At 43.8% G+C, this 57,459-nt stretch overlaps 2 protein-coding genes across 2 annotated transcripts; one reads left to right on the plus strand and one right to left on the minus strand.

The window, feature by feature from the left end:
* The first annotated feature begins 6,785 nt into the window (after positions 1–6,785).
* Positions 6,786–46,086, plus strand: LOC106583399 (endophilin-A3). Its single transcript, XM_082969677.1, has 11 exons — positions 6,786–7,042; positions 31,141–31,209; positions 34,699–34,771; positions 35,085–35,228; positions 36,495–36,628; positions 36,936–37,094; positions 39,989–40,092; positions 41,119–41,240; positions 41,512–41,550; positions 42,639–42,698; positions 43,111–46,086. The coding sequence occupies exons 1-11, from the start codon at positions 6,998–7,000 to the stop codon at positions 43,311–43,313; spliced, it is 1,152 nt and encodes a 383-aa protein (XP_082825803.1). The 5' UTR covers positions 6,786–6,997; the 3' UTR covers positions 43,314–46,086.
* A 184-nt stretch (positions 46,087–46,270) lies between these two features.
* LOC106592253 (gap junction delta-2 protein-like) lies at positions 46,271–49,324 on the minus strand. Its single transcript, XM_082969676.1, has 2 exons — positions 47,710–49,324; positions 46,271–47,673 (listed from the first exon to the last, which is right to left on the minus strand). Exons 1-2 carry the CDS (start codon positions 48,197–48,199, stop codon positions 46,958–46,960), a joined length of 1,206 nt encoding a protein of 401 aa, XP_082825802.1. The 5' UTR covers positions 48,200–49,324; the 3' UTR covers positions 46,271–46,957.
* Between the last annotated feature and the right edge of the window lie 8,135 nt (positions 49,325–57,459).

Genomic DNA, 57,459 nt, shown 5'->3' on the forward strand with positions numbered 1-57,459 from the left:
TTTGTAACTTTTTCATTGGTTTTAACGGAGGCCAGATGAGGTCTCCCTGACGAAAAGTACACACCAAAGCCATGACATTATTCAATAAGAATATAGACAGTAAAAAGCAAAAAGGTAAACAGGTTCACAATTAAATTGTTGGGAGCACATGTAAAATGTGTGACTTTATTTCACTGTATATAAAAATATAGACAGAAATAATCATTTACTTATAAGTCAATTGTTCGGATTAAATAAATAATTCCTAATGTGTGGCACTGGCACAATCCTTTTTTTCTAATGTAGCTTAAATTCACAGTCCGTAAGAATTCCAGTCATTACAATGAATGAAATATACCATATTCTTTATATTTTTTAAGAATATGGTGATTAATACATAACATTGTTTATATTTTTGTTGGTAGCCGAGATTGTTTTGATGTCTATGATGTCATCCTGTGTTTATTTGTATGTGACTGTCCTACGTATATATTCTACTGTCTTCGTGAAGCAAAACAAATTGCCCAGTGGAACGATAAAGATCTACTCTGCCATGCGTTAGAGAACGTCTAAATCCCTGTCCACAAAATGAGATGTTCCCATTCTCCCTCTGCGCTGTGAGAACATGACACCTCCCCTGTCCACGCCCCACACACACACACACACCACACACACACACACACACACACACACACACACACACACACACACACACACACACACACACACACACACACACACACACACACACACACACACACACACACGCAGAGAGAGAGAGAAACACACCATGTCCAGTGCAGCCGTGCTCAGTGGACTGCGATCGCAGGGTGAGCGGATGTGAAACGTATCAGTGACCCAGTCACACACACTGCGGGCCGGGGCACGGAGGACAGACACCACACCAGATGCCGAGTGGTGCCCAGGGCATCAGAGGCATCCCTGTGAGGGGAAAAGGCCCATCGAGCCAGCACAGGGAAATAAGCACCTGTCATGTGCCAAGTGGAGTGTTAAGTGCACAAATTGTGGAGGCGTGGGGGATGTTTCCGCGGGGGTGACAGCTCAGGGCTCTGGGTGCCATGTCAGGGCCTGGCAGATCATGTGGAGCCTTTTCCACCGTTCCTCCCCCATCCTCTCAACCATCTCTACCCCATCTCTCCCCCATCTCTACCCCATCTCTCCCCCATCTCTCCCCATCCTCTCAACCATCTCTACCCCATCTCTCCCCCATCCACTCCACCATCTCTCCCCCATCTCTCCCCCATCCTCTCAACCATCTCCACCCCATCTCTCCCCCATCCTCTCAACCATCTCTACCCCATCTCTCCCCCATCCACTCCACCATCTCTCCCCCATCTCTCCCCCATCCTCTCAACCATCTCCACCCCATCTCTCCCCCATCCTCTCAACCATCTCTACCCCATCTCTCCCCCATCCTCTCAACCATCTCTACCCCATCTCTCCCCCATCCTCTCAACCATCTCTACCCCATCTCTCCCCCATCCTCTCAACCATCTCCACCCCATCTCTCCCCCATCCACTCCACCATCTCTCACCCATCCACTCCACCATCTCTCCCCCATCCACTCCACCATCACTCACCCATCCACTCCACCATCTCTCCCCCATCCTCTCAACCATCTCTACCCCATCTCTCCCCCATCCACTCCACCATCTCTCACCCATCCACTCCACCACCTCTCCCCCATCCACTCCACCATCTCTCCCCCATCCACTCCACCATCTCTCCCCCATCATCTCAACCATCTCTACCCCATCTCTCCCCCATCCACTCCACCATCTCTCCCCCATCCACTCCCCCATCTCTCCCCTATCCACTCAACCATCTCTACCCCATCTCTCCCCCATCCACTCAACCATCTCTACCCCATCTCTCCCCATCCACTCCACCATCTCTCCCCCATCCACTCCCCCATCTCTCCCCCATCCTCTCAACCATCTCTACCCCATCTCTCCCCCATCCACTCCACCATCCCTCCCCCATCCACTCCACCATCTCTCCCCATCCACTCCACCATCTCTCCCCCATCATCTCAACCATCTCTACCCCATCTCTCCCCCATCCACTCCACCATCTCTCCCCCATCCACTCAACCATCTCTCCCCCATCTCTCCCCCATCCACTCCACCATCTCTCCCCCATCTCTCCCCCATCCTCTCAACCATCTCTCCACCATCTCTCCCCCATCCACTCCCCCATCTCTCCCCCATCCTCTCAACCATCTCTACCCATCTCTCCCCCATCCACTCCACCATCTCTCCCCCATCCACTCCCCCATCTCTCCCCCATCCTCTCAACCATCTCTCCACCATCCACTCCACCATCCACTCCACCATCTCTCCCCCATCCACTCCACCATCTCTCCCCCATCCACTCCCCCATCTCTCCCCCATCCTCTCAACCATCTCTCCCCCATCTCTCCACCATCCACTCCCCCATCTCTCCACCATCCACTCCACCATCTCTCCCCCAGCCCTGCCTCTGCTGAGGGGCACAATGGCAACAGTTATTAACTGGCTGTCTGCCTCATTTATCTACATTAATCCTGGCTGGGCATCTTTGGGGGGGGGGCGATGAGGGGGGTGTCATTGCTGAGGGGCGTGGCAAAACAATCTCTGCTGAGTGTTTAGATCGTTTATTCCCGAGCGCCGGGTGTCAGCCACAAACCAAATTGCCAGCCGCGTTTGTGTCGCCGCCACGGTCATCCTCTCACCTCACTCGGACTCGCCTCAACCTCTCCCCTCAGGTTGGCGAGGGACGCGGGCCATTGTAGGTGCTCAACCCGCGTGTCACATGGCCTTTTTACAGAGTAACATTAATGCCACATGAAGGGCTGATGCCGAGCGGTGTGAAACTGTGAAATGTATTATAAATTGACCGAGCCGGCGGTGGTTGTACAGTATGGATGTGAAGAACTGTGAGCGCTGGTCGCAGGCATTGTTATGACTCTGGCTGTTTAGTATCATGGGAGTTGACAGGGCAGTACTGGTGGCCATGGAGGGGCAGAGTTCTGTGTGTTTTGTGAACAACAGCCACAGAGCTGCCAGAGAGAAAAACCATGAACTAAAACAGAGTCAGTATGAAAGATGGAGTCTAACCATGCCCCACTGTTACATGTTTAAATGGATGTCTACTCTCTGCTATTCCAATATAAGGGTTTACCACTCACTTGTTGTATTTTACTCATGTGCTTTTATTGTGTTGAAATGAATTTCCTATTGGAATTACGAATTGGTGTGAACATACCGTAACCTAAGATGTTGTTTCCAACAGTTCAACTCAGAGCAGTGAATAGCTGCTTCTTGTTGTTTTCTTTCAGGGACGGTCTTAAACAGCGCCTCCGTAACATTCCTCCTTATTGGCCGGTGCTCTTTAGGGTTCTACAGTGTTGTTATCAGCAGCAGAGGTAGCACTTGAGATGAAACATCTGTAGGAGGGAGATGGGAACCAGGTGCCAGAGCATCCCTGTGACGAGGGTGGAATCATCCCTCTAGGATTCTACTGCCACCCTCAGGATACAGGCCCACCAGGCACATACCAGTACACACTGACAGCATGAACTGCTTATCCCCCATTGTTACTTTGCATTGAGTTTTTTTCTCCCCACAAATGATACTCTTCCACTAAGCGCAAACCAGATGGGATGGCGATCGCCATCCCAAGTGTTCCCTGACTTCTAAATAAATCACAGACAGTGCCACGAGCAAAACACCCCCACACCATCACATCTCCTCCATGCTTCACAGTGGGAACCACACATGCAGAGATCATCTGTTCACCTACTCTGCATCTCACAAAGACATGGCGGTTGGAACCAAAAATCTCTAATTTGGACTCATCAGAACAAAGGACAGATTTCCACCGGTCTAATGTCCATTGCTCATGTTTCTTGGCCAAAGCAAGTCTCCTCTTATTGTTGGTGTCCTTTAGTAGTGGTTTCTTTGCAGCAATTTCACCATGAAGGCCTGATTCATGCAGTCTCCTCTGAACAGTTGATGTTGAGATGTGTCTGTTACTTGAACACTGTGAAGCATTTATTTGGCCTGCAATTTCTGAGGCTGGTAACTCTAATGAACGTATCCTCTGCAGCAGAGCTAACTCTGGGTCTTCCTTTCCTGTGGGGTCCTCATGATAGCCAGTTTCATCATAGAGCTTGATGTTTTTTGTGAGTGCACTTGAAGAAACTTAGGATTTTCCGGATCTAGCCATTTTCCAGATTGACTGACCTTCATGTCTTAAAGGAATGATGGACTGTCTTTTCTCTTTGCTTATTTGAGCTGTTCTTCTCATAATATGTAATTGGTCTTTTACCAAATAGGGCTACCTTCTGTATTCACCCCTACCTTGTCACAGCACAACTGATTGGCACCTGTTAATTGAAATGCATTCCAGGTGACTATCTCATGAAACTGGTTAAGAGAATGCCAAGAGTGTGTAAAGCTGTCATCAAGGCAAAGGGTGGCTACTTTGATGAATCTCAAGTATCAAATATATTTTGATTTGTTTAACACTTTTTTGGTTACTACATGATTCCATATGTGTTATTACATAGTTTTGATGTCTTCACTACTATTCTACAATGTAGAAAATAGTCAAATAAAAAAAAAACTTGAATGAGTAGGTGTCTCCAAACTTTTGACTGGTACTGTAGTTAGCAACCAGCATTATCTCTACGTTTGCAGGTATACTGTAACCTTAAACATCAGGCGAGCTAGGCTTTACAGAGACAGAGAAGTCATCGTGTGTGCGAAAATCCTTTTCTCAGCCTCATCTAGGGACCACCTCTGCTCTTCTGGGTATACCTGCAGACCAATTTCTAATCCAAATACATGATGAACAACTTAATGTATATGTTCACTTCACATGAAATGAATGGGAGTGTAAAAACTGCTCCCCCTTGTGGTGAATAGGAGCTGTGTCTGTGAGGTTTGAGAGATCTTGTTCTAAGGCTATGGCGCCTCCTTGTGGTACATATTGTGTACAATGAACACAGTTTATAACAGTTTATAACTTATAACCCAACAGAAGCAAATCAATCAATCAATCACTATTGAATTATACCAAGTATCAGGTTTGTTTTTCTTGAGACAACTGTTGCCCTAGAGGACCAATGTTGGAGGAAACAACATCAAACACTCAACCAAAACAACTTGTAAAAGTGACTTCCTAATCACATATTTTATATTGTATATAATTAAAGCTTGATTCCTTAGTTTCTACATACATTTTTTGACTTGTAAATGAATTATATATATCGATTGATTCTTGAAGAATATAACTTATCTGCGATGTTTAACAGTGAGAACGGCAGAATGGTGAACTTACTAAATGAAATGAGAGTTTGACTGTGTGATAATAGGTTGCTTCTTGTATATATCTGTCGTGCCACATCAGAACCCAAAATATAAGTTATACATTTTATTCCAATGTTTGTAAAACATGTAAATGTAAACAAACACTGTACAGCCTCAAAACATGGTTCAAATATAATTTTGATATACTGTATGGTCAGTCCTTGTATCCTCAGCTCAGTCTATGAAATTGAGAGTGGTTACATTTCTCCAGGCCCATGCCTCAGCTTTTTACCAAAACAGAGGTGGGACAGTGCTTGTTATTGTTTCAACTGCGGATTAGCTGTAGCACTTTCCTGCATTCAAATGAGTGGTCTCATGGGTGGAATGGTATCAATATTTGTCATAATGTCATCATTAACAATTATTATTTCCAAAAAAACACTGAAAATCTGGTGTTTCTATGTCAAACGGTTTTGTATTCAAATACATTATTTGTACTTTCTGCATGCTCTGGTTTGGTGAACACACTCTTGACAGTCCTTGGATGTATGTGTCCGGATCCATGTGAATCAGCAAACAGCATGTAGACATTAGGCACTAAACAGAAGAAAACAGACTGAAACAGGGAGGGACTACCTAAACTTGTCCAATAAGAAACACTTGTTTTTGTTTACTGTTGCAAAACGTTTTGCTATGGTACACCCTAATGAATACAGCGCAGGGTATGCCGCTAGGATAGCTAATAGAAGACAATGCATTTTTAATGAGTGTAAATACTCTGAGGGCTTCCAGGAAGCACTGCTGGGTGACTCTCATAACCTAACTGCCTACAATCTGCTATGTCATTATTTTTGTACAGATATAGGCCTTGTAGAAGGTTCCTGAGTAAAGTGTTGCCCACGTAGCATAGTTAGAATGAATGTAGAACATGTATAATGAAAGGCTTTATACCCTGAAGCAGAACCATGTATTTATCTAAATACACGGCTCTGGCCTGATGTAGCTATAGGAACACTACTCACGAAAAGGTTCCCCATACTGTAACCAATTGACACAACAAACCAGCAGACCAGTGACCGTAACTTGCTGCACATTCTGTTCAGTTACAGCAGGGGGCAGCAAAGTCTTTCAGAACATACTTTCATAATTAGGCCTAGACATTGTAATAGGGCCCGAATAAAACAACATAAATAACAAACATAAGTATGGCCAAAATACAATGTTTTTGTTGCACCTGCAGTTTGAGTTGGTGATATAGGCCTTTCCCTTCTGTAGCCCTACCAATAGCACGGACTTCCTTGGCAGAAAGTATGTAGTAAATCATGAAACTATACAATAAGAGAGAAATTATTTGTCAATCAATACTTATGAAAATCAACGACATCACGACTCACAAATAGGGTACTGTCACTTTCTCTTTCCGTCGAGTGCTGTTTTTAAGCGTGGGCTTCCACCGCTCGATCAAATTTACATAAAATTAGCGCTTTCCACCAATCAGGTTTGAGAACGCGCGACATCTCTGCGATGCAGGAAACCGCTCCTCCAACGCAAGCAGTGACAACATTGTAGCGGAGAAACGCCAGCGGTCTGGAAGCAACGAGGGGAGCACCACGGAATAGACCCCGTTATATTGTTGTGTTTCCCCCATCTAGATCGTATTCTGTCAGGTCTCTCTGAAAAGTGAATCGATACACCACTGAGGATGTCCGTGGCAGGGCTGAAGAAGCAATTTCACAAAGCCAGTCAGGTAAGCAGGAGACGCCCCGTTATATCACAAAAGTGGTCATGTTTCATCATAACGTTATGCTTTTAATTAACCTATCTAAACATGACATTGATCTATCTGTTACACAAACAACGATAATATAATAAAGCAATATTTCTGGCTTGACGTGATGGTCTATTAGTTCCAATCCACTCTCGCTTTCATAATCAAGTTTACAAGTAGCGAGTCGACATCATTGTTGTGTTGTGTATTTCTGGCCCGTGCCTCCAGTGTTGTCAGGAATGTGCATGTATGGTCGGGAGCGAGCGATCTACTTGAGCCTAGAGACAGAAAAACATGTAGGCGACCTGCAACTAGTAGCAAGTGCAGCAGGTCCTTTTTCCAAACTTGGGATTGTTTTGCTTGCCAGCGCGATTTTATCATTCATTTGCCAGATGGTGCTATTCTCTGAATAGGGTTCCTGACTAATATGCATTTGCTCGCAGGCTTAACAAAGACTCCCACATACAATGGAGAACATAGCAGTACCACAAGCTGTCCACCTCCTTTTGGTCAAGTTCTCAACGGGCTCTCAGCTAGCTTGCCAGCCACCTGCTGCCGCTGCTTTGTGTGCATGTAGCCTCAGTTGTGAGTTGATGAAAATGTCTTGCTATCTTGTTTCAGAAGTGTTGCTCCCTTCCCTATTTATATTATACAATTGGTCTGTCTGTCCATCTGTCTGCCTTTAAAGTCTGTCTGCCTTCAAAGTCTGTCTGCCTGCCTGTAAAGTACAGTTGAAGTCGGAAGTTTACATACACTTAGGTTGGAGTCATTAAAACTCGTTTTTCAACCACTCCACAAATTTCTTGTTAACAAACTATAGTTTTGGCAAGTCGGTTAGGACACCTACTTTGTGCATGACACAAGCAATTTTTCAACAATTGTTTACAGACAGATTATTTCACTTATAATTCACTGTATCACAATTCCAGTGGGTCAGAAGTTTACATACACTAAGTTGACTGTGCCTTTAAACAGCTTGGAAAATTCCAGAAAATGATGTCATGGCTTTAGAAGCTTCTGATAGGCTAATTGACATAATTTGAGTCAATTGGAGGTGTACCTGTGGATGTATTTCAAGGCCTACCTTCAAACTCAGTGCTTCTTTGCTTGACATGGGAAAATCAAAAGAAATCAGCCAAGACCTCAGAAAAAAAGTTGTAGACCTCCACAAGTCTGGTTCATCCTTGGGAGCAATTTCGAAATGCCTGAATGTACCACGTTCATCAGTACAAACAATAGTACGCAAGTATAAACACCATGGGACCAAGCAGCCGTCATACCGCTCAGGAAGGAGACACGTTTTGTCTCCTAGAGATGAACGTACTTTGTTGCGAAAAGTGCAAATCAATCCCAGAACAACAGCAAAGGACCTTGTGAAGATGCTGGAGGAAACAGGTACAAAAGTATCTATATCCACTGTAAAACGAGTCCTATATCGACATAACCTGAAAGGCCGCTCAGCAAGAAAGAAGCCACTGCGCCATTAAAAAAAGCCAGACTACGGTTTGCAACTGCACATAGGGACAAAGATCGTACTTTTTAGAGAAATGTCCTCTGGTCTGATAAAACTAAAATAGAACTGTTTGGCCATAATGACCATCGTTATGTTTGGAGGAAAAAGGGGGATGCTTGCAAGCCGAAGAACACCATCCCAACCGTGAAGCACGGGGGTGGCAGCATCATGTTGTGCGGGTGCTTTGCTGCAGGAGGGACTGGTGCACTTCACAAAATAGATGGCATCATGAGGTAGGAAAATTATGTGGATATATTGAAGCAACATCTCAAGACATCAGTCAGGAAGTTAAAGCTTGGTCACAAATGGGTCTTCCAAATGGACAATGACCCCAAGCATACTTCCAAAGTTGTGGCAAAATGGCTTAAGGACAACAAAGTCAAGGTATTGGAATGGCCATCACAAAGCCCTGACCTCAATCCTATAGAGAATTTGTGGGCAGAACTGAAAAAGTGTGTGCGAGCAAGGAGGCCTACAAACCTGACTCAGTTACACCAGCTCTGTCAGGAAGAATGGGCCAAAATTTACCCAACTTATTGTGGGAAGCTTGTGGAAGGCTACCCGAAATGTTTGACCCAAGTTAAACAATTTAAAGGCAACCAAATACTAATTGAGTGTATGTAAACGTCTGACCCACTGGGAATGTGATGAAAGAAATAAAATCTGAAAAAAATAATTGTCTCTACTATTATTCTGACATTTCACATTCTTAAAATAAAGTGGTGATCCTAACTGACCTTAAACAGGGCATTTTTACAAGGATTAAATGTCAGGAATTGTGAAAAACTGAGTTTAAATGTATTTGGCTAAGGTGTATGTAAACTTCCGACTTCAACTCTATGTCTGCCTGTCTGTCTGTCAGAATCTGATTCCACTTGTTTTCAGGAAACCCCTTGTTGTGTTCGAAGTCACATTCTGCTGCCATGCTGTGTAGGCTAAAATACATCTTTTCACATGTGGAGATAGTTAACTTGTTACCAGACAACCTAGATAACGTGCACACTGAATAGAAAACACACAACGCAAAGAAAATGGCTTTGTTCTAATTCTAAAACTACTTCATTTTCCACACTTGACTTGAGCTGAGTCTGTAGGCAAACAACCTATTTATTCCCATACGGTAGACCAACTAGTGGGGTTTTGGTCCAAGCAAGTACAAACATGTCACATTGGTTGTATAATCCGTCTATTATTCATTCTCGTTAAGAATTCAATGACCTTTTCTAATGCGAACATTGTTACCTATCTTCCAACACAATTACCCAGCATGAAAAGACAGCATGACGCTGGAATATGACATATCAGAACGATGACTCATGAATAGACCGTGTGTGTGTGTGTGTGTGTGTGTGTGTGTGTGTGTGTGTGTGTGTGTGTGTGTGTGTGTGTGTGTGTGTGTGTGTGGATTCACATTACCACGCTCTGTGAATGGATCGTGTTCATCACGGTAGGACATTGTCATTCAGTTGTTGCTTGGGACCATGAGGTTGAATATATGCATTATTATCTGATTACGCAGCTGGGTAAAAGTTATTAAAAGTGATTCATTTAGTGGTAAATGTCAACATATTTCCAATAATCTGAACATTGTAACTGTATTGTCTGTCTGTCTGTCTGTCTGTCTGTCTGTCTGTCTGTCTGTCTGTCTGTCTGTCTGGTTTTACTGCCTCAGCAGAGCATGTTTTTGTCTGGTTCCTGTCTGGTAATGTGCTACCAAAGATATTAAACTCATTCCTGTTATTCGGTTCAATCGGCGTGATTTTCCACTGTTATTCACCTAAAGGGAAGCGGAATGGAATTTTGGCCTTAGATGAACAAACAGGCGTGTGTGTGTGTGTGTGTGTGTGTGTGTGTGTGTGTGTGTGTGTGTGTGTGTGTGTGTGTGTGTGTGTGTTCACAGTCACACCCAGTAGTGTTTATGAAGCTACCTCTATTTGATCACAGCAAGGTGTGATCCATTCTGACAATGTGACAACAGTGTGGCTGAGTCCCAAGTGGCGCCATATTCCCTATATAGTGCAATACTTTTGACAAGGGCCCATAGGGGTCAATATCAGTGTACTATATAGGGAGTAGGGTGCCTTTTGGGATGCAACCTGTGACTGACAGCAAACACAATACTGTAGCCTTCTCTCCCCTCCCTATATCTCCCATGTGATAATTGGATCTGTTATGTGCAGTGGTGGTCTCTCAGCCATCCACTATTCTGTTTACGGTGTGAAGTCCATTCATTACCTTGATTACACTCCTTCAGAGTGAAAGATGAAGCCATTGTCTGAGAGAAGATTTATGGGTATCTGTGGCCCCGTTCTTTATCTTGTACATTATTTTATGTATCTGGGTGGAGTAAACTTACCGACCTGAGTCAGGCTCTAACAGGCTGTAAAATAAGTTAGTCAATACTTAGGGACACGTCGTTTAAAAATAAATACATTTAGTCTTATCCCAAACAATTAGAGTTAGGTACATTGCTCAAGGACACATCAACAGATGTTTCACCTAGTCAGCTCGGGATTTGAACCAGCAACCTTTCAGTTACTGGGCCAACCCTCTTAACCGCTAGGCTACCTTCCACCCAACATCACACACCAACCATTATATACAGTATGTAACACAGTATCGTGTACCCTCCAATGGTGGACGCCAAGGCCTCTTGGCAAGGTAAATTTACCTAGGTAGGAAGAAACCTTGAGAGGAACCAGTCATAAGTAGAAGGCCCTCCTCTAGTTAGACACAATGGTCTGCATGGGTAGAAGTTCAAAGTACATGCAGTATTAAACCATCAATACCAGACGGTTCTCTTTCAAGGTAAAAGACAATACCTGTTCCACTCTGTACATACAGTAGTCCCTGTCAGTCAGAAAGACTGTGTGTTATCAGGGGACAGTGTTTAGCCTGTCTGCGTGTGTGTTTATCAATGGAGGTCAAGGTGCATGCTGCTTCATCTTGCAGTGTGTGCAGTTGTGCGTGGTGTATGCAAGGGTGTGTGTGTGTGTGTGTGTGTGTGTGTGTGTGTGTGTGTGTGTGTGTGTGTGTGTGTGTGTGTGTGTGTGTGTGTGTGTGTGTGTGTGTGTCTGTGCGATGTTATCACTGGGTTTAAATGTGTTTTTTAATGGTGTGTTTCAGCACGTTAGCTGGTGAACATGAAATCCATTACAGTAGCTAAAGGAAGCTGTTGTTTAATGACGGTATTGAATGTGGCTAACACCCCCGTAAAAAACATATGAATCATTCATGTTAAAAAGGACTCAGCCAAACTGTGTGGCAGGTTTTCAGCTCATTCACATTTTGGCAGTTTATCAGCTGTCTATTGTGAGTTCCATTGGGAAATCCAGCAGCCATTCTTTTTGTGTAAATTAGGCTCTGGGGTGAAGTTTCCTCTAGGTACAGATCTAGGATCAGTTTACCCTCCCCCAATCCTAACCTTAACCATTAGTGGGGAAAATGCAAAACTGACCCAAGATCATCACTACTTGTAATACTAGTGTCATTATGGCTGTTATAACTGTTATAAGGAGCCATGAGCTGAATTTAGCAAGTCATGTAATCCACTGTGGTGTGACAGGTGACATTCTAAAGACATAATATTACTTTACATATGGTTCATAGTAAGCATTATGACTGTCTTGGCTACCTTACACAGAAAGTGAACAGATCAAACCACAAGCCCTAAAGGGTGGAGCTGTGGCAGGTTTTTAAAAGCATTGTTTTTATTTCGCTTTGCGTTCTTGGGGGGAAAAAAGTCTAAGGTCACAATGTTTCATATCCTGTGTTGTGTAGCTGAAGTTGGCTTGTGTGTGTGTGTGTGTGTCTGTGTGTGTGCGCGTGTGTCTGTGTGTGTGCGCGCGTGTGTCTGCGTGCGTGCGTGCGTGCGTCTGCGTGCGTGCGTGCGTGCGTGTGTGTGTGTGTGTGTGTGTGTGGTGTGCGCACGCGTGTGTGTGTGTGTGTGCGTGTGTGTGTGTGTGTGTCTGTGTGTGTGTGTGTGTGCGTGCGCATGTGTCTGTGTGTGCGCGTGTGTCTGTGTGTTTGTGTGTGTGTCTGTGTGTCTGCATGCGTGTCTGTGTGTCTGCGTGCGTGCGTGTGTGTGTGGTGTGTGTGTGTGTGTGTGTGTGTGTGTGTGTGTGTGTAAGGGTCTTTTGGAAACCAGACTGCTTCCTTCTTCCGTTGAGTTTCTCTATCAAACAGCGTTCCATTTCCACTGTTTTTGACAACATTATCTAGCCCAGCATTCTACACACAATAGTGTCGTTGTGTGTCAATTGTCCCTTATGGGACAATAAAGATTGACTGAAGAAATATGAACACACAAAAAAAAACATTTTTGTTGTTGTGTTCTGAGTTCCAACACACAGACCGTAAAAGCTTCTGTTCAATGCCAAGCCCAGCACAGTGACAGGGCTATCCTGTCTTCTGTCAGAAATGTCATTAAGGCCTAAGGAATGGAATTCATTTCCCCACTGACATGTAGGAGTGTTTGTGTAATCTAGCTGTCCCAGGAGATGTCTCTGAATGTCCTAACAAAGCCCCACCACCTCTCTCTCTCCAGTCTCCACTATCACTTATTATGTTGTGCTCCCTCTTCACGGTCATCCTCGAGCAGGCAGGCAGGCAGGCAGGCTTCAGGCAGCGACAGCGCAGCGACAGACAGACAGACAGACAGACAGACAGACAGACAGACAGACAGACAGACAGAGGCAGGATGTCCATTGAGCTTTGACCAGCCATCTCCAGTAGACCCTGACCAGTTGTTCCGTCACTTTATCTTGTTGTGTTGTGAGGCCTTGTTCATAGGAGCCAGCAAAGTGCACAGCACACACACACTTCCAGCACACCAGTGGGTTGGATTTAGGCATTGATTAAATATATGCCTAAGAACATTTGTTAATCAAGACTGTAGCTTAATAAAATAATAATAATACAAATAATAATGTTTGGTCTCCACACCTTGTTCTTGGATTTTCAACATTGCAGAACCAATTTTATTTTAGTAAACTAAACACGTCGATCCAGAGCATCACAAACCTGCTCAGTGGGTGACATGTCTGGTGCGTATGCAGGCCATGGAAGAACTGGCAAAAAGGGAAGGGGTCTGAATACTTTCCGAATGTACTATATACAGTGCCTTCGGAAAGTATTCAGACCCCTTGACTTTTTCCACATTTTGTTACGTTACAGACTTATTCTGAAATAGATTAAATAAAAAAAATGTCCTCAGCAATCTACACACAATACCCCAAAATGACAAAACAAAAACAGGTTTTTAGAAATGTTTGCATCTCTGTAGCACTCCACCAATCAGGCCTTTATGGTAGAGTGGCCAGATTGAAGCCACTCCTCAGTAAAAGGTAGATGACAGCCCACTTGGAGTTTGCCAAAAGACATCTAAAGGACTCTCAGACCATGAGAAACAAGATTCTCTGGCCTGATGAAACCAAGATTGAACTCTTTGGCTGGAGGAAACCTGGCACCATCCCTACAGTGAAGCATGGTGGTGGCATCATCATGCTGTGGGGATGTTTTTCAGCGGCAGGGACTGGGAGACTAGTCAGGATCGAGGGAAATATGAATGGAGCGAAGTGCAGAGAGATCCTTGATGAAAATCTGCTCAAGAGCGCTCAAGACCTCAGACTGGGACGAAGGTTCACCTTCCAACAGGGCAACGACCCTAAGCACATTCTGAAAAGTTTCTGAATGTCCTTGAGTGGCCCAGCAAGAGCCTGGACATGAACTCGATCAAACATCTCTGGAGAGACCTGAAAATAGCTGTGCAGCAACGCTACCCATCCAACCTGACAGAGCTTGAGAGGATCTGTAGAGAAGAATGGGAGAAACTCCCCAAATACAGGTGTGCCAAGCTGGTAGCGTCATACCCAAGAAGTCTCGATGATGTAATCGCTGCCAAAGGTGCTTCAACAAAGTACTGAGTAAAGGGTCTAAATACTTATGTAAATGTGATATTTCAGTTTTTAATAATTTTTATAAATTAGCAAACATGTCTAAACTTGTTTCTGCTCTGTCATTATGGGGTTTTGTGTGTAATCAATTTCAGAATAAGGCTGTAACGTAACAAAATGTGGAAAAAGTCAAGGGGTCTGAATACTTTCTGAAGGCACTGTATATAATATATATTATCATTCTAATTCTAATAATATTTTTAATTCACACCTGCACTGTTGGAGCTCAGAACTGAAGTATTTTACTGTAACTACATCTGAGACCATGAGCATGTGACTAGATAAACATCTGATCTGCTGAATGTGTGTCAGTGTGTCAGCTACATAATGTAATCAGACCTACTGGATCTGCAATGTGTTTCATGATTATTGATAAGCTTGGTGTTGGTGCTTATCATCGGTCAAGAGGGGTTTTAATCAGGTCATCAGTAGGTGTGTGTGTGTGTGTGTGTGTGTGTGTGTGTGTGTGTGCGTGTGTGTGTGTGTTGTCTTATGACATAGTGGTCCACCTAACAGTTGTTCCCAGGGCAGTAGTTGACCTTTTCATGACCTTGTGGCACAACACCAAAAACATAATTCAACTATAAGATAGAATTGTAAGATTTTTCCATATATCCTGCGTTTCCCTCCTGATGACCTACATTTTGTAACCCTGAATCTGATTCACTCGTAGTTTAAACCCATCAGACTTCACCCTGGTCCTAGTCTACTCACTTTCAAAGCACTAACAAGTTGGTTACAGCCAGCTGCTGTAGTATCATCAATATTCATTTTTCAATATTTGTATTCATACCTTATTTTTCTCTCTCTCCCTCCTACAAGAACGTTAGCTCTCTCTCTCTCTATCTCTCTCTCTCCCCCCCCCCCCCCCCCCCCAAATAATTCTCTCTGTTAAATAAGCACCATCATTCCCCTTGACAGGCCCTTAAAATATTCATGTCTGAGATGTTTTGTTTATAATGGGTTCTGACCTGTCGCTGGTGTGGAGTGAGGCTATGGTGATCTATGATGTTCACCATGTCCAGGCCTTAGTGATACAGTGGCAAATGAAAGTCTATACACCCCTTGCACAATCTTCACATTTTTCTGCTTTAAAATTCAATAAAAACATGTATTACGTTTGATTTATTTCCTACAGATGTACACAACCTACTCCACATATTCAAAGTATTTTTCAAAAATTGGAGATAAGGCGTGAATATTGCAGTCCAGCGATGGTTTCCCCAAAAATGTACTGAGCTTGTGTAATTTTGACAAAAACAATGGATAACTGTTGCCCTAAGAATGATACACAGCTGTAATGGCTGCCAAAGTTGCTTCCACCAAGTATTAACTCTGGGGTGTCTTAGTTTCTTAACCTGTTGAGGACAGACGTTCCGCCTGCGGAACCCCTAGCCAACAGCCAATGGCATCGCACGGCGCGAAATACAAAACCAACTGAAATACCACAATTCAATTTTCTCACACAATCAACTATTTTACACCATTTTAAAGGTAAGACTCTCGTTAATCTAACCACATTGTCCAATTTCAAAAAGGCTTTACAGAGAAAGCAAAACAGTAGATTATGTTAGGAGAGTACATAGACACAAATAATCACACAGCCATTTTCCGAGCAAGCATATATGTCACATAAACCCAAACCACAGCTAAATGCAGCACTACCCTTTGATGATCTTCATCAGATGACACTCCTAGGACATTATGTTATACAATACATGCATGTTTTGTTCAATCAAGTTCATATTTATATCAAAAAACAGCTTTTTACATTAGCATGTGATGTTCAGAACTAGCATACCCACCGAAAACTTCCGGTGAATTTTACTAAATTACTCATGATAAACGTTCACAAAATACATAACAATTATTTTAAGAATTATAGATACAGAACTCCTTTATGCAATCGCGGTGTCAGATTTTAAAATAGCTTTTCGGCGAAAGCACATTTTGCAATATTCTGAGTACATAGCTCGGCCATCACGGCTAGCTATTTTGACACCCACCAAGTTTGGGGCTCACTAAACCCAGAATTACTATTAGAAAAATTGGATTACCTTTGCTGTTCTTCGTCAGAATGCACTCCCAGGACTTCTACTTCAACAACAAATGTTGTTTTGGTTCCAAATAATCCATAGTTATATTCAAATAGCTCCGTTTTGTTCGTGCGTTCAGGTCACTATCCGAAGGGTGACGCGCGAGCGCATTTCGTGACCAAAAAAATAGAAATATTCCATTATCGTACTTAGAAGCATGTCAAACGCTGTTTAAAATAAATGTTTATGCTATTTTTCTCGTAAAATAGAGATAATATTCCAACCGGGCAACGTTGTATTCATTCAAAGGCTGAAAGAAAAAAATGGAGTAGTCTCGTGAACGCGCATCTCAGTCTCACTGTCCGCAGGCTGACCACTTACAAATTCTGCTGCTGTTCTTTGCCCAGAGACAGCAGACACCCCATTCCACTTTCTGGCAGCTTTAGAGAGCCAATGGAAGCCTTAGAAAATGTCACGTTACAGCACAGATGCTGTATTTTCGATAGAGATGCAACAGAAGGACAACAAATTGTCAGACAGGGCACTTCCTGTATGGAATCTTCTCAGGTTTTGGCCTGCCATATGAGTTCTGTTATACTCACAGACACCATTCAAACAGTTTTAGAAACTTTAGAGTGTTTTCTATCCAAATCTACTAATTATATGCATATTCTAGTTTCTGGGCAGGAGTAGTAACCAGATTAAATCGGGTACGTTTTTTATCCGGCCGTGAAAATACTGCCCCCTAAGACATCTTAGTTTATTTTATTTTATTAATTTGGAACATTTTCTTTAATTTTTCTTTCACTATGAAAATGTGGAATAGGATGTGGAGATAAGTAGGGAAAAAAATCCCTGAAATGTATTCCCTTCTTAGATGTCATTTTAAGGTAACAAAATGTGAAGACTGTGCAAGGGGTGTGTAAACTTTCAATAGCAGTTGTATATGATAGTGTTCTGGCCAGTGGTTGCTGTTCCATCTCTCCCAGTCCAAAGTCCTGCTGAATTCCCACTATAATCTCTCCTGGGCTGGGAGATTCAGGAAAGCAGGGGAAATACTGAAAGCAGCTGGGTTTTTCAAAGGAAATGTAGTAGCTTATCAGTGTTCAGTTGTCTCAGTTAGTATCAGTAGCAGCATCAATGGGAAATGACAGGGTGAACTCCTGGAACTGATGGGTGTGATTGTTTTGAAAACAGTACTGCAGGCCTATACTGTTACTGCACTGTACTGTTAGGTATCAGTTCTTACATTGGTATCGATGTAGACTTAGTACTAGGTGCCCTACTGTATCTAACTAATCCAATAACAACAGGTTAGAAACTTTAGCAAGGCTAATTTAGGCCTGTATTCCTCATGCTATTGAAGATTGTTACCTAAAATAAGCTAAGGCCGGAATTTGATCCAACGCAGATTTAAGGCCTGCGCACAGCGATACGCAATTAAAGGGCATTTCCCTGACGTTTGCGGAGATCACATTCGCTGTAAAAGCCACGATTGCTGACTCAAGGAGAAATCGGCTTTAAAAAGTGAACCGCATAGCACAGGTCGTTAATGTGTGATTGTTTGAATCCCGACCTAAACATCTCTCTTTAGTTTCTCAACTGTTGTCATGATAGCAGGGAGCAGTTTCAGTATGGTTTCCTGCCCACTTGTTTAACTGTTGTTATTCATTGTCGGTTGGTTGTTTGTTTACACAAATCATTGTAAAGGTGTGGTAGCTGTGTGTTATCACAGCCCAGGGAATTGTCCTGTTATATCCATGTGGAAGGAAAAGAGTCAATGTGAAAACTCCCCCCTGGACTTTCTGAATCCTCTTTATATTGTTGCCACGGCATTCTTTTCAAAGAACAGGAAACTGCAGAGTAACACTCGCAGAGTAACACTCGGTCTCCCATTGTCAAGATATAAAAGAAAAACACAGAAGGGAAAAAAAACGTTATTGGCCGTACCTTTTAAAACAATTAAAAAAAAGTTTTTCCTCAGTTTCCCTTCACGAGCAATATTGGGTCCATATTCATGATTCTTCTCAGAGTAAGAGTGCTGATCTAGGATCAGGTCCCCCCTGTCCATATAAATCTTATTCATTATGATTTAAAAGGCACATAAGTTCCTAGACCAGCACTCCTTCTCTGAGACGCTGCATTAAAACGTGCCCAGAACTTTCCCAAATGCTCAAAGAAGAGCCAACTGTGTCTAACTGAATTCACTTTTCAGTAGCATGGAATAGAAAAAAATATAATTGGTTGTACCGTCCAAAACCTTTTAAGAACTTCGTCATCAATTTCACTTCACGCAGTTCAGAATGTTCCCAAATGTTCAACGTAGAGCCCAACAGCATCTAACTAACTTCACTTCCGAAGTCTCCGAAGTCTCTCTTCCTTGATTAGATTTGGAAGTCCAAGGCTCTTGCCCCCAGTGGTAATTTTAGTTAATTGCTGGGGGATAATTACACCTCCAATGTACATTAGGTTACATCAATCTGGATTAAGAGCTGCAATGGTTTTGACCTGAAATCTGGTGCGGTGACTCAATGGTGAATTAGGAGCAGCTGTGGCCAGCTGGAGACGATCATTGTCACCCTACAGCTGCTCTCTTTATCTCTGCATTTCTAGTCCTACTCTCTCTCTCTCTCTCTCTCTCTCCAAACCCAGTGTCATTGTCACCCCACAGCTGCTCTCTTTATCTCTGCATTTTTTTCCTCATTCTCTCTTATAGCAGCAGGCCAATTGCCCCCAACACTGCACATTGGCTATGCTAAAATATCTTAATTTAGTTTCATTCTGTTGTTTCAAGAGGTCCATCCAATTGGGAATGGACATCAATTCAACATCTATTCCATGTTGATTTAATGTAATTTTGTTGAAATGACGTGGGAACAACGTTGAATTAACCAGTGTGTGCCCAGTGGGATGTCAGTATTCATGCAGGTAGAAACTCTAGTCATTGAAGTGGTTGCAATTCCATATTTGACACATTTGCTCTGTAGCCTAGCTGTGTTACATTTCTCCACAGTACGTTTCATTCACATCTCTCTGCGATTCACCCCCTCCGTTGTCCTAGAAATGTTTGGCAACCGTATTGGGCTAATATCCTCCGTCAGAGATAGCTAATTTTACCCGGTGGCCTAGATGGGGTGTTGAGCGTTCAGTGTTCAGTGGCAGACTGGTAGTAGTAGAGGCACAGTGTTGAAGGGAAAGAAAAGGGACAGATTTGAGGCAGCCAGCCCAGGGGATAGAGCAGCTAATGGGGGAAGGCCATGTGGGCTCCCCCCTGGAGTGATATGACTGGCTGGTATTAGGTACGTAGGTGGGTAGGTGGTGTGCTGGTATAATGGAAAGGGTTTGGAACCATGCTTGCATGATAAGTAACCTTGTCTGAGACCTATAGATTTGCGTTGGACTGAATGTCCAATTTTGTGGAGTGTTTCATTCCTCTGCACCTGTGATGCTTTGTCAGGTGTGTCGATGACTATCCTACTCTGATTTCACTATCACTATTTCTTTATTTGTATTTATTTTTTATTTAACCTTTATTTAACTAGGAAAGTCAGTTAAGAACAAATTGTTATTTACATTGACGGCCTACCAAAGGCAAAGGCCTCCTGCGGGGACGGGGGCTGGGATTAAAAATAAAAATATAGGACAAAACACACATCACGACAAGAGAGACACCACAACACTACATAAAGAGAGACCTAAGACAACAACATAGCATGGCAGCAACAGAGTGCAGTGATGTGTCCTATAAGGAGCATTGGTGTCAAATCTGATTGCCGAATGGTAAAGAACATCTAGCCGCTTGAGAGCACCCTTACCTGCCGATCTATAAATTACGTCTCCGTAATCTAGCATGGGTAGGATGGTCATCTGAATCAGGGTTAGTTTGGCAGCTGGGGAGAAAGAGGAGCGATTACGATAGAGGAAACCAAGTCTAGATTTAACCTTATCCTGCAGCTTTGATATGTGCTGAGAGAAGGACAGTGTACTGTCTAGCCATACTCCTAAGTACTTGTATGAGGTGACTACCTCAAGCTCTAAACCCTCAGAGGTAGTAATCACACCGGTGGGGAGAAGGGCAATCTTCTTACCAAACCACATGACCTTTTGTTTTGGAGGTGTTCAGAACAAGGTTAAGGGCAGAGAAAGCTTGTTGGACACTAAGAAAGCTTTGTTGTAGAATGTTTAACACAAAATCCAGGGAGGGGGCAGCTGAGTAAAAAACGGTATCATCTGCATATAAATGGATGAGAGAGCTTCCTACTGCCTGAGCTATGTTGTTGATGTAAATTGAGAAGACTGTGGGGTATAGGATCGAGCCTTGGGGTACTCCCTTGGTGACAGGCAGTGGCTGAGACAGCAGATGTTCTGACTTTATACACTGCGCTCTTTGAGAGAGGTAGTTAGTAAACCAGGCCAAAGACCCCTCAGAGACACCAATACTCCTTAGCTGGCCCACAACAATGGAATGGTCTACCGTATCAAAGCTTTGGCCAAGTCAATAAAAATAGCAGCACAACATTACTTAGAATCATTTAACACCTTTAAGGTTGCAGTGACACATCCATAACCTGAGCAGAAACCAGATTGCATACCAGAGAGAATACTATAGACATCAAGAAAGCCAGTCAGTTGATTATTGTAAGGGCTGTCTTCAGGAATGGACCAAAATGCAGCGGAGTTAGTATTCATCTTTCAATTTAATTAGAAAGAACACTATAACAAACAAAACAAGGAAACTGACAGCCAACAGTCCTGTCAGGTGCAAACACACTAAACAAGAAACAATTACCCACAAACCCCAGTGACAAACAACTCCTACATATGTGACTCCCAATCAGGAACAACGATTCCCAGCTGTTCCTGATCAGGAGTCACAAGACACACACCAGACTGCCACGTCCTGACCCCCAAACTACTACACCAGCTCCATCTGCTGGTCAGGACGTGACAATTATTGACAAGTTTTTCCAACACTTTTGATAAACAGGACAAAATAGAAATTGGCCTATAACAGTTAGGATCAGCTTGATCTCCCCCTTTAAATAAAGGACACACCGTGGCTACCTTCCAAGCTATGGGAACCTCCCCAGAGAGGAGAGACAGGTTAAAAGGTCAGAGATAGGCTTGGTGATGATAGGGGCTGCAACCTTAAAGACGAAAGGATCTAAACCATGTGACCCAGATGTTTTTTGGGGTCCAGTTTAAGGAGCTCCTTTATCACCTCAGACTCAGTGACTGCCTGCAGGGAGAAACTTTGTAGCGCGGGCACGAGCTTCCAAACTAATAATGGATCACAGTTATAGAGCTTTTATTTACACATTGTACTATATCTCAAAGGATGTGAGATACTCTATGGCAAGGTAACATTCTGTACCCTGTCCACCACCAATACTGTAGAGGGCCTAACTGAAAGCATGTTTGAAAAGTAGGCTAGCTAACCCTACTGACACAGACACAGGCAGTGCCATGCAGCAAAGTCTGCACTAGAAAACTCAATGGGCTGAACTTCCTTTGAGAAAGTGGGTCTGTAGTAGCCTATTGGTTCATTGCAGTCCCTTAGATTTCACTCTTACTGCAACAGTGATACACGACGTGTCTTCGACAGCACTGTTGATCTAGCAGCTTTGCTGACTTTAGCACTGTGTGTTTTGTGTCCCAAATATATACACAGTGCACTATATAGGGAATAGGGTGCCATTTGGTTCGAACTATGGTGTCTCCACTAAGCACACAGAGTCACTTCTGTTTCCTGTCTATCCCCCATCTCTCTCTCTGCTACTGTACATTGTTGTGTTGATTTGCTGGCCCATTGGTTGCATAAGGTTAGTGGGTGGTACTGTGTGAATACTGGCCCATTGGTTGCATAAGGTTAGTGGGTGGTACTGTGTGAATACTGGCCCATTGGTTGCATAAGGTTAGTGGGTGGTACTGTGTGAATACTGGCCCATTGGTTGCATAAGGTTAGTGGGTGGTACTGTGTGAATACTGGCCCATTGGTTGCATAAGGTTAGTGGGTGGTACTGTGTGAATACTGGCCCATTGGTTGCATAAGGTTAGTGGGTGGTACTGTGTGAATACACTGTCATTGACGGTGTCGTCATAATGGTTAGTGATGACAAATACACACTGCCAGTGTATTGTGACTAATATGTGTGGAAATTGAACAATATTCAAAATGCCAGGGGTGATGTGAAGTCCATTCGCTTGACGACGGGGATCTTCCTCCTCAATTTAATCATCGGTAGAGAACTAACTTTAATAGCCAGTTAGTAAATGCGATTGTTCTGCACTACATCACTAGATGTGTACAGTGTGTAACCGAGAGATTTAAGAGGAATGATACCAGTGATGATTGGCCTCTGTATGACCTGCTTCCACAGAGACCTGATCCAGGATGACTGGAACTAACAAACCAACAAAGGCCCACACAACTTGGGTCACCATGATAACCTAACATGGTGGTGATATAATTAAAGGTTCTTGGTGTTACAGACTAATTGTGGAGCGATTCTCTGTCTGAAAGGAGTCTAGGACTTAATCTCCAGATTCCTAAGGAAGAAGACTATCTCAGATTTCCCCTAACATTGTATAGGTGAGGAGGGAGTCCCCGCCTAGCTCTGTTGACCGCTGCCTAAAAGAGTTTGGCTTCTATCAGTTTCAGTGGATAGTTTTTGTGCCAAAGGGCTTGGATATTGCTTTGGGGGCCTATTCACCCTGTTCTATGCTGCTGCTACGGTTGGCCCTACTGTACAGTAGCTTCTGCTATTCTGTGAACTTAGCAGCAGCTGGTGTGTCTATGGCCATGCTTCCTCTGTCTCCGTCTGATAGGTTTTTTCACACTCGATTCTGCTGATGTTACGCTGTCATCAACCACCAGTGCTCGGGGGTGAAGTTTCCCCTAGCTACTGATCTAGGATCAGCTTCCCCTCCCCCAATCCTCACATTAACCAATAGTGGGGGAAATGCAAAACTGACCCAAGATCAGCGTCTAGGGGTAACTTCTCCCTACACGCATCGACCCCCAGCTGACACAGCTATGACACAGTATTCATTTTGCCTAGGGGATAACACACTACCCAAGCCTGAGAGTGAACTGTGAGACAAATAGATTTTTTTGCAGTTGATTGCTGAGTGGGCTGATTGCACAACGTTTCGGTTGGTTTCACTTAACAAGGAAACGGTGACTAAGTTTGCACTACAGCTGTGATAGGCCTACAGTGTTTCATCATCAACCAATCTGGGTGAGTTTCCTGAAAACCTTGTTTGATGGGCAATGTATATGTGTGAACGAACAAAACGTGTGAAATGAAGCACTTTGCTGTTCTACAAGTGATGTGGGTAGTCTGGGTCGTCAAAATAAATTGAGAACCACATTAGCTACAAGGCTTTCAGGAAACTGGCAACTGAATGATAAGCACACAGCTGTCTGTTGACCTTTAGACCAAGACTCTAATTTTACAACTTTGACTTAGGCTTTTCTTTCAAGAACAGCTCACAAGCTTTCTGCCACAGATTTCTTCTGCAGTGTGGTAGATAAACTCATTCAGATGACTCGGTCAAGGCTTGCACACACACACACACAAACACATGTACACACACACACACACACACACACACACACACACACACACGATTTCATGAACTGAACCAGTCAGTGGTAATTATTGTTCCTGTAATGAATGACAGTAGTCGTTTCAGCTGATGACCCCCAGGCTTGTAGAACACAGAGTGTTTCCTGAGGGGAAACCTTGTAAAATCACAGTTCAGCCCTGTACTGCATAAACACTACAGCCACAGTGTCACAGTTCAGCCCTGTACTGCATAAATACTACAGCTACAGTGTCACAGTTCAGCCCTGTATGCTGACTCACAGCCGCCAACTCCACCCAAGAAAAGGACACAAGCTGGTCTGAATCAGTGGTTGTGTAAGGGGTGCGTAACTGGTGGCAGGGAAGTCAAACGCAGGAGAGCAGAACTTGGTGAATAGCCGGAGCAGTTTAATATATAAAACTAACGGCATATAAAACAACAAACACATGGGTACAAAACCCGTAGCGTATCAGGAACACATAGCACAAGTACTTACAATAAACAATTCCCAACAAGGACATGGGGGAAACAGAGGGAAAATATACAACATGGAATTAGGGAATGGAAACCAGGTGAGTGTGAAAACAAGACAAAACAAATGGAACATGAAAAATGGATCGGCGATGGCTAGAAGACCGGTGCCGTCGATCGCCGAACACCGCCCGAACAAGGAGAGGAACCGACTTCGGTAGAAGTCGTGACAGGTTGCCTTCCAAATGTCACCCTATTCCCTATTTAGTGCTCTACATTTGACCAGGGCCCAATAGGGTCTGGTTAAAAGCAGTGCATCCTATATAGGGAATAGGTTGCCATTTGGGATGCACACAGTCTCTGATGTACAAAGCCTGACATATTCAACTGGGAGATTGTCAGGTGTTATCGATGGCAGATAGTTTTGTGAACTCTGAGGATTAGTTCAGTAACACTGGCCATGAAGAGCTACGGTTGTGCAGGCTTTTGTTCCAGCATGCATTAACACACCTGATTCAACAAATCAAGACATTGATTTGGAGGCCAGTTCTGCCATATCTCTCTGGTTAGTGTCAAATCACTGAATCAGGAGGAGCCTGTCTGTCTGTCCGTCCATCTGTCTTATCTGTTATTTGCCAGTGCTGTGGCGTTGTTCCTGTGCCTTGTAAGACACATTAGCACCGTTATATTTAGCCACCTGATGACAGTGTGGCATGCTGCTTTCTGTCCTCGCTAATTTGTGTGACATCACTCGTCGTTCGCAGTGTTAGGGTGAAACCAGTCTACTTTTAGGAAAAATAAATACCAAGTTCAAGGTTTATTTCCCTGTAGTCGTTTCAGATATTGTTAGTGCTCTGAAGTGAAACCCAAAAAATGGTCTGTTATGATGAGGAGAGTGCACTTCTCTGGTAAAAGAGTATTTCACTGCTGGTTGATGTTCACACTTTCAGCTACAGTATAGTCCTACACTGTTGCAGTTAGCAAGTGGAGGTTCTTCTGTAGCTCTTGTTATAGTGAGACATAGGTTCAAATAATATTTGAAATCATTCCAAATACTTTAGCTGTTCTTTATTGAGCTTGCCTGGTGCGATGGAACCAATTGAAAAGTCCCAAAAGTGCAAACCTCTCCCACCAGGCTTTCACTCAAAGTATTACTATTTCAAATAGCATTTGAACCCAGGTCTGCAGTAGACTACTCCTTCCAGAAATAGGATGTCTGAGAAGCAAGGCTACACACCAGACAGTACCTCTTAGAAAAAAAGGTGCTATCTAGAATCTTAAAGGGTTCTTCGGCTGTCCCATAGGAGTACCCGTTGAAGAACCCTTTTTGTTCCAGGTAGAACTGTTTTGGGTTCCATGTAGAACCCTTTCTACAGAGGGTTCTACATGGTACCCAAAAGGGTTCTACCTAGAACCAAAAAGGGTTATACCTAGAATCAAAAAGGGTTCTCCTATGGGGACAGCCGAAGAACCCTTTTTTTCTAAGTGTAACGATGTAGTCATTTCCTTCCCATTGTGTGGTAAGGAGTAAAGGCTATCACAATTTCCTCAGTCAGTACAGAGAAAGGCATCTTGTGGCCTGTGTCGTCCAGCAGCTAGAGCCTCTGACCCCGGTACACATACTGTTTGTCAGAGTCGGCATGGGTTAGAATCTTAAGACAAAATACATTCAACACTTCTAGGATACCCAGCATCACCCCACATGTTATGTGGCGTACATTGTGGCGTACATAGTATTTGTTTATATACTGCTCAAAAAAATAAAGGGAACACTTAAACAACACAATGTAACTCCAAGTCAATCACACTTCTGTGAAATCAAACTGTCCACTTAGGAAGCAACACTGATTGACAATACATTTCACATGCTGTTGTGCAAATGGAATAGACAACAGGTGGAAATTATAGGCAATTAGCAATTACCACCCCCAATAAAGGAGTGGTTCTGCAGGTGGTGACCACAGACCACTTCTCAGTTCCTATGCTTCCTGGCTGATGTTTTGGTCACTTTTGAATGCTGGCGGTGCTTTCACTCTAGTGGTAGCATGAGACGGAGTCTACAACCCACACAAGTGGCTCAGGTAGTGCAGCTCCTCCAGGATGGCACATCAATGTGAGCTGTGGCAAGAAGGTTTGCTGTGTCTGTCAGCGTAGTGTCCAGGGCATGGAGGCTCTACCAGGAGACAGGCCAGTACATCAGGAGACGTGGAGGAGGCCGTAGGAGGGCAACAACCCAGCAGCAGGACTGCTACCTCTGCCTTTGTGCAAGGAGGAGCAGGAGGAGCACTGCCAGAGCCCTGCAAAATGACCTCCAGCAGGCCACAAATGTGCATGTGTCTGCTCAAACAGTCAGAAACAGACTCCATGAGGGTGGTATGAGGGCCCGGCATCCACAGGTGGGGGTTGTGCTTACAGCCCAACACCGTGCAGGACGTTTGGCATTTGCCAGAGAACACCAAGATTGGCAAATTCGCCACTGGCGCCCTGTGCTCTTCACAGATGAAAGCAGGTTCACACTGAGCACATGTGACAGACGTGACAGAGTCTGGAGATGCCATGGTGTGGGGTGGCATTTCTTTGGGGGGGGGCCGCACAGCCCTCCATGTGCTCGCCAGAGGTAGCCTGACTGCCATTAGGTACCGAGATGAGATCCTCAGACCCCTTGTGAGACCATATGCTGGTGCGGTTGGCCCTGGGTTCCTCCTAATGCAAGACAATGCTAGACCTCATGTGGCTGGAGTGTGTCAGCAGTTCCTGCAAGAGGAAGGCATTGATGCTATGGACTGGCCCGCCCGTTCCCCAGACCTGAATCCAATTGAGCACATCTGGATCCAATTGAGCACATGTCTCGCTCCATCCGCCAACGCCACGTTGCACCACAGACTGTCCAGGAGTTGGCGGATGCTTTAGTCCAGGTCTGGAAGGAGATCCCTCAGGAGACCATCCGCCACCTCATCAGGAGCATTCCCAGGCATTGTAGGGACGTCATACAGGCACATGGAGGCCACACACACTACTGAGCCTCATTTTGACTTGTTTTAAGGACATTACATCAAAGTTGGATCAGCCTGTAGTGTGGTTTTCCACTTTAATTTTGAGTGTGACTCCAAATCCAGACCTCCATGGGTTGATAAATTGGATTTCCATTGATTATTTTTGTGTGATTTTGTTGACAGCACATTCAAATATGTAAAGAAAAAAGTATTTAATAAGATTATTTCATTCATTCAGATCTAGGATATGTTATTTTAGTGTTCTCTTTTTTTTGAGCAGTGTATTTTACTGTGTAATGTGCAGAGCAGTGGAGGCTGCTGAGTGGAGGACTGCTCAAAATAATGTCTGGGATGGAGTGAATGGAATGGTATCCAAAACGTGTGTTTGATACCATTCCATTAACTCAATTCCAACCATTATTTTGAGCCGTCCTCCCCTCAGCAGCCTCCACTGGTACCTAGTGCTTTGTGTATCATGTGTATAAGGTTAACTTCAGTACCCTGTCCCATGACTTAACTTACCCTGTTCCATGGCTTAACCTACCCTGTCCCATGACTTAACCTTCCATGTCCCATGGCTTAACCTAACCTGTCCCATGGCTTAACTTACCCCATACCCTGGGTAATTTGTGCAAAGAGACCAGGTTTTTTGGACAAGCTATGTTTTCAAAACGAATGTTTACATTAATTCTGATTATATCCAGAAATACAGTATGTGTATATATCTTTGTTAGGAAGAATGCTATATTTCCCTTGATGGAGTGATGCTGAATGTAAAAAAATGTTTTACTTACCCCATTCTCCCCTAAATGTCTGTGTCTTTTCCATAAAACCTCCATTACACAGTTCTTCTCCATAAAACCCATGTTACATCGAAGTTCAATCATCTGCTGTTCTAGGTGCTGTGTTCCACCTCCAGAGGTCAGGGGTCAGGTATATAGTGTCCTGTGTAGAAGTTGTCCTCAGGCTACAGTACTTACCCTCCTCATACCTATATCAGTGTCCGGTTTTCACAAAAAGGAGAGATGTAGAGAGAGTATGGGAAGGTTTTTCCAGCTCTGTTGCCTCTCAACCTAAAATAATTTGGTATGGTAGTACATTCACATGCTCCAACACATATCACCTCTATTGGATAGTGGCAAACGTAGAATTATTGGTTAGTGGCAAACGTAGACGTTGTCCTTTCCTCAGCCTACTAACCCTCCCTCCCTGCATGGCTAAGTTATAATTAGACATAAATTGAAGTTAGGATTCACCCCTTAGTGTCTTAGCAGAACAGAGTCAGAGGGATATTTCTACAGTGATGCATACTGGTGTGTCTTGTCCTTTAGCAGTGCCTGGGATTTTAAGCTCTCTGACCGGTCTTCAAGGAGCTCAAATTTCTGGACGTCTCACTGACTGGTGGTCTTCAGGGAGCTCAAAGTTCTGGGTTTCTCTCTGACCGGTCTTCACGGAGCTCAAAGTTCTGGGCTTCTCTCTGACCGGTCTTCACGGAGCTCAAAGTTCTGGGCTTCTCTCTGACCGGTCTTCACGGAGCTCAAAGTTCTGGGCTTCTCTCTGACTGGTCTTCATTGAGATCAAATTTATGGACGTCTCACTGACTGGTGGTCTTCAGGGAGCTCATAGTTCTGGGCTTCTCTGACTGGTCTTCAGGGAGCTCAAAGTTCTGGGCTTCTCTCTGACTGGTCTTCAGGGAGCTCAACGTTCTAGACTTCTCTCTGACTGGTCTTCAGGGAGCTCAAAGTTATGGGCTTCTCTGACTGGTCTTCAGGGAGCTCAAAGTTCTGGGCTTCTCTCTGACCTTCGTGGCTCAGCTGTTAGCCTACTTTTTAAGGAATTAGCCTACTGTACTGAATTTTAATCTTCTTATCACTGCCAAAGGAATGGTCTCTCTGCTTGAGAACTTAACTCCTTAGATTGACACCCAAGCTAACACATTTTGATTCCCACAACGCTATGGGGAAGTTGTTTTTCAAATAACCAAAGGAGAACCTTTAGGCGATGTTATGGGAACGTTCAGTGTTAGCTGGGACAGTCCTTTAAAACAAATGAGCCTGCCTGGTAGTGTCCCTGTCTGTTTGTGCTTTATTCCTCTCAGTGTGTTGTCATTCCCTGATTGATGACGTTTAGTATGGGACCTATTTAGTATGTTGTCATGCCAAAGGTGTGCTGGATGACTTGACGATGATTAAAGAGTTGGCTGCATCATGTACAGTAGGAGACCACGCTAAAACCAAATGGTGAAACAGTTTCCTCTGGGGTTTGTAATCGGCTATCTATATTATTGTGTTTGTGCTTCCATAGCATGTATCTGCTACCAACCAACACATCTTTCTTTATAGAGTGATATATGGCACCACTTGAGCATGTTTTATGTAAATGGTTTCAGTTAAACACAGCCCATTAAGAATGACCATCTCCCAATTCAATTTTTGAACCATCAGACAAGGTACATGTAGATCACAGGAGGTTGGTGGCACCTTAATTTGGGAGGACGGGCTCGGGGTAATGGCTGGAGCAGAATGAGTGGAATGTTATCAACTACTATGTGTTTGATGCCATTCCATTTGCTCCGTTCCAGCCATTATTATGAGCCGTCCTCTCCTCAGCAGCCTCTTGTGATGTAGATTCAGACTGATACACTCTGACCTGCTGCAGGGGGAGTAAGAAAGAGAAGTTGTGATTGCCTCTGCAGATGTCATCTCTCTGAAGGGCCCACTATCACACTGTTGACATGAATGAGGGAGGTAATGAAGGGAAAGGAGGGAGGGAATGATACAAGGTAAAAAGAGAGAAAGAGGGAGTGAAGAGGAGAGGTAGTGGATACAATGAATGAAGAGGCAGAGAGAGGGATGGATAGTGAAGAGGGTAAAGGAGAGAGAGGGAGAAAGATATAAAGAGAAGAGGAGAGGTAAAGGAGAAATGAAATGGAGAAAGAGCCAGAGAGAGAGAGAGAGATGAAACCTAATAGCCTGGTGATTATTACCTCTCTCTCTTCCAGACCTCTGAGCGTCACCAGAGTGCCACTGTGCTGTTCAATTCCATGAGGAGTTTACCAGTGTCATCATTACACACACACTGCCATTTCTCCCCCAGTATCCCTGATCTAATTTCTTTCTCACACACTATTCAATCTAATGAGTGTTACTGCATGATACATGTGTCTGTCTGTGTCAGTGAGAGCACATCAACAACCAGAAAAGTGATGATACTAAAACTATCTATCTGTCTTTCCTCTCGCTTACCCTCCCTACCCCAACCTCCATCCCCTGTCTCTCTCCATTCTCTCTCCATTCCTCTCTCTCTCTCTCTCTCTCTCTCTCTCTCTCTCTCTCTCTCTCTCTCTCTCTCTCTCTCTCTCTCTCTCTCTCTCTCTCTCTCTCTCTCTCTCTCTCTCTCTCTCTCTCTCTCTCTCTCTCTCTCTCTCTCTCTCTCTCTCTCTCTCTCTCTCTCTCTCTCTCTCTTTTTCTATATATATATATATATATATATATATATATATATATATATATATATATAGCTGCTGAGTGAGAAGATAAGTGGTGCTGAAGGGACAAAGCTGGATGAAGACTTCATGGAGATGGAGAGGGTAAGGATGACCGAGATGGCGCTATTAGCAACCCAAAACATCCTTGGAGAATACACAATGGCTGGCTCTGGGTTGTAGTGTCCCTAGGTACAGATCTAGGATCAGCTTCCCCTCCACCTATCCTGAACTTAACCATTAGTAGGGAAAATGCTAAACTGAACTAAGATCAGTGTCTAAGAGAAACTTCACTCTACTCCCAATGGTTGCGTCCCAAATGGCAACCTATTCCCTATGTTGACCTGAGCCCCATGATGTCATGGCTTTAGAAGCTTCTGATAGGCTAATTGACATAATTTCAGTCAATTGGAGGTGTACCTGTGGATGTATTTCAAGGCCTACCTTCAAACTCAGTGCCTCTTTGCTTGACATCATGGGAAAATCTAAATAAATCAGCCAAGGCCTCAGAAAAATAATTGTAGACTTCCACAAGTCTGGTTCATCCTTGGGAGCAATTTCCAAACGCCTCGTTCACGTTCATATGTACAAACAATAGCACACAAGTATAAACACCATGGGACCACGCAGCCGTCATACTGTTTAGGAAGGAGACACGTTCTGTCTCCTAGAGATGAACGTACTTTGTTGCAAAAAGTGCAAATCAATCCCAGAGCAACAGCAAAGGACCTTATGAAGATGCTAGAGGAAACAGGTACAAAAGTATCTATATCCACAGTAAAACGAGTCCTATATCACCAAAACCTGAAAGGCCGCTCAGCAAGGAAGATGCCACTGCTCCAAAACTGCCATAAAAAGTAGCCAGACTACCGTTTGCAACTGCACATGGGGACAAAGATCGTACTTTTTGGAGAAATGTCCTCTGGTCTGATAAAACAAAAATATAATTTTTTTGATGATAATGACCATCGTTATGTTTGGAGGAAAAAGGGGGAGGCTTGCAAGCCATTAGAACACCATCCCAACCGTGAAGCACGGGGGTGGCAGCATCATGTTGTGGGGGTGCTTTGCTGCAGGAGGGACTGGTGCACTTCACAAACTAGATGGCATCATGAGGAAGGACAGTTATGTGGATATATTGAAGCAACATCTCAAGACATCAGTCAGGAAGTTAAAGCTTGGTCACAAATGGGTCTTCCAAATGGACAATGACCCCAAGCATACTTCCAAAGTTGTGGCAAAATGGCTTAAGGACAGCAAAGTCACAGTATTGGAGTGGCCATCACAAAGCCTTGACCTCAATCCTATAGAAAATTTGTGGGCAGAACTGAAAAAGAGTGTGCGAGCAAGGAGGCCTACAAACCTGACTCAGTTACACCAGCTCTGTTAGGAGGAATTCACCCAACTTATTGTGGGAAGCTTGTGGAAGGCTACCCGAAACGTTTGACCCAAGTTAACCTCTCTAGGGTCGGCGGGACGAAATCGTCTCACCTACGTAACAGCCAGTGGAATCCTGTGGCGCGTTATTCAAATACCTTAGAAATGCTATTACTTCAATTTCTCAAACGTATGACTATTTTACAGCATTTTAAAGACAAGACTCTCGTTAATCTAACCACACTGTCCGATTTCAAAAAGGCTTTACAACGAAAGCAAAACATTAGATTATGTCAGCAGAGTACCCAGCCAGAAATAATCAGACACCCATTTTTCAAGCTAGCATATAATGTCACAAAAACCCAGAAGACAGCTAAATGCAGCACTAACCTTTGATGATCTTCATCAGATGACACACCTAGGACATTATGTTATACAATACATGCATGTTTTGTTCAATCAAGTTCATATTTATATCAAAAAACAGCTTTTTACATTAGCATGTGACGTGCAGAACTAGCATACCCCCCGCAAACTTCTGGTGAATTGACTAAAAATGTACTAAATTACTCACGATAAACGTTCACAAAAAGCATAACAATTATTTTAAGAATTATAGATACAGAACTCCTCTATGCACTCGATATGTCCGATTTTAAAATAGCTTTTCGGTGAAAGCACATTTTGCAATATTCTAAGTAGATAGCTCGGCATCACAGGGCTAGCTATTTAGACACCCAGCAAGTTTAGCACTCACCAAAGTCAGATTTACTATAAGAAAAATGTTATTACCTTTGGTGTTCTTTGTCAGAATGCACTCCCAGGACTTCTACTTCAATAACAAATGTTGGTTTGGTCCCAAATAATCCATAGTTATATCCAAACAGCGGCGTTTTGTTCGTGCGTTCAAGACACTATCCGAAAGGGTAAAGAAGGGTGACGAGCACAACGCATTTCGTGAAAAGAAAAATCTAAATATTCCATTACCGTACTTCGAAGCATGTCAACCGCTGTTTAAAATCAATTTTTATGCCATTTTTCTCATAAAAAAGCGATAATATTCCGACTGGGAATCTGCATTTAGGTAAAAAGACGAAAGAAAATAAAGCAAAAAATAAAGCCCATTGTCCTCTGATCGGCCACTTGCCAAAAGCGCAAATGTGTTTCAGCCTGGGGCTGCCTCGATATCATTCAGCTTTTTCCCGCCTTCTGAGAGCCTATGGGAGCCGTAGGAAGTGTCACGTTACAGCAAAGATCCTCAGTCTTCAATAAACAGAGGCAAGATGCTCAAGGAATGGTCAGACAGGCCACTTCCTGTAAGGAATCTTCTCAGGTTTTTGCCTGCCATATGAGTTCTGTTATACTCACAGACACCATTCAAACAGTTTTAGAAACTTTAGGGTGTTTTCTATCCAAAGCCAATAATTATATGCATATTCTCGTTTCTGGGTAAGAGTAGTAACCAGTTTAAATCGGGGACGTTTTTTATCCAGCCGTGTAAATACTGCCCCCAACCCCCAACAGGTTAAACAATTTAAAGGCAATGCTACCAAATACTAATTGAGTGTATGTAAACTTCTGACCCACTGGGAATGTGATGAAAGAAATAAAAGCTGAAATAAATAATTTTCTCTACTATTATTCTGACATTTCACATTCTTAAAATAAAGTGGTGTTCCTAACTGACCTAAAACAGGGAATTTTTACTAGGATTAAATGTCAGGAATTGTGAAAAACTGAGTTTAAATGTATGTACATTTCTGACTTCAACTGTATATTCACCATGTCATCGGATTTGGGATAAATGTTGGGTGAAAAAAAGGCGAAATCCCCTTACGTTGATGATTTGGGGTAAAATGACGTGGAAACAATGTTGATTCAACCAGTAATTGCCCAGTGGAAGCACACCTGAATCAACCTATCATTGAGTGTTTAAGTGGTTGAGTCAGGTTCCTGCCGGGGGTGTAGGCTTTTGTTCCAGCTCAATACAAAATACCTGATTCAACTTCTCAACTCACCATCAAGTGTTTGAGTTTTTGGATCGGCTGTGTTGGTACTGGGCTGAAACACAGACCTACAATGGGCTGGAAGGTTCTCCAGTAGAGGTCGACCTCTAGTCTCCAGGACCAAGGTGGAAGAACAGTTGTCTTCTAGTAACCAATAAGTGCTGAAATAAAGACCATCTCTATTGAGCTAACATGATCCTCTTGTTTCTAGAAAATCGATGTCACCAACAAATCAGTGTTGGACCTCTTGACCAAAACAACAGAATACCTACAACCTAACCCAGGTGAGACAACACTTTACAGAATACTGACTAATGTTCAAAGTTGGTGAAGATGATATCTTTGAAGTTGGTGAAATAATGCAGAAGTTATAGAACTTTGCCTTGTAGGTGGATGGATGGATGGATGGATGGATGGACGTCGGATGGAAGGGGTGGATGGAGGGGGATGGATGGATGGATGGAGGATGTAAGGGGTGGATGGATGGATGAATGAATGGATGAAATCAAGTCAGCAGTGTGATGCAGGGTAGTATGCTGCTGGTGACAAACAAAACAAACACAAAACAAAGTGATCACTCCGTGTGTTTTGTTGTAGCTTCTAGAGCCAAGTTGGGGATGTTAAACACAGTGTCGAAGATGAGAGGACAGGTGAAGACCACAGGATACCCACAGACCGAGGGCCTACTAGGGGATTGTATGATGCGCTATGGACATGATCTGGGAGATCAGTCCTCCTTCGGTATGAATCACACACACACACACACACACACACACACACACACACACACACACACACACACACACACACACACACACACACACACACACACACACGTTCAGCACACATATGTGCACACACACACACACACACACACACACACACACACACAGACACACACACACACACACACGCTGTGCTATGTGAGGGCTGTGAGGAGCACGAGAGGAAGCCTTTGAAAAGCTTTTCATCCTAACCTGACTGTGCACACGCCCACCAACCCACCCACCCACGCTCGCTCGCTCACACACACACACACACACACACACACACACACACACACACACACACACACACACACACACACACACACACACACACCCTGTGCAGCCAGCTAGTATGTACGTGTTTCCGCCTGTGAAAACCTGTGGTTTTGTTGAGCTGCTTCCCGTCTCAACTCTGACACCTGGTGGGTACAAAACGTACTTACTCTGAACATGGGTTTTGATAATATCATTAGTATAGGCCCAGTTTCCCGGACACAAATTAAGGATAGTTCTAGACTAAAGCCCATGTTCCCATCTTAGTGAAAGATTAATGCCAGGACTCAATGGAAGGTGTGCTATAGAGCAATACACTTGATAGCCGACAATGCGCCTTTTAAAGCAATTTGGAGATCGCATTCATGATAAATGCTGCGAATGTTGGTTCAAGCATGAATAACCTTCAACCGTGTGCTGCTCTATGAATGAATCCCAGCCTAGACTTCATCTGTGTCTTGAAAACCAGACCTTAATATTCAATATAAACTTGAAACAGGCGTTACATTATCAAGTTATCAACTATCTAGAAACCAAATCATTATTTCTCAGTGATCTTGATTTTAACTTTACAATTCCATTGAATAATGCACACTGATATGGAATTCTATATAGAATTGCTAGCTAGTTAATTCATTTGTCCTGCATCACCTTCTTGCTGTAAGTTGTTAGTGACACATGAATTCAGTGAAAGTGAACCATGCGGGAATCAAACCCTCAACCCTGGTGTTTTGCTAGCACCTTACTCTCAAACCCACTCGCCATCAGAACCACCATGTTTCTGTTTCACATGTTTCGCTTGTATCTGACAGCAGGGTCGTATTGTGTTAAACCGTAGAAAAAGGTTTTGCAACAGAAAATGAAAGTGTTTCTTATTGGACAAGTTCGGGTAAGTCCCTCCCAGTTTTGGCCTGTTTTCTTCTGTTTGGTACCTTGTGAATACGACCCAGGCATTTTTTGTCTGCAGGCAGTGCGTTGGTGGACATCGGTGAGGCCATGAGGCAGATGGCCGACGTGAAAGACTCTCTGGACATCAGTGTCAAACAAAACTTTATTGACCCACTCCAGAACTTACAGGACAAAGACCTCAAGGAGATCACGGTCAGTGGTATAATACATCTCAGTTTCCGTTAGCTTTCAGAACTCCACGTGCGCATCACAAATGGCACCCTGTTCCCTTTATAGTGAACTACTTTTGACCAGGACCCATATGGGATGTGCATAAAAGTTGTATACTTGCAATTCTATTCACAAAGGTGATTTCACAATATGTTTAATTTGTATTAGTTATTTTAAATGTTTCATAAAGGTTTTGAGGAGGGCCGTCGTCAATTCCTCCTGGGAAGAGCCTCTGTACTGCCCCATATTGCCCCTTGTCAATCATCTCTCCTGATTGTTTTGTGTGCAGCATCACCTGAAGAAGCTGGAAGGGAGGCGGTTGGACTTTGACTATAAGAAGAAGCGTCAGGGGAAGGTGCCTGACGAGGAGATCCGTCAGGCGGTTGAGAAGTTTGAGGAGAGCAAAGAGCTGGCCGAGAGGAGCATGTTCAACTTCCTGGAGAACGATGTGAGTGAATAGTAGAGGCATACGCTACCTGTTGTAACGGTTCTCTCTCTCTCTTTCTCTCTCTCTTTTCTCTCTCTGAAAAAGAGTGCCACCATGTGGTGGTCTGCAATAGAGGTGCCAGTTTCCATTATAGGTGCAACTGTCCAAGCGCCCCAGTTAGTGGATGGAGATGACCAGTAAGAGGCAGGGATACAATTCACACTTTATTTCCATACACCAAACAGACACACACCACACACACACACACACACCACACACCACACACCACCACACACACACACACACACACACACACACACACACACACACACACACACACACACAGCGAAGAGGAATAGAATCGTATCCTCTGTGGTACCTTGCGGTTGGATGCCAAGCTGTTACCTGCCGCCTCAACACAACTCACCCTGACCACAGTGACGCACTAACACACGATTGGGAAGTCCAGGGTGGAGGCTTGTCCTTGTAGGAAGAGTCCAGGGTGAGTTGTGTTGAGGTGGCAGGTAGCCTAGTGGTTAGAGCGTTAGGCCAGGTTGCTGGATCGAATCTCTGAGCTGACAAGGTAAAAATCTGTTGTTCTGCCCCTGAACAAGGCAGTTAACCCACTGTTTCCTGTTAGGCTGTCGTTGTAAATAAGAATGTGTTCTTAACTGACTTGCCTAGTTAAATAAAGGTAACATTTTTTTATATATATATATATATATATATATGATATGATATATATATATCATTATATGGAAGGGCCCAGGTTGAGGTGGTGCAGAGTTCTTGTCCTTGTTGGAAGGGCCCAGTGTTGAGGTGGTGCAGAGTTATTGTCCTTGTAGGAAGGGCCCAGTGTTGAGGTGGTGCATAGTTCTTGTCCTTGTATGAAGGGCCCAGTGTTGAGGTGGTGCAGAGTTATTGTCCTTGTAGGAAGGGACCAGTGTTGAGGTGGTGCAGAGTTCTTGTCCTTGTAGGAAGGGCCCAGTGTTGAGGTGGTGCAGAGTTCTTCTGACCTGTTATCTCTCTGCACCCCCTGTGTCCAACTAAAGAACAGGCTTGAATAGGTCTGTTACCTCACCAGATAGGACCTGTGATTGGCTGACCAGGTCAGCTGACTGTTCCCTGGCAACCTGGTCCCTAACAGGCCTAGTGGCCTCTGCTACTGGACAAAGGAGTCAGGCTGAGGTGGGGGATGGTAGCCTCTGCTGCAGCTGAAAGGTCACAGAGTTTGTCTCTATGTCCTAACCAGAGAGAGGGTTCAGTGAGGGTTTCATGATTAAAGTTATAGGGTTTTGTAAACACGTTCTCTCTCTGTCTGTGACACTCGCTGGAACTCTGAGGCCTAAACACCCTGCTAGCAGAATCAATCAAGCAGCTTCTCCCTCAACGTCAGCAAGACAAAGGAGCTGGTCGTGGACTACAGGAAACAGAGAGCTGAGCACGCCCCCATTCACATCGAAGGTGCTGTAGTGGAGCAGGTTGAGAGCTTCAAGTTCCTCGGTGTCCTCATCACTAAGGATCTATCATGGTCCAAACACACCCCCTCAGGAGGCTGAAAATATTAGGCATGGGCCCTCAGATCCTCAAAACGTTTTACAGCTGCACCATTGAGAGCATCTTGACTGGCTGAATCACCACTTGGTATGGCAACAGCTTGGCATCCAACTGCAAGGTACCACAGAGGGTAGTGCGGACGGCCCAGTACATCACTGGGACCGAGCTCCCTGCCATCCAGGACCTCTATACCAGGCGGTGTCAGAGGAAAGCCCAACATTTTTTCAGACTCCAACCACCCAAGTCATAGACTGTTCTCTCTGCTACTGCGTGTCAAGTGGTACCAATGCACCAAGTCTGGAACCAACAGGACCCTGAACAGCTTCTACCCTCAAACCATAAGACTGATAAATAGTTAGTTAAATAGTAACCAAATAACATTGACCCTTTTTGCACTAACTTTTTTGACGCATCACATACGCTGCTGCTACTGTTTATTATCTGTCACTTTATTCCTAGTTATATGTACCTATCTACCTCAATTACCTCATACCCCTGCACATCAACTCAGTACTGGTACCTCTTGTATATAGCCAAGTTATTACCTCATACCCCTGCACATCAACTCAGTACTGGTACCTCTTGTATATAGCCAAGTTATTACCTCATACCCCTGCACATCAACTCAGTACTGGTACCTCTTGTATATAGACAAGTTTAACATCAACTCAGTACTCTATATATTACCTCATACCCCTGCACATCAACTCAGTACTGGTACCTCTTGTATATAGACAAGTTATAGTTACTCATTATGTATCTATTATTACTTTTATTATTAGGTGTTTTACTTTTCTATTATTTCTCTATTTTCTTTCCCATCAGAAAGCATTTCACTGTTAGTCCACACCTGTTGTTTACGAAGCATGAAAAAATACAATAGGATCTGAATCAATCAATCAGTTGTATATCCCGTATTGACAACAACAGTTGTATATCCCGTATTGACAACAACAGTTGTATATCCCGTATTGACAACAACAGTTGTATATCCCGTATTGACAACAACAGTTGTATATCCCGTATTGACAACAACAGTTGTATATCCCGTATTGACAACAACAGTTGTATATCCCGTATTGACAACAACAGTTGTATATCCCGTATTGACAACAACAGTTGTATATCCCGTATTGACAACAACAGTTGTATATCCCGTATTGACAACAACAGTTGTATATCCCGTATTGACAACAACAGTTGTATATCCCGTATTGACAACAACAGTTGTCTATCCCGTAGTGACAGCACTTTACAGTACAATCACAATGTCAATCTTACCAAGAAATAGTTTTCTTCATACAAGATAAAAAGTGCTTGATAAGATGGATAATATTCTTGTGTTGTGTGTTTGGTAGGTGGAGCAGGTGAGTCAGCTGTCAGCATTGGTTGAAGCAGCGTTAGACTACCACCGTCAGTCCTTGGAGATCCTAGAAGACCTCAACACCCAACTACAAAACAGGCAACTAACTAACTACAGCTATCACACTCCACAGTCCCTAAACAGCCTGCCTCCTCGTCTAGCCTCAACTACAGCTACACACTCCACAGCCCTCAGCGCCCCCGTCAGCACTCCACAGCCCCTCCCGCCCTAAACAGCCTGCCTCCTCGTCTCCTTCCCTTATTCTGCACTGATGTGAAAGACCTGGACACGTGAAAGCAACTCCCTAGTGAGCATCCACCATTTTGCTTTCACCTTTTCAGTTTTCAATTCAGTAATTCTGATTCAAGTTGAAATTCACTGCCTGAATAAAAAAATAATCCTCAATTCACATTCTAATTGCACTAAATTGAAAACCAACCAATTGAAGGAAACAGGACAAGGTGAGGAGGAAACCACTTTAGACTCTGCAGCCAGTGAGAAGCATTATGATGTTATCCACTGTGGCCCATGTTGTTGGGTCACAGTGGATAACATCATAATGCCTCTCACAGGATATCCTCAGCCAGTAATGTACACATGTTGTTGGGCCACAGTGGATAACATCATAATGCCTCTCACAGGATATCCTCAGCCAGTAATGTACACATGTTGTTGGGTCACAGTGGATAACATCATAATGCCTCTCACAGGATATCCTCAGCCAGTAATGTACACATGTTGTTGGGCCACAGTGGATAACATCATAATGCCTCTCACAGGATATCCTCAGCCAGTAATGTACACATGTTGTTGGGGCCACAGTGGATAACATCATAATGCCTCTCACAGGATATCCTCAGCCAGTAATGTACACATGTTGTTGGGTCACAGTGGATAACATCATAATGCCTCTCACAGGATATCCTCAGCCAGTAATGTACACATGTTGTTGGGCCACAGTGGATAACATCATAATGCCTCTCACAGGATATCCTCAGCCAGTAATGTACACATGTTGTTGGGCCACAGTGGATAACATCATAATGCCTCTCACAGGATATCCTCAGCCAGTAATGTACACATGTTGTTGGGCCACAGTGGATAACATCATAATGCCTCTCACAGGATATCCTCAGCCAGCAGTCGACCGAAGAGAGAATTTAAACCAAAATCCATCATGAGCAGCATTGAGACCATAGACAACACTCAGCACAATGGATCATATAGCTCCTCACTCAAGTCCTCAGGTACTGTACTCTGTGTGTGTGTGTGTGTGTGTGTGTGTGTGTGTGTGTGTGTGTGTGTGTGTGTGTGTGTGTGTGTGTGTGTGTGTGTGTGTGTGTGTGTGTGTGTGTGTGTGTGTGTGTGTGTGTGTGTGTGTGTGTGTGTGTGTGTGTGTGTCAACTCTGCTCATATTTGTTTTGATCAACCCCATCAGTTTGTCCAAGTTATCCTTTCACCCACTGTTATTTTTCCCAAGTCATAAGTCATGTTATATGTTTCTGTGGTTCTTTGCAGACATCCAGATCAACCACACAGTTAATGGAAATGGGAAAAGTAGGTATACTTGGACTGATCACATCAAACAGGTGTCGCACCCATACATAGTCTTAAGAATGACTTATTCTGACTCTCTAGAGATAATCTGAGGCAAATCAAAACTCCTGTGAAGTCATGATCATTTTTAGCCAAATAATTACTTGCAAGTTCTCTGGCTCCATCAGTGTGACTTTAAAAAAGCTGTTTGCTGCCCTCTTGTGGTTAGAGGGTGTAACAACCTTCATGAAAATTGTTCTGGGTTAAACCATTAGTGGGAAAAATGCAAAACGGACCCAGGATCAGCGTCTAAGGTCAACTTCCCCCTATACCGTTAAGAGCCTTTACAAATAGCACACTGAAAAGATCACATCTGTAATAGGTTTAAAAGATTAAGATAAAAGCTGTTATCCTCAGATTAAAGTTTGTCAGTCAGTTTTGTGATATCCAATTGGTAGTTACAGTTGTGTCCCATTGCTGAAACTCCTGTACGGACTCGGGAGACCCCGCCAAGCCTCACTGCTTCTTGACACACTGCTCGCTTAACCCGGATGCCAGCCGCACCAACGTGTCCGAGGAAACACTGTACAGCTGGCGACCGAAGTCAGCGTGCATGCGCCTGGCCCGCCACAAGGAGTCGCTAGAGCGCGATGGGACAATGACATCCCGTCCGGCCAAACCCTCCCCTAACCCGGACAACAATGGGCCAATTGTGCGCCGCCTCATGGGTCTCCCGGTCGCGGCCGGCTGCAACACAGCCTGGGATCAAACCCGGGTCTGTAGTGACGCCTCCAGCACTGCGATGCAGTGTGCCACTCGGGAGGCGTCAGTCAATTTATTATTCATTCATCAGATATTGGTTGCTGTTTCAACCATGGCAGGAGTCATCATGTCATGAGTAGGGTAGGGTCGCAAAATTCACGTAAATTTCAAACAAAAAATCGTGTTGGAAGATTCCTGGAATCAGGATTGAAAAAGCAGTACATCCCGGGGTCCTCCTTTGAGGATATCTGGAAAACCTGGGAATTTTAGGAAAGTTACAGGCATTGTGTTTGTTGGTGCTTTTCTCATCTTCCATCTCCATATTTCTCCATCCATCTCTCACCCAGCTGATCCCTTCACCATCGTTCCTCTGTCCTGGCCAGAGAGTCCCACGTTCAACGGCCACCGTGAGTAAACACACACACACACACACACACACACACACACACACACACACACACACACACACACACACACACACACACACACACACACACACACACACACACACACACACTCATACCTTGCTCCAACAACAACCCAGTCTACTGTAACTGTCCTCTACTCCTCCATACTGTCACTATCACACCACTGTCTGTTTGTCTTAATGTGTTGGATTTGTTTTGCTGCACCAACCCACATCAGATCCTTATCAGAGGAAGATACACTCCTGGGAACAGAAGACGATACATGCTGGTGTTTGACAGTTCTCTATTATTCTCCCTCTTCTCCTACCCCCATCCCCCTCTCCTTCCCTCTCCCCCTTCACCTCTTCTCCTCCCTCCCTCACCCCCCACCCCTTCTTCTCCCTCCCTCCAGAATCGGAGGTGCTGGACCAGCCGTGTGCCAGGTCCCTGTATGACTTTGAGCCAGAGAACGATGGCGAGCTGGGCTTTAAGGAGGGTGACATCATCATCCTCACCAACCAGATAGATGACAACTGGTACGAAGGCATGATAAACGGAGACTCTGGCTTCTTCCCAATCAACTATGTGGAGGTTATCGTACCCCTGCCCCAGTAAGACAGGAACAGACAGGACACCACCCAATCAGGGACCAATCTCCAGAGCCCAACCTCCTCACAGCCGCCCCAGTCCCTACACCCTATGCACCTGTGGAGATCTGAGAGGGTTTTGTTATTTTGATCTGAGAGCTATTTCCATATAGATTGCACCGGTCGAATCCGCTCAGATCTCCACAGGTGCGTAGGGCGCAGGGTCTTGGGGTCGATTTGGGATTATACACAGTGTCCATTTCATCAGACTTCAATCCCCAGCCTCAAGCCTCCAGTCATCAACCCCCAGCCTCCAGTCCCTACCCTTCACCCTCAGCCTTAGAAACACAGTACTGAATCCCAAATCGACCCTATACCCTAGACACTTTTGTAGATCTGAAAAGATTGGACAGGTATAAGGAAGGAAGTGGACATTCTAAGCAGTCTATCAGAAGGCAGAGTGAAGCAAATGTACTGCTTTAATCTTTGTCTTTTACAATATTTATTTTCTACATTGTTCTTTTCATTGTTTGTGAAAGTGAAAATCAGGGTTCCTCCCCCAAACAGTGTTCCAATTGGAGCAGCTACAGGTGACACCATCAGACAAGACGACTAAAATAATCACCTGAAAATCGCTGTGTAACAGAAACCACTGATGGTTTGAAATATTTTCTGGTTGTAAACTGAAGAAAGTCTTTCCAGGTTATCAAAGATGATGCTTTTCTCATGATCTGCCACCATGAGAAAACAAAGTGGAGTCTCCTGGAAAAATCCACATTGCTACTGTGCATCTCCGTTTGGTTAGGGTTTTCCTGTGTAACTCTTCAAGTGTTGATGTTGAGTTAGGAGTGGTCTTTTTGTTCCTTTTCTCTGCTGTTATCTGTAGGGCCAGGAGTTATGCCTGACCATGTTACCTGACCAAGACAAACTCTAGTCCCTAGTTCTAGGTTATTATAGGCTTTAACATGTGTCCAGAGTTGTTCCTGTTGTCTGTCTCTCTGTACCTCCGTCTGCCTGCCTGCCTGTCTGCCTGTTGTGCTCTTAAGTGTTATCCCAAACACATATTTTTAAACTGTAAGGAACTGATTTTACAACTCTGAATGTCCCTCTCTCTCTCTGTGTTTACATGGTCTGGTCTTACTGTGACGTAAAGACTCCTCTAAGGACTGTACCACTGTTCTGTGTCAGACGGGGGTGAATGCCTTGACCCACTTGGACCGTTTAAGTGCTTTTTAAAATGTTAAAAAGCTTTAGACCCGAACGCGCACCTCCGGACATGCACATACTGTATGTTTTCTAGTTTCTCCTCAAGCACTGCACTTTCTATGTCCTTCACCATGAGAGGAAATATCTATATCACATCAGTACTGTCTGTTAAGTTATCACCATGGTGAATATATAGGTTGATATGGACCACGATATGTACTGTATGTGATGAAACAGTTTGTCTGCCATGTAACGTCAGACCACCATTGTAGATTGAATGAAGTCTCAAAATTATACACATTAAAGGCATACTCTGTCACTTTTCTTTCCCCTGTGGTAGCGCCACAAAGTACTTACACACTCGAAACCAAACACACAAACAAAAACTAACATTGTTTGATTCACATCAATCAGGCTCTTCTTTGTCTTTCTACTTTGCACTTGCGAAGACTCTCAAGCCTCCAAAACAAACAAGTGTTATCTAAGGCCTCACAGGTGACCAGAAATAGAAGCAATGAAGTGTGCCTTTAATGAGATATGCCTGTCTAGTATCATGTCTGAAGTCTGATAACCCTGGGCTTATTTAGGAAGTGCAGCATTGCTCTGACCTGACCTTCTAATTGACACGTCTCTTTAGCCCGATAGTTGCTTTTTAACTGCCAATAGCCTCTCTCTCTGCTGAGAATGGAATTTATCAGAGCCCTATAATAAGTATTATGTACTGTGTATATATAGCTCTGGATTTTATATGTTCACCATTCAACAGAATGGATAACTCCATATTGATTGAACAACAATGCCATAACTGAATCATCATCATGTATGGTCATTTGTTTTCCTTTTTCATTTAGAAAAACAGTATTTAAAAAGCCACTGTAGTGTGTGGACATTCCCTTTACCCAAAAGTCTGGATTGGATATTTCTACCAAAATACACTTAAACATTCTTAAGCATCTTCTTTCTATAAGTATAACCATGTTCTGGACCAACTACACTAACTAAACAACAGGGGAAATATAGGACTATGTCCAAAGGTGTCTAAAGGTAATACACACTGTTTTCATAATGCTAGTGAATATGGAAAACCCCTGTTTGCATGATTTAAAAAGAAAGACTGTAGCCATGGATTTGATTGTGAGAGAGAAAACAGATTTTGTAGGAGGCAGCATAAGAAATGGAAAAACCTTCAATGTGGAGGGAGATTGTTCTGAAGCCCAACCCTTCTGTTCTGTAATAGCCTGCTGCTTTCGTAAGGTGTCTGTCTGATGGTTGACAGTGTGTGTGTCCGTCCCATTTGGGACAAAGCCACTGTGTGATGACTGAGATGACACTTCCCCAACACTACAGCTGGACTATATGTCCATGTCCACTGTTAACGCTCTCTTTGCTCTACTTAACCAGCTCTGAAACCACTCTGTTCAGTGTCACTTCACTCCAAAGTTAGTCAATGGAAACTGGCTGTACATACTTCATGACCTCCTTTTTGTATTTTATTTCTGTAACATAATCTATATAAAATGTGTTTTATTGATGTTGTAAATGAATATAATAATACGTACTGTATATTGCGTAAATAAATGAAAAGCAAATACTGAGCCATCTTTGATGTTGTTTTAAAATTGTTTAAAAACTTTTAACACATTTACCTTTTTAGTATTTATTTGTTCCTACCATACACAGCACAGCTCCAGTATGCAGGTGTACACTCACCTTAGCAGGTTGGGCTCAGTTCCATTCGAACGACCAACCCAGTGAATGAAAAACTTTTAAAAAATCCTCATAAGTATTGAAAGTGATGGACAATGAATTCCTTTCCTGAATAGACTTGAGTGGAAATGGAATTGACTTTAGCCCTTCCATAGCTTTCAATTGAAATATACAAATGATATAAATAGCCCTCATAATTGAGGGCTCAGAGCCCTGCTACGAAGTAACATTTTCCACATATAGGACAATTGACACGCATAGAACTGACCTTGGTACATTACAACATTGGTGGAAAATGTACATTTTCATCCTTTTAGTGGATTTCAGGTTTTAAGACTCACCAAGTATATAATGTCTATAGACCAGTGATTCCCAAATGGCAGGTGAGGGCTAAAATCTTTTGGGTTGTGGCTGGAACGACTTGTTCTATTCTAGCTTTAGTCCAAAATTTGGAGTCAGTCAAAATGTGTCACTATTCCTAAAGGTTTTTGTGCGTCATAAATGCTTGAGAACCACAGTTGTAAACAGCACAGTGCTGAGGGAAGCTTGGTAAAATGTTCACTCAAATCCACACCTCAGACACTCAGGTACTCTGTTTGTTGTATTTTCTCTATCTTCTTGGGAAACAACATTACCAGTGATGAGTACCACAGTACATCTGTATGGACTTGCAAATACAGCGTTCTGTAACATAAGTTCTTCCCTAGTAGCTGTCATGGAATAATGCCAAAGCACTATACAGCGTTTCAGTTCTTTCATTCATATCCAGACCTCCGTACTGCGCAGCTTGGATTTCCAGCCCTCCCTCTTGCTCTTCAGAAGCTGTGTCTCTCCTCTCTGGAGCTCCTGGTTGTTGGGAAGCTGCAGCCCTGTCTCTATACCAGCATCAGGCTCCTTATTAAATGGGGAACAGTTCCCAGCACAGGTCCAGTCAGGCCGGTGGTCGACTACCAGATCCAACGTCGTACTGGTGACATCCCTAAGGCCGAGAGACGACATCAGTGAGGGGCTGTCAGGAGCGAAAGTCTCAAAGGTTTCCTGCCCCACTTTCTCTACCCCATAATTCCCCCATGATCCTCCCTCCCTGAGCCTCACTGAGTGTCTGATCTTCTTCCATCCTAGATGATTAAGCTCCAGAAGGTTGAGGAGGATGCAGAAGAGCCCCACACAGAACATGAAGAGGAGGAAGATGGTTTTCTCTGTGGGCCTTGACACGTAGCAGTCCACGGGCTGCGTGCAGGGTGGGGCCTTGCACAAAAAGTGGACGGGCACCCGGAAGCCAAAGAGAAACCACTGGGCCATGACAAAGCCCACCTCCAGCAGCGCCCGAAAACACACATGGAACACGTAGTACTTGGAGAGGACGCCTCCGGTTCCTCCTCCACCTCCAGGACCTCCCGGTGCATCGTAGTGGCTATTCCTGTAGACGCGAGCCCTGGCCTGGGTTAGAGACATGGCGGTGGTGGCTGTGGTGGCTGTAGTGGTGGCAGCTCCCTTTAGGAGGCTCTGACTCTGGGCAGTGATTCCCTCCAAGACATTGGCCAAGCTGTGACCTAAGTGCCGGTGTGAACGGATGGAGCAGCTATCCGAGTCGCAGCTCCGGTTGAATGGCTCTCGACCTCCATCCTTTCCCCCGTCTCGAGGCAAGTCCCTTGGGTTAACCCCCTGGCCCTGCCCGCGGTGTCCCTGCGGCAGCTTCGACAGATTATGCCACGTATATATGATAAAACAGAGAGACGGAGTCGAGACGCTGATAATGTGGAAGACCCAGAAGCGCGGCTGTGAGATGGGCGCGAAGGCATCATAGCAGACTGTGGCGCAGCCCGGCTGCAGGGTGTTGCACACAAACATCTCCTGCTCGTCGGCGTACACATCCTCAGTCGCCACGGCAATGATGAGGAGGCGAAAGATCACCATGATGGTGAGCCAGAGGCGTCCAATCATGGTGGAGTGCTGGTGGACGGCATCCAGGAGACGTTTGAGGAGCGTCCACTCCGTCATAATGGTGGCCGATGAACGTCTTCCTCTCAGACAGACAAGAGGATTCTAATACAGTGGAACACAGCGGTCTAGGAACACAGCGGTCTAGGAACACAGCGGTCTAGGAACACAGCGGTCTAGAAGCACAGCGGTCTAGGAACACAGCAGTCTAGGAACACAGCAGTCTAGGAACACAGCGGTCTAGGAACACAGCGGTCTAGGAACACAGCGGTCTAGGAACACAGCGGTCTAGGAACACAGCGGTCTAGGAACACAGCGGTCTAGGAACACAGCAGTCCAGGAACACAGCGGTCTCATCCACACCTCCATGCTCTTCCTTGGTTTTAGATCAGATATGGCACTGGATCCACTCTTCTTCTGGATGCACTGATATACAGCACTCTGACCGCTGGTGTCCTGCTGCCTCGGGAAGAAGGACGAGCTGCCTGGTGTAGCCTACAGCGGCATGTAAAGCGCTTTGTGCACTGGAAAGGCGTTATGTAAATCCAATCAATTATAGTGTAGGCAGATCCAGTTCTCCTCTCCGCCAGTCCTGGATGTACAGGAAACAGGTGCTGTAGATCCACTGTAGCCCTGGATAGCTTGCCTGGAACACACAGTGGTCAAAGAAGGGCAACACCTCCCTTCATCCACCCTCCTTTGTTGTAGATGTAATAAAGCCCTGGATGGTTTTTTCCCCTGTCTGTCCTGAAATACACCGCTCTGACTTGCAGCTCCAACACTCCTCTGGGTCCACTCCAACCCTGGCTCTCTTAGGAGGAAATACCTGAGGACCGTCACTCTGAGCTGGGGCTAATGGTACAGCTTCAGCCCTGGACCCATTCTAACCTTGATTGTACTAGCATACAGACTTTATCCCCCTGCCCTAAAATATACAGCAATACACTGATCTCCTCTAGCACTAACTGCCCTGCAGTAGAGCCCTCCACTCACACCAGCCGTCCTGTAGTACAAGACTCTTAGGATATCCACTGGTTGTAGATGCACTGGAGTCCTGGCTCCTCTGTAAATAGACAGGCAGGCACTCTCCTTTCTCCTGTCTCTGAACCAGAGAAGTGGAGTCATCTCGGCAAGTGAGCCATCTCATCCCAGCACTTCTTCAAAGATAAGGAATGATTCTGAACACACACACATACACACATACACCAATGAATGGACACACACACACAAAAACAGTCTCACACACACACATTCATAGACGGACACAAAGACACACATGCACTTGCACACACATACACACACAATCACACACACACACACTCTATCCAGCTGGACAAACGGCCACTTGACCCCACTCCCATGGTATGCCCTCTCCCTCTCTCTCGACTTCAGGGTTCCGTTTTAAACCCCCTTCTAAGAGACTCTCCCTACTTTAAAGAGCTGACTGATAATGCTGGCTGATGTACATTCTTTATAGATTACTCTGCGGCCAGAAGATATGGCAATGAGCAATGAGCTTGTCCATGAACGAACATCAATTTATAAATGTTACCCTGATACAGAATCCAAACAGAGGTATCTTTTGTTATCAAAGATTGAAAAGTTTAAAAGCATTTTTACACTTTTGACTTGAAGAAAGTGCTAACTCGATTTCTTAGAACCTTGAGTACTGTTGGTTTTTTAGTTGAATATGCAAATTGTTTATTATATTTGTGTATTCATGTTTGTGATATCAACTTTATTTAACCTGTTGTGGTATAGGGGGCAGTATTTTCACGGCCGGATAAAAAACGTACCCGATTTAATCTGGTTACTACTCTGAAACTGTTTGAATGGTGTCTGTGAGTATAACAGAAGTCATATGGCAGGCCAAAACATGAGAAGATTCCATACAGGAAGTGCCCTGTCTGACAATTTGTTGTCCTTCTGTTGCATCTCTATCGAAAATACAGCATCTGTGCTGCAACGTGACATTTTCTAAGGCTTCTATTGGCTCTCTAAAGCCGCCAGAAAGTGGAATGGGGTGTCTGCTGTCTCTAGGCAAAGTACAACAGCTCTGTTTGTAAGTGGTCAGCCTGGGGACAGTGAGACTGAGATGCGCGTACACGAGACTTCTCAATTTTTTTTCTTTCAGCCTTTGAATGAATACAACGTTGCCCGGTTAGAATATTATCGCTATTTTACAAGAAAAGTAGCATAAAAATTGATTTTAAACAGCGTTTGACATGCTTCTAAGTGCGGTAATGGAATATTTTGAAAATTTTTGTCACGACATGCGTCCGCGCATCACCCTTCGGATAGGGACCTGAACGCACAAACAAAACGGAGGATATTTGAACATAACTATGGATTATTTTGAACCAAAACAACATTTGTGGTTGAAGTAGAAGTCCTGGGAGTGCATTCTGACGAAGAACAGCAAAGGTAATCCTTATGGATGTCTTCATGACACCATGTAATTCCAAGAGAATAAAGTGAGTGCTGTATCTCAATAGGAGTGTGGTGGTCCGATTTCAAAAAGGCTTTACAACGAAAGCAAAACATTAGATTATGTCAGCAGAGTACCCAGCCAGAAATAATCAGACACCCATTTTTCAAGCTAGCATATAATGTCACATAAACCCAAACCACAGCTAAATGCAGCACTAACCTTTGATGATCTTCATCAGATGACACTCCTAGGACATTATGTTATACAATACATGCATGTTTTGTTCAATCAAGTTCATATTTATATCAAAAAACAACTTTTTACATTAGCATGTGACGTTCAGAACTAGCATACCCCCCGCAAACTTCCGGGGAATTTACTAACAATTTACTAAATTACTCACGATAAACGTTCACAAAAAGCATAACAATTATTTTAAGAATTATAGATACAGAACTCCTCTATGCACTCGATATGTCCGATTTTAAAATAGCTTTTTGGTGAAAGCACATTTTGCAATATTCTAAGTACATAGCCCAGCCATCATGGGCTAGCTATTTAGACACCCAGCAAGTTTAGCCTTCACCAAAATCAGATTTACTATAACAAAAATGTTATTACCTTTGCTGTTCTTCGTCAGAATGCACTCCCAGGACTTCTACTTCAATAACAAATGTTGGTTTGGTCCCAAATAATCCATCGTTATATCCAAACAGCGGCGTTTTGTTCGTGCATTCTAGACACTATCCGAAATGGTAAATCAGGGTTACGAGCATGGCGCATTTCGTGACCAAAAAAATCGAAATATTCCATTACCGTACTTCGAAGCATGTCAACCGCTGTTTAAAATCAATTTTTATGCAATTTATCTCGTAAAAAAGAAATAATATTCCGACCGGGAATCTGCGTTTCGGTAAATAGAGGGGAAAAAAAGAAAGACGGGGGCGACCAGTGCACGCGCCTAAGCCCACTGTCCCCTGATCGGCCACTTGACAAAGGCGATAATGTGTTTCAGCCTTGGGCTGGAAAGACGACATTCAGCTTTTTCCCGGGCTCTGAGAGCCTATGGGAGCCGTGGGAAGTGTCACGTTACCGCAGAGATCCTTTGTTTTGGAAAGAGATGTCAAAGAAAGCCAATAAATGGTCAGACAGGCCACTTCCTGTAAAGGAATCTCTCAGGTTTTTGCCTGCCATATGAGTTCTGTTATACTCACAGAAACCATTCAAACAGTTTTAGAAACTTTAGGGTGTTTTCTATCCATATCTAATAAGTATATGCATATTCTAGTTACTGGGTAGGAGTAGTAACCAGATTAAATCGGGTACGTTTTTTATCCGGCGGTGTAAATACTGCCCCCTAGCCCTAAGAGGTTAAACACCCCTTCTTCCCCTCTCTTCGGAGTAGTTCAATAAGCTCCATTTCCAAATGTTGGAGTATTTATTTTTACAATCTCGGTGATTATGGCCTACTTTATTGCAGTGGTTACACGGTGCTTCACAATTTCTAGCAAAATGTCCTAGCTTCCTACAATTGAGACATTTATATTCCTTTTTCTCTCCTGTCCTGCTATTCCGTTCTCTTCTGTCACCTCTACCCCTCCCTGCAATCTCTCCTAGAGTGGCCATCAAATAATCCGCTCTCTTCCGTTCCTTCTTTTCTTTGTCACTTTTCCCATGCTGCTCATAGTGAACTGCATATCTCTTAACTTCTCTCAGCTCTGCTAGCCCCCACCCTACGAGGTTCTGTTTGATCGCACGACTTATCTCTGGACACATTCCACTGAGGAAAGCAATTTTTAATTGCTGATAATACGGTGCATCAAATCCATCCATTACCGGGGGGTCTATTAACCCACTATTTGCGTTGAACATGTCCTTTAATCTCTCTAGGTATTGGCTTATAGTCTCACTGTCTTCTTGTTTACACTCGTGGACCTTAGAGAAATCTGCATGTTGGTGATAATGGTCCCTCAGATTATTACACAGCTGTGTGATTTTCTTGACATACTGTCCATCTATCGCCCAGGGCACTACTATCAAATCACCATGTCCTGGTACCCAATTTCCCCGAACTGCTGCCCAATCTTTTCCCACCAGCTGTCTAACTGCTCTTTCTACTTCACCCGTGTTAAGTTTAAAGCTGGCTGCCAGAGCATCCAAATCTCTCTTGAACCCATCCATTCCTGTCTTGGGATGTCCTACCCCTTCTACTGCCCTGGCTACATCCCTCTGAGTCCATGTTCTATATACCTCCAGTGTCGGCCCCTGTCCGTCATCCCCAGCTCGGGGGTTAGGTAAGGCTATCAGAGGGTACTGACTGTCTGTCCTCTCCTTCTCCTCTATCCCTTCCGAATCATCCCCACTTTCCTCGTCTATCCCTATTCGGACTTTGGTTATGGGAAATTAGTCTTCTGAGGGCTCTGGGTCGTGCAGCACCGAGAACACGCTCTCTTCCCCTAGTTCCCATCTTTCTCCCTTCCTCTGTGTCTATCCACTTTCTCAATAAAGTTGCTAAATCCTGTCCTCCTTTCTGTGTCTCTTCCTCTCTACCTCCCTCGGCTCCCTGAGGACCAACATATGGGGGAGGGGGTAACGGTACGGGCGGCACCTGATGTGGTTGTCTCCGTCTCACTACCACCACCTCGTTATCTGGGTTTTCCCGCCACCCCTGGTCTGCCAGGGAGGGGTACAATTTCAGCTTAGGTGGTGTCTCTGTGGGAGCCGTGGGAGTCCTCTCTGTCTGCACCTGGCTACCTAATTCTTCATTCTTAGTAGCTCCCTTTCTCTTGGCCCCCTCCGCTCTTTTTCTAGCTTCTGCCAGCCAAACACAAGCGGTATCGAGGCCTTCTGTACGCTGCTTCTCTGTCTTATGCCCACAGACCCTATTTATTTGTTTAACCATTGATTCCAATCTTTCAACATTTAAACATTTAAACATCCATCAAAATCGTACTTCTTCCTCCATTTCGGCCCAAAATATATGTTTCTTATATCTTTTCCCAGCATAGAACGCTCATCTCCCGTTAACCTCCCTGGGCACGGTGGGACGTTTCCTAGTCAACAGCCAGTGGAATCGCGTGGCGCGAAATACAAATACCTCAAATGCTATAACTTCAATTTCTCAAACATATGACTATTTTACACCATTTTAAAGACAAGACTCTCGTTAATCTAACCACATTGTCCGATTTCAAAAAGGCTTTACAGCGAAAGCAAAACATTAGATTATGTCAGGAGAGTACCCTGCCAAAAATAATCACACAGCCATTTTCAAAGCAAGCATATGTCACAAAAACCAAAACCACAGCTAAATGCAGCACTAACCTTTGATGATCTTCATCAGATGACACTCCTAGGACATTATGTTATACAATACATGCATGTTTTGTTCAATCAAGTTCATATTTATATCAAAAAACAGCTTTTTACATTAGCGTGTGATGTTCAGAACTAGCATACCCACCAAAAACATCCGGTGAATTTACTAAATTACTCATGATTAACGTTCACAAAATACATAACAATTATTTTAAGAATTATAGATACAGAACTCCTTTATGCAATCGCGGTGTCAGATTTTAAAATAGCTTTTCGGCGAAAGCACATTTTGCAATATTCTGAGTACATAGACCTGCTATCACAGCTAGCTAATTTGACACCCACCAAGTTTGGCCCTCCCCAAACTCAGATTTACTATAAGAAAAATTGGATTACCTTTGCTGTTCTTCGTCAGAATGCACTCCCAGGACTTCTACTTCAACAACAAATGTTGTTTTGGTTCCAAATAATCCATAGTTATATTCAAATAGCTGCGTTTTGTTATTGCGTTCAAGACACTATCTGAAGGGTGACGCGCCGGCGCGTATCGTGACAAAGAATTTCAAAATATTCCATTACCGTACTTCGAAGCATGTCAAACGCTGTTTAAAATCAATTTTGATGCGATTTTTCTCGTAAAATAGCGATAACATTCCAACCGGGAGACCTTGTTTTCGTTCAAACACTGAAAATAGAAAATGGAGTCTTCACATGCACACGCGCACCAGTGTCATTGTTCTCAGAACGACCACTTTCCAAAAGCCCTACTGTTTTTCGCCCAGGGACTGCAGAGTTATCATTCCCCGTTCTGGCGCCTTCTGAGATCCTATGGGAGCCTTAGAAAATGTCACGTTATAGCCGAGATCCTCTATTTTCGATAAAGAGGCTACAGAAGGCCAAGAAATGGTCAGAGAGGGCACTTCCTGTATGGAATCTTCTCAGGTTTTGGCCTGCCATATGAGTTCTGTTATACTCACAGACACCATTCAAACAGTTTTAGAAACTTTAGGGTGTTTTCTATCCAAATCAAATAATTATATGCATATTCTAGTTTCTGGGCAGGAGTAATAACCAGATTAAATCGGGTACGTTTTTTATCCGGCCGTGAAAATACTGCCCCCTATTCTAAACAGGTTAACAGCCTATTTTTCTGTCGTTCCTTGCAATTATTGACTCATTAATATCACGTATCTCACTCCACTATATTAGGTTTCCCTCCTTCAATGGATAATCAGACCTAGAGTTGCACCTCTGGAAGATCTGACCATCCCCTCCTAGGTGTATTTAGACAGGCGACCTATATTAATGTAATCATGTCTCTGACCTCCCTCATAATTATATTACTATATTTCGCCTTCCAATTTACGTTTCGTGCCAATGTCTTTCAACCAATTTTACGTTTAAGGTCTCAACATTTAGCTAGTTTACATTGGTAGTGGCCACAGATACCGTGGAGTCATTTCGGACCCCTCCTCCTCCTGTTTGGATTTATACCCGATTCCTATCTTCCATTTGCACAGAATACTTCGTTGTCTTTAAAACATTTTTCTCCATAAAAAATCCTAAAGAAATGTCACCAGATATAAACCCCCTCGGATATACCAGCGTCTAACACCCAGAGTACATTAAAATCCTTTATAAACACTCCCGCCTTTCACTCTCACATCAGTCAATTCAACATTTAATGCAATCATACAGGTGCTATCCCCCAAATCCGTGAATAAAGAGCACTGACCTTATTTTTTTGCAGCTGAGGTTTCAATGTTGGTAGGATTTCGTCACCGCTTCTGTCGTATACCAATTCGCCACCGGCCTGTAAAGAACCCTCAGCAAGGGGCCAGGTCTTTAATCTATGGATATTTCATCCGCCCGTGCACGGTTTCGGTGTCTCCATGGAACGACAGGAGCGGGTATTGAATTCCGGCTGTCGAAGGACCAAGCTGTTATATGAATTATTTTATCCCCATGATAATAATTTACAATCAATAAGCCTTGACTAATTCCCAAGGTTTGTGAGACAATGGGTTAATAATTAGGCAAGGACTCAGCATTCTGCAAAAGGTTCGTTCTCTGAATAAACCGTACGTTCTGCCCAATATTAACAAAGAAGTTCATTTTATCCTCTCTCTCTGCTTACGCACACACCTCCACACCAAAAGTAGATAACCTACGCACACACATACACACAAACAGTAGGTGAACAGTATCACTCCCTGGATTTCCCACCACTGTTAATCACTATCCAGCGCTGCCTGTTCCTTTCCCCCGAGATTAGGGGAGCCTTGAAGGCTACTCCCGGTCTCTACACACACACACACGTGTACAGTTCCTTTAGGCCCACTAATCACACACACACACTTCTCTCCCTCTCCAGCCTCTACTAGACCTTTATGGGACTTACGTTCAGTACTTTAACTATTCATTATACATTCTACATCAACTACTAATTACTAATTAGATAGGTTTCAGAGTGGATTCTTTACTCATTTACCTATAATCATTTATTTCACTTATCAGTCTCAGCTCTCTCTGTCTGTTAGTCTGTCTGTCTGGGTCTCAGCTCTCTCTGTCTGTTAGTCTGTCTGTCTGGGTCTCAACTCTCTCTGTCTGTTAGTCTGTCTGTCTGCCTGTCTGCCTGTCGATTGATCAATGGGTCTGTCTGTCCTGGTGCCAGCACTCTGTCACACAATGTTAGTCTAACAGAACAAAAAATTACCTGAATAGAGTGGGTCACACACATTCAACAGAACACATTCCTGCTTGTGCGCAAATTGACAAATATTTAAAAAAAAAACATTTAAAAAACAACATTTAAATACATTTGAATTTCTAGTGTGTCAATGTCTCTAAAGTTTGGTACTGCTTATTCGCACTTCACGAGAGGAGGGATCCATTGGATTTAACCCTCTGTGTGTACTCTGTGGAGTGGCCCCTCAAGTCGTCCCCTAGGGGGATTACAGGGGCCCCGTCCCTGGACAAGGGAAGTGAACTCAGGGCCAGGCAGAGAGAGTGAGAGATAGAGAGACAGACAAACAGAGGTAGTCGGAGAGAGAGAAGGCAAAAAGGGCATTCTATGCCATCAAAAGGAACATAAAATTTGACATACCAATTAGGATCTGGCTAAAAATACTTGAATCAGATATAAAACCCATTGCCCTTTATGGTTGTGAGGTCTGGGGTCCGATCACCAACCAAGAATTCACAAAATGGGACAAACACCAAATTGCAAAATTATCCTCAGTGTACAACGTAAAACACCAAATAATGCATGCAGAGCAGAATTAGGCTGATACCCGCTAATTATCAAAATCCAGAAAAGAGACATTAAATTCTAAAACCACCTAAAAGGAAGCGATTCCCAAACCTTCCATAACAAAGCCATCACCTACTGGGAGATGAACCTCCCCTAAGCAAGCTGGTCCTGGGGCTCTGTTCACAAACACAAACACACCCCACAGAGCCCCAGGACAGCAACACAATTAGACCCAACCAAATCATGAGAAATAAACAGATAATTACTTGACACATTGGAAAGAACTAACAAAAAACAGAGCAAACTAGAATGCTATTT

This window comes from Salmo salar, chromosome 26 (genome assembly GCF_965601325.2).
Source record: "Salmo salar chromosome 26, fSalSal1, whole genome shotgun sequence".
NCBI lineage: Eukaryota > Metazoa > Chordata > Actinopteri > Salmoniformes > Salmonidae > Salmo > Salmo salar.

Excerpts from the sequence above, each read along its gene's own strand:
- LOC106583399 (XM_082969677.1), top strand. The coding sequence starts at position 6,998 with ATGTCCGTGGCAGGGCTGAAGAAGCAATTTCACAAAGCCAGTCAG. Across the intron at positions 36,629-36,935 it reads AAGACCTCAAGGAGATCACG|CATCACCTGAAGAAGCTGGA; the intron begins GTCAGTGGTATA and ends TTTTGTGTGCAG. Across the intron at positions 37,095-39,988 it reads TCAACTTCCTGGAGAACGAT|GTGGAGCAGGTGAGTCAGCT; the intron begins GTGAGTGAATAG and ends TGTGTTTGGTAG.
- LOC106592253 (XM_082969676.1), bottom strand. The coding sequence starts at position 48,199 with ATGACGGAGTGGACGCTCCTCAAACGTCTCCTGGATGCCGTCCACCAG. Across the intron at positions 47,674-47,709 it reads GGAGGGAATCACTGCCCAGA|CCACCACAGCCACCACCGCC; the intron begins GTCAGAGCCTCC and ends CCACCACTACAG.